A 72,089-nucleotide genomic window follows, 5' to 3' on the forward strand; every position below is an offset into this window, starting at 1 on the left:
GACAAATCAACCAATCACAGCATACGATAGAGCGAGATATTTTATTTCAGGTATGCTTAGGGCAGAAGGTGCCTTAAGATAATAACAAGCTCACGACGAGATCCCAATGGGGCAATCAAAGGGACATACATCGCAAGATGAACTAAGTACCCACACCGCACCGAGCTTTCTGTTAGACCAAAGTGATAGGACCGCTCATACTCATACTCATTTATTCATATTTTTTAAATTTTACATGTCAAATGTCTACTTATAAATATCAAGTACCCATAGTTAATAATACATAATTATATCAGTGATGGCAACATATTATCTATCCATTACAGAACTCATCCATGTTATAAAAAGCACATTCAACAAGCCATTCTCTTAGTTTATTCTTAAATTTGAAATCGTTTTCACAATTTTTTATGTCGGCAGGAATTTTATTGTAGATCTTTGGTCCACTAGCATGAATACTTTTAGTTGATTTTTCCAGCCTGCACAAGAGCCGCATTAACTCGGTTTTACTTCTAAGGTTGTAAGTGTGCGTGCTGCGTTAGTGAACATTGCGTTAAAGATAACTGAATAGTTCATTGGTGCAAGTCCTGTACCGGGACAAAAAGATACTATATTTATAAAGGACAATATTCTTCTTTGCGAGTCGATGGCGATCTAAACTAAATTTTTGCCGACCAATAATTGGTCACGCTTACGGCATTATCAGTGGCTTCGTAAAGGTCTTTAATAGTGCAGGTGTTAGGGCACTTAGGACAGCACAAAAGGTGAGCCATAGTCTGTGGTGATACTCCACACTCGCAATCATCGCAACCATCAACCAGGTAAGGATAATAATCTATACTTATAATAAATCTGTAGAGAGGTCAATTCTGTACATTAAATATTTTTTCAAAATAACTATCAGGGGGTGATAAGTGGTCGATACTGATGCCAAAAATGCAATCAGTAAAATTTTTGTCTGTCTGTCTGTCTGTCTGTCTGTATGTTCCTTATAGAAACAAAAACTACTGGACGGATTTTAATGAAACTTGGTACAATTATTCTTCACACTCCTGGACAGGTTATAGTATACTTTTCATCACGCTACAATCAATAGGAGCAGAGTAGTGAAGGGAAATCCTTTTGTATGAAAAATCTAAACCGCTCAAGTTAGACGTTTGAAATTTGGCATGCAGGTACCTTAGATACCGTAGAGGTGCACTAAGAAAGGAATTCCCGAAATTCCTACGGGAACGGGAATTAGCGGGAAAATCCTTTTGTATGAAAAATCTAAACCACTCAAGTTAGACGTTTGAAATTTGGCATGCAGGTACCTTAGATACCGTAGAGGTACACTAAGAAAGGAATTCCCGAAATTCCCACGGGAACGGGAATTAGCGGGAAAATCCTTTTGTATGAAAAATCTAAACCACTCAAGTTAGACGTTTGAAATTTGGCATGCAGATACCTTAGATACCGTAGAGGTGCACTAAGAAAGGAATTCCCGAAATTCCCACGAGAACGGGAATTAGCGGGAAAATCCTTTTGTATGAAAAATCTAAACCACTCAAGTTAGACGTTTGAAATTTGTCATGCAGGTACCTTAGATACCGTAGAGGTGTACTAAGAAAGGAATTCCCGAAATTCCCACGGGAACGGCAATTAGCGGGAAAATCCTTTTGTATGAAAAATCTAAACCACTCAAGTTAGACGTTTGAAATTTGGCATGCAGGTACCATAGGTACCGTAGAGGTGCACTAAGAAAGGAATTCCCAAAATTCTCACGGGAACGGGAATTAACGGGAAAATCCTTTTGTATGAAAAATCTAAACCATTCAAGTTAGATGTTTGAAATTTGGCTCGCAGGTACCTTAGATACCGTAGAGGTGCACTAAGAAAGGAATTCCCGAAATTCCCACGGGAACGGGAATTAGCGGGAAAATCCTTTTGTATGAAAAATCTAAACCATTCAAGTTAGACGTTTGAAATTTGTCATGCAGGTACCTTAAATACCGTAGAGGTACACTAAGAAAGGAATTCCCGAAATTCCCACGGGAACGGGAATTAGCGGGAAAATCCTTTTGTATGAAAAATCTAAACCACTCAAGTTAGACGTTTGAAATTTGGCATGCAGGTACCATAGGTACCGTAGAGGTGCACTAAGAAAGGAATTCCCGAAATTCCTACGAGAACGGGAATTAGCGGGAAAATCCTTTTGTATGAAAAATCTAAACCACTCAAGTTAGACGTTTGAAATTTGTCATGCAGGTACCTTAGATGCCGTAGAGGTGTACTAAGAAAGGAATTCCCGAAATTCCCACGGAAACGGGAATTAGCGGGAAAATCCTTTTGTATGAAAAATCTAAACCACTCAAGTTAGACGTTTGAAATTTGGCATGCAGGTACCATAGGTATCGTAGAGGGGCACTAAGAAAGGAATTCCCGAAATTCCCACGGGAACGGGAATTAGCGGGAAAATCCTTTTGTATGAAAAATCTAAACCACTCAAGTTAGACGTTTGAAATTTGGCATGCAGGTACTTTAGTAAACTTAAAGCTTAGTTGCAACAGGATATTACAAAATTCCCACGGGAACGGTAGTTAGCGGGAAAAACATTTGTATGAAAAAATCAAATCTAAATAAAAGGAGAAACTGACTGACTCAGTGACTGACATATCAACGCATAGCCTGAACGGCTAAACGTAGGCATTTGAAATTTGGAAGGGACATAGCTTAGGTACCGTAGAGGTGCACTAAGAAAGGAATTTCCGGAATTCCCACGGAAACGGAAATTTGCGGGAAAATCCTTTTGTATGAAAAATCTAAACCGCTTAAGTTAGACGCTTGAAATTTGGCATGCAGGTACCTTAGTTAACTTAAAGCTTAGTTGCAACAGGATATTGCAAAATTCCCACGGAAACGGGAGTAAGCGGGAAAAAAACATTTGTATGAAAAAATCGAAACCGCGTAAGATAGATGTTTTCAATTCAATTCAATTAAATTATTTATTGCATTCCATGTAGTACAATGGGGTGTTACATAGGCATAGGAACTAAAACATGGACCCTGTAGGGCACAGCAACGTTGAAGGGAAGAGAGGAAGTGTGTATTAAAATTAAAACTCAATGAACAATCAATTAAAAAAAAAAATCAATTCAATCAATTGATTCAATCTAGCATGCATGCATACCTTAGTAAATATAAAGTTTATTTTTGGCTGTATTTTGAAAAATGGGAGTTATTGGGAAAAAAAAAATATGAAAAAATCTAAACTGCATAAGTATGCACTCCCACACACACAAAGATCTCTCTCTTATATAACACGCCACGCGGACGAAGTCGCGGGCAAAAGCTAGTAATATAATAAACACAGTCATAATTAATTTAAATATAATTATTTAAAATGAAACAAAGTGAACTGAATCAGTCAATGTTTACTTTGCAAATTATGCGCCGCCCTATTTAGTACATTTGGGTGCGCTGGGAGATTTACAATTCACTTGCGAACGCTTCTATGTGATGTGAGGGACTCTGAATGTATTTTAGTCAGAATAGATAAGAAATGTGTACAGCAATAATTATAACTGTTGTTGTATCAATATCATAGGTAGTTCAATTGTTATACATAAAAAAAAATTCTACCGTATAATCTCACAAATCACAATTGATGATAGAACACGTGTCATTATAGTGATAAGGACAAGGTTCAAAATGCTTCAACGAAAAACTCGAAATCGGTCTTCACGGATCACGATGCCACCTATGAGTTGTAATGAGTTAGTAAATCGTTGGAAGTAACACTGATTGAATTCTTCAATTATGTTACAAAACGTAAAAAAATACATTGGATATGTATGAAAGCTATACCGAAATCATCGTCGACCATAGACGCGGCTGATGTAAGTACGCAGTCGTAACATAATAATCCTGACACCAGGGTTGATGAGGTTGGTAATCCGCCTCATAACTTCTGCGCTTCTGTAGCGCATCGGGTATGTTTGCGCAGAGGCGCAGTAACGACTTTTTTACTCGTTGCTCTGCTGGGTGATGGCGAGCTCCAACACCATCCTGCAGACTATCGCGTGCAGATATGACTCCACAGTTATGAGGCAGTGGAACAAAGTACTTATAAAAAGCAACTTTAAGTTTCAAAGAACTGTTCCCGTAGTCTAGTATACTTCTTCTTCTATCGTGTGGGTTGTGAGGTGGAGTACCAACCTCATCAACCCTGGTATCAGGGTTACTATTGAGCCGCCAAAGGCCCCTGACATGAGCAGTCTAGTATACTAAACTTAGTGTGTAAAGTTTATTACTAACCCTAATATGAGTCAAGTTACTTGATATGAAATAATAATAATAAAGTCCGGGACTCCATAGGCCCGAGATATGGAAACGACATACATAATAATAATAACCCACACGATAGAAGACGGCAGTACTGTCTACCAATTGACGAGTTACATACATAACATACATAAACTGCCTATATACGTCCCACTGCCGGGCACAGGCCTCCCCTCAATCAATCGGGGGCGGACGAGTTACAATGAGTTGAAACCCCATGGATTTAATCAGAGTTATTGACACGAGTCTACTACGACGCCTGTACCCGTCATGAGGCACCCAACGAGGCGTGACGACTTGGACGCTTGCCGGAGGGACTGGCCGGAGTAGGCAAAGGACCGCGAAAAATGGAAAGAGGAAAGAGGCCAGCAGTGGGATCTTGTAGGCTAGATCAGATTGACACGCGTGATTAGCGAAAATCTGTTTTGGATTTACGTCGAAACATTTTGAGCATTGTCTTTATTATTATAATCACACACAATTGACACTACTTTCAGTTTGATCGAGTACCATTACGTTTCTGGGTTGTTTTCAGCATTGTCCTGTGGTCATGGCCGAGTAGCACCAAAACATTTTTTTTTAATATTTTTCCATCATTATACAAATACGTCCGCGCCGCCGAGCAGCGTAGTGGATTATGCACCATATCCCTTCAGGTTGATTGAAAGCAGACCTGTGCCCAGCAATGGGTCGTATATAGGCTGTTTATGCCATGTATATACAAAAAGTTTTGTAATAAAATTATTATAATTGCTACAATAACAGAAATTTACGTAGAATATTAAACAAGATAAACCTAAAGTACAAAAGTACCTAAGTATCTCAAAAGTTTCAGAAAACAGAGGGATTTGTATCATTTTATTAAGAAACGGATAAGCTTAAACGTCTGTGCAGTTGGTTAGATACCAAAACAAAGGACTGTACTCTAAGCTTCACAAACACAAGAAACATTACATATACAAGTAGTAGGATAACTAAATTAAAGAAAGAAAGAAAGGAAGAAACATTTATTTCTTCCGGACACCATAGACACAGTCAGACAGTTACATTACATATACATTCAACACAGGACAGAAACCACACGGAAATCGATACACAGAAAAAAAGAAAACCAAGATCAAAAATCATAAAAAAAAGAAAAACAAACCAAAATCATAAAAATAATAATAATAACGACGGATACAACGGAACGGATACGGATTACGTACGCAGAGACGGCGCTTGTACAGTTAGTGCATTTCTTCTTCTTCTATCGTGTGGATTGTGAGGTGAATTACCAACCCCATCAACCGTGGTGTCAGGGTTATTACTGAGCCGCCATAGGCCCCTGACATGACTTATGTAACGACTACATACTTACATCAGTAAGTAATAACTGGAACCAACGGCTTAACGTGCCTTCCGAAGCACGGATCTTTTTACTTTTTGGACAATCAGGCGATCAGCCTGTAATGTCCTAACCAAACTAGGGATCACAAAGTGATTTTTATGATTTGTCCCCACTGGGATGCGAACCCGGGACCTCCGGATCGTGAGCACAACGCTCAACCACTGGACCACTAAGTAACACTTAGTGCTCTAACTAAGAATGCAGGCATTATTAGAACACCATGGACTCTTTATAAAAATGTCACATTCTTACCGTATACCGCTTAACCGTGTAAGTACGAGCAACAGGGTTAACATGCGCGATAAAAATTATCGATCTATTCAATAAATGTCGAAATTGATAACTTTGTTTTTCCCTAACATGCGTGCCACCTGATTTTGTTGGTATTTTGACAGAACGACATGACTTTGGGTTCACATATTAGCACCAATAAACAAAACTACTTGATTATATCGTCAGAATAGATAAAATGACCGTGACAATTTTTTACCATGTTGCGCAATGCGCATGTTAGCCCTACTGGACATAGCTGTCTGCGCGCGCATCCCTTTACATTTTAGCGGTTTACGGCCATTGATTTACATAGTTTCGTCTTATACTGAAAACTTCGTAAACGCCTTTTTTTAAAAATCATAACAAAATGTGATTTTAGCAACAAAACATCGCAACAAGCACTATTTTCAATCCAGGTAAAGTATACTTATTTTTTATTCGAAAATAAATTAATTAACTAAAATCAACGTTTTGTTGAAGAAAATCGCATCTGGATGTGATTTCCTTTTAAAAAGCGCTTTTTTGGTTTTTACTCAATAAACGGACAGCGTGAAAAACGGAATAACGCCATGGAAAGGATGATAATAAAAGTAACTTTTTATATGTATCATTAAAATTTTCTTGTTGCATAACTGATCGTATATATACTGTGTTTAGAAGTCTAGATATTTGTTCAAACGAGAAAATATCCAACGCAAAAGCACTTATCTTCTAACTTATGTTGTTTCTGTAAAACTTTTAGAGAATATATTTTTTGTTTAATGTTAAGTATATATACAGTTGAACTTGTTATTTCTGGTAATTCTTGTTCTAACTTTTGTTCGCACTTGAGTTTGAAACAACTTTTATCGTAAGTAATATTCGGGTATACAGGCCCGCCTATGTGAAACGATTGATGATTGTGGCGGAAGCAAGACGAGTATGTCAGGATCGAAATAAATGCCATCGTTTGTATTGTAGGTTGGCCTCAGTACTATCTACTTGGACGGACAAAAGAGGAGCGGTGAGGGCTCTCACTTGGTACAAAATTTAAGACCACAGGCCAGTCTTGAGGGTGCCCAGTTTGAGTGCGAACCTCGGCTTAAGGCGCACTGGGCTGATATGAGTGGATTATATTTGAAAGTAGTGGACGCAGATTGAGGGACATCGTCGACCACGTTTGTCGACTGAAGCGATTTTAATGTAGATATATACTTAAATCATAAAAAAAAAAAAATTGTTACAATAGGTCCATAATAAAGGCTATATCTATCTATCTATCTATATACTTAAATAATTAATTTTAAAAAGCTGTATAAACATTGATTATATAAACATTGACTGTATAAACATTGATTTCCCCGAAAAGTACTTTCGTTTATTCCTCGCCAGTTGGTCGACCAAATTGCAGCATGGTTTATATTTATGTTTCTGTCTAAATTTTAATTTTAATTGTTTTGTTGTTTTGGTAAAATGTTCTCGCGGCGTCCAGTGTAGCGACTCAGTTGTAAGGGGGTGACTGAAAAGCAGCAGCAATGCTGAGGCTCCTCCTTTTTGGCCACAACTGGTAATGTGTTACATGTAATTAGGTTTAAGCAATTTTGTAAAATTATTTGTGGTTGAATAAACTTCTTTATTATTATTATTGTGTACCGCAAGTTTGCTTACAATACCTCATTTTTTCGCGCATAAAAATAACATCAACTGAAGCGCCTTTTTATTATAATCCAAATAAATTGTTTTCGATTTGGATACCCTTTAAAGATTTATAATGGAAGGTTCAACCTTGTTTAAACGAGCGGTTTATTGCAAACATAATCACGTCATATTTAATCGAAGCGTTAAAGCATAGTCAGCCGCAATTTTCAAATCCTCGAATAATAACTTGGATTAAACTCTAAATTCATCATCTCCATAGCGTTATCCCGTTTTGTCACAAGGTCCGTTTCCCTAACCTGAAGATTTGCAGCTCCGGTTTTTTACAGAAGCGACTGCGTGTAAGACCTTCCAAACCGCGAAGGTAAAACCAGCCCAATACAGATTAGGTCACATACTTCCGAAAATGCATTTCTTGGGAATGTGGGTTTCCAAACCTGAATTCGAAAACCAATTTGACAATCGTTGGTTTAAGCCTGTGACAGATTCGAACCTGCGACCTCAAAGTGCTACTACGCTACCACAGCTCCAACTGATTACACTCTAAATTAATCATCATCATCAGCCGTACGACGCCCACTGCTGGGCATAGGCCTCCCCCAAGGATCTCCACGACGATCGGTCCTGCGCTGCTCGCATCCAGCGGCTTCCCGCGACCTTCACCAGATCGTTGGTCCACCTTGTAGCGGGCCTACCCACTGAGCTAAATTAATATAATATATTATTTTTATATAATATATTAATTTTCGGTCAAATATTTACAAGGAAAAAACTTGAGTGAAAAACGAAAGTGGACAAAGGCCCTTATCGATTAGAGCGACCTCTACCACACAACATTCGACAACACAATATTCGAGCCGTTTTCAGAAAACGCGTGACTTTCATCGTAGTGTTACAGGTTCGAATCCCTGCTCGGACTATAAAATACTGCATTCGATTTTATCAGTTTGAATTCATGTTTGGATCATAGATAATTTATATCTCGTGGTTTCCAGGATTTCGCCTGGTTAATGGCAATAAGCCCGCTCCCTATTGCACTGCATGGGGCTTAAACATAGCTGGCGAGAAATGCCTTACGAGTGCGTATATACTATCTATCTCTGCCTACCTCTTCATGGCTACAGGCGTGATGCTTTGTCATTTTGAGTTCATAATTTTATGCTGCTCACTGTACGCAGTATACCGCTTAGGCGAAATTAATTAGTATATTGCAATTTACTGGAGAATGGCGAATGAAAACCTTTGTTTATTAGAAAATGGGGTGTCGATCATTTTGAAATCAATCAATATAGAGGACACCGTATTTAATTAAAAGCAACCATGATCGCTTAAATTGCAAAACTCTACTAAAATAAAAAAATATATATATCGCAACCAACGCAACGTCATAACGTAACTTCCGAAGCAAGGACACAATTACTTTTCGGACAATCATTTATGATTTCTTCTTTCGTGTGGGTTGTGAGGGAGAATACCAACCTCATCAATCCTGATGTCAGGGTTACTACTGAGCCGCCAACGGCCCCTGACTAGGCTCATGTAACGACTATTTACTTACATCAGTAAGTAGTAGCCGGGACCAACGGCTTAACGTGCCTTCCGAAGCACGGATCATCTTACTTTTTAGACAATCAGGTGATCAGCCTGTAATGTCCTAAACAAATTAGGGATCACAAAGTGATTTTTGTGATATGTCCCCACCGGGATTCGAACCCGGGACGTCCGGATCGTGAGCCCAACCCTCAACCACTGGACCACGGAGGTCGTTTAGGAGGAGAGATTTATGATTTAGGGAAAGTTTTACAAAGTGATATTTGACTGTGTCTTTACTGGGAGTAGGACTCAAGACCTTGAAATCGAGATCTTAACTCTCTGATCATTAGACACAGCGGCTTTCCACATGCATAACCGAGCTGTCAAATTATTAATTACCTACCTACATAATTGCACAGCATAGCAGGTTATTGGACGAGAGCTTTCAGCGCACTTCATTTGTTCGACCAAGTAGTAAAGACCATCCGAGGGACCGACCACCTTTAAAAAATATCAGGAGTGACTACGGTCAAAAGCGAATTTAGGAAAACCCTCTAATTGATATTCAATGCAAATGAAAGTATTCGAAATTCGCTTAATTTGGTGGCTCAATGATCGTTTGGACGGATCTTTGCGAGTTATCCGAATTTTCTCTGAAAACCTTTGACTTCTAATGCCTCTCTCTTAGGGTTGCCATCAGTCCGAATTTGTCCGGATTTTATGACTAGGAGTTTAGGGGTTCTACTCTGAACCGGCGTGCGTGTATGAAGCAATTGATGAATGTGGAGGAAGCAAGAGAAGTGTGTCAGGATAGGAGCAAATGGAATTTTATAGTCTCTGCCTACCCCGGTGGGAAATAGGTGTGAGTTTATGTATGTATGTAGTTTAAAATGTGACTGTCTGAGCGGGATTGTAATTGTAGTTTGGGTTTTAAAGTATTGAAGTGTTCGGTGCCTACGCGCACAATGCGTTGCACCCCGAATGTTCAATATCTCGCAAATCCCCTTTCACCCGCTCAATGTAAGTGTGTGTGTGTAGTGTACCGTGCGTGTGTTTAAATTTCCGGATAGTAAGCTCCAAAATACAGGGTTTTCGCACTTCTTGTCCTGGTTGAGAGAAGATTTTGGATATGGCAACCCTACTCCCGCTTGCCATTCCAGTCACAGACAATTTAAATGTGTCTGAGAGTAGTTGTTTAAAGCGATAAGATTACCCTTTATAGAAGTTGTTTGTAGTAAGTTTGTGTTTTCTTCTTTTTGTTCTATTATACGTATTGAATAGCAAACATAACAAAGGTATATTGAAGCAATTGATCTAAAAGAGCAATATTGTAATTTGACATTTGCGCATGTAGAGTAAGTGCGCAATGTTAACAAATGACAAATAACAATTATGATCTCCGACCGATTTTGGGCATGGCGACCGCTTCGACTCCTAGTCGGCACGACGCTGATGCGCCCGAAGATGGCTTATGTAACTTAACTTCACAGTGAACTCCCGCGCACAGTGAGGGCACGAAAGCACTCCGTTTCGGTAATTATAATGAATATGGATGAATTCCTTCAATTTTAATATTAGATTGCAAACAAATCGACTATATAAAAAGTTCAGTCACGACTGACTCTCCAGTTAACCTTTCAACTTAGAGGTTTACAAGGATATTAAGCAGATGGAAGTGGCATAGACCCTGACACAGCTACAGGTCCCCAAAGGGCCGCAAAGGTTTGAAATAAATTAATCGATACAATTAATTTAACGTTAAGTCGAGCATTAGGCAGGTCACTTGCAGATAGGTTACCCTATGGAAGAGTTGTTGGGTCGTGCAGGTCATAGTAGATGGTACAAGTTGGAACCTTTAGGGATCTTTTGCAGCGATGCTGATGTCGCGCGCGTTCCGGTTCCTAGGTATGTGCCCTCGCTCATTTAACCACGACGCAGGCGCAATGCAAACGCGATATTGTCGCGATGCAAACGTGACGTCATAAACGCGGTTCTCCAGCGCCACCCATTTCACACACACATGGGACACGATAGCGCGTTTGCATCGATACAATCGCAATGCTGTTGCCCTTTGCAAATGCGACTAAAGGGCACTACTAGCGGCTGCATCGTTGCAAAAACTCACCGTGGGCATTGCAACTGTAATGAAAACGCATATATGAAATCCAAATTCAAAAATATCTTTATTCGGTAGGTAACGTTACGTACGCTTTGAATCGTCAATTTTTACGTAACGAACTTGTCATCCACCTAAAACTACTGCAGCTTCTCACAGCATGAAAAAAACTGCAAAGGAAAAGAAACTGCATAAAAAACCTCGGTTTAGGGCTCTAGACATTCTTAAAATATAGTTATATAATTTCAGTAAAATCGGTTAGCATTAGCTATCGATAAACATTTTTTTATCAATTCAGTTGCGAAGCAGCATCAAAGCTGTATGGCGTTTAGTCCAAAAATCGACACTTACCAACAAGTGAGACTGTGGTGAAACACGAAACTATTAAACGTCTGTACCCCGAAGAGGTAAGCAGAGAACCAAAAAAAAAAAGAAAAGAAAAAGAGGAAAAAATGAAGTTCATTATTCAATGAAGGTCACTCCTCACTTAAACCACGGCACAATGACGAATCGTAGTAACCCAAGAAGATCGGTTTAATCGCGCCCTGCGAATTCCACCCCAACCTCGAACCCCGACCTTTGCACCCGTGAGGTTGTGTCCGTCTAATGTCCCGGGCCTAAGTGTTGCCATTTATACCATCAGCATAAACAACCAAACCGGCCAAGTAGTTAATGATAATAAATCACGTCAAAAAGAGATAAAAAAATTACAGTCTCCATGGGCCAGTCGTTAGAGCGCTCAGCTCGCGATCTGGAGGTCCTGGGTTCAATTTTCAGTGGGGATGTGACGATAATTTATTGTATTAGGTATTTTGAGTCCAAAGTCTGAAATATGCGGTTCAACCAGCGTTACTTTCTTTTAAATAATGAAAAAAACAAAAACATAACGTAAGCGTGATACTACACCTGTATTTATTAATCGTGCACCAATCGTGGTCCACGTGATTTTAAATATCTCTTATCCAAATACGAATTCAAACTCATAAAGTCGAATTCAGTGGTTTGGAACCGAGCCGGGATTCGAAAAAGGGATACTACGATGCAAGCCACGCGTTTGCCGAACATCGCTATCACGGATTTTAAATAAAAAAAAAAAAAAAACAACTGGGATATTGTAAAAGAACGTTGTACTATCTCGTTTCGAGTATGTCCGGAAGAAAACATAAGTTATATTGTACACGCAAGCTAAGTTTAGAGTTCTTTACAACCTACATCCGACAACTGAGCACACTATACGAGATGTTAGCTTGAAGCTATAAAAGAAAACACTATAAGACACGTAGATATATTTAAAAATATTAGACTATGGACCTAGAATAAACAATTGCTTATAGTGTATCGATGGTGTTGATTCCGGTACACACCATCTAAGTTTATTTTAAATTATTACACCTGTCATTTTCTTATCCGCCGAAAAGGAAAGGGACGGATACGGGCATAAAACTTATGACATGTAAGAAACCCTCCCACAATTTTATATTGGCCAATTACCCGACAGAACTAAGTTGACAGCACACGTCAACGGGTGGCATATCAGCGAGATGCTTATTTTATTCGCCCGGGTTATTCATTCATTCATTCACTCACTCATCCCTATCCCGATGCTCGACTGTCTGTCTCACTCACACGCACGGGGAAAAAGGGCACATCAAGGGCACACCGAGATTTTTGTATGAAGTGTCCAGAGTGCGCAAAGAGTAAAAAATAAATTTACTTACAATAGTTTCAGTTGCTTATCTTCCCGGCATGGGCATGTCTTGTGTCCTTTTCCAGAATCAGACATGACAATTAATCAGCTGCTTATACAGCCCCACTGTTTTTCGACAGACGTTGGCAACGTGAGTGTTAAAGGTTAGCTTGTGGGCTATTGTGAGTCCTAGCAGTTTAATTTCTTTTGACATGCCAATGTCGATCCCGCCCATGGTCAGGCGTGGGGTGTCATGTTTGAGCTTGCGCGTAATAAGCATTGCTTTTGTTTTTTGAGCTGCGAAATTGAGCTTATTCATGACTCCCCACCCCCGAACATGCCCGAGAGCGGCATTGGCACGTGTCTCTATGTCTAGGGCTGTATGACCATCGAACACAAGAACGACATCATCCGCAAACGCCTGACAATGGTGTCCCTTGGCCTCAAGGGTCTTAAGCAGTGGGTCTAGCAGAAGGTTCCATAATATGGGACCGCCGATTGAACCCTGCACGCATCCTTTACTAGTGTTGGTTTTGTGCTCCGCGCCCGCGTACCTGACACCTACTACTCTCTCACTCAAGTAGCTGCTGATAACCCTCCTCAGGTTGACCGGACACTTTTCCTCAGCCAGTCGTACTTTTATAGCTGGCCACCACGCGTTGTCAAAAGCTCCCTCTATATCCAACGATATGAGCGTCACCATTTTCTTTTCGGTTAGCTTTGCAAGGATGTGTTGCATCAGAGTATAAAGGGAGTCTTCAGTGCTTCTCTGGGGCATAAAGCCGTACTGGCGAGTACTCATCTTCGGTAGAAGGTAGAACTTGAGTCGGGTTACCAGCATCTTCTCGAAGATTTTCCCCAATACTGGCAATAATCCGATTGGCCTGTGGGATTTTGGGGTAGAGTAGTCTTCTCTTCCAGGCTTTCGGAGCACAACAACAGTTGCTTCCTTCCACATTTGCGGAAAGTATCCATGCGTGAGACATTTGTTCATTAAGTGTAGTATTGGTTCAGGATTACTACTGATCGTACGGTCCCAAATATCCGCTGTTAGACCATCGGGTCCCGGAGCCTGCGGTTAGAGCGTTAGGCTCACGATTTGGAGGTCCGGGTTCGATTCCCGATGGGGACATTGTCGCAATCACTTTGTGAGACTGTCCTTTGTTTGGTAAGGACTTTTCAGGCTTGAATCAGCTGATTGTCCAAAAAAGTAAGATGATTCGTGGTTCGGAGGGCACGTTAAGCCGTTGGTCCCGGCTATTAGCCGCAAAAACACCTCTACCAACCCGCTTTGGAGCAGCGTGGTGGAGTATGCTCCATACCCCCTCCGGTCGATTGAGGGGAGGCCTGTGCCCAGCAGTGGGACGTATATAGGCTGTTTATGTTTACTCAGAGGAAGGCCTGACCAGCCACCACCATGGTCCATCATAACCCATCTTAGGACTTAGTATAAAAAGTGTCTGATAGTTGCCTAATCATAAGTATTTGATATTTTTAGTTACGAAATCTGAGAAAATTACTTCAGTTAAAAAATAATAAAAATTGGCAGCTTGGCAAATCCGGTAAAATCATTTTCGATTAAGATTCCGTACACATAAATAATAATATCTTACTTTAATCTGTCCTCCTACTTCAAATCAGATGATTTCAGTCTGCAATATCCTAACCAAATCAGGAACAGTTTCACAAAGTGATTTTTTCAGACATTTCCCCACCGGGAATCGAACCCAGACCCTCCTTATGAAAAGCCCGTCGCTCAACCATTAGAATACGGAATCGTAACAAAAAAAAAACATTAGTGACAAAGGTTTCTCCCAAAAAAGTATCAGAGAGCCATGTCAGGGGCCTATGGTGGCTCAATAATAACCCTAACAAATGATTAGATCGAAACAATTCATCTAAAAAGCAATATAGCACTTATAAAGTACTAATTGCAATATTGCTTTTAAGGTGCTTTTAAAATTGCTTTGATGTGGCCTCTCCCTCAGGTTTGATGATATTGGTCATCGACCTTACAACCCACACGTAAAAAGTACCAGGACAAAAGAAAATAGGAAGAATGTGGTGACTACGGAACTCTAAAGGGAGATGTCGTACGCCATTAAAAATATGTCGAACGCTGCAGCGGAGGCGGAACCTTGGCGCAATTACTGTCAATCAACTTACTGGGTGCAGCCCGATATTTTATAATGGAAAAAGAATCTTTTAAGAACGACAAGGTACTAGGACTTATATTGTAAAAAACCGGGTTGTATAATACATGCATAACATCACGCCTGTTTCCCGTTGGGATAGGCATAAACCACGTTATCGTCCAAGCAAAAAGTATTTTTGAATGATTTAAAATAGAATTAATATAAATTATTTATAATTGAAAATGTTATAAAACTAATTGATTAATTTAAAAAATAAGTAAACAGAAAAGGCGGGAACGGAAGCGAGAATTACGCTGTGAACGAAACAAATGAAAAACGGAGTGTTGACTTGTACCGCGACTTACGATGGAAATAATAAATAGTCGATAAAGTCACTCGGAGGAGCTCGGTGGCGCGGTGGTAAACGCGCTCGGTCTGCGATTGTTGAAGTTAAGCAACTTTCGCAAAGGCCGGTCATAGGATGGGTGACAACAAAAAAAATAAGTTTTCATCTCGAGCTCCTCCGTGCTTCGGAAGGCACGTTAAGCCGTTGGTCCCGGCTGCATTAGCAGTCGTTAATAACCATCAATCCGCACTGGGTCCGCGTGATGGTTTAAGGCCCGATCTCCCTATCCATCCATGGGGAAGGCCCGTGCTCCAGCAGTGGGGACGTTAATGGGCTGATGATGATGAAGTCACTCAGCAGGCTACCTGAGAACCTAGTCAAATTAGATACTTTTTACGAAATATCAAAACGAAAGTTCTCTTTGGAGTTTGTATGGAAATACTGTCCTGTGACGTCATCAATAAAAGCGGTCAAACGTCGTACTCATTGTTACTTATTTCATAAATAAAAATCGAAAATAAGTCGAAAAGTAAAATGAGATTGCTTTTTGATCAACTTAGACTGGCTTCTATTTATAGATTAGCAATTTATAATTTATCTTTGGCACAGTCAAATACCCAATTATAGTGTATTCTTGAAATTATAGTCCTTATTATTAACACTTTCAAGGACAGAACGTCTACGGACGTTCCGATTCCAAGGTGTCATACTACCTATTATGAACCATCAATGACCCATGGTCCATCTGTCCGTGAAAGGGTTAAAGAGTTATTACAACGGGAACATTCCCAGGAACAGCACGTTTATAATGGGCACTTACGCAAATATTTGTGAACTGGCAACCATTTTATTAAGCTGCTACCGTGCGATAACGCGAATCGAAGTTATACTGCAATTAAACTCAGATTCATTAACATGTTATTGCAATTGGAAAACAATAAAAATGCTTATTACTGCCAATTATAATGACGTGCAACGAATGGTGACAAATGATAACTCGATATAAAAAACTAAAAATGTATGGATACATATACAGCCTATATACGTCCCACTGCTGGGCACAGGCCTCCCCTCAATCAACCGGAGGGGGTAAGGAGCATACTCCACCACGCTGCTCCAATGCGGGTTGGTAGAGGTGTTTTTACGGCTAATAGCCGGGACCAACGGCTTAACGTGCCCTCCGAAGCACGGAATCATCTTACATTTTCGGACAATCAGGTGATTCAAGCCTGAAAAGTCCTTACCAAACAAAGGACAGTCTCACAAAGTGATTGCGACAATGTCCCCATCGGGAATCGAACCCGGACCTCCAGATCGTGAGCCTAACCACTAGACCACGGAGGCTGTCGTATGTATGATAAAAATGTATGATAAATTATGTTTAATTCCTGGGGGGTTAAAATTGCCACATCGAAGCAATTCATCTAAGAAAGCAATGTTGCAATTTGACATTTGCGCATATAAGTGCGCAATGCAAACAAATGTCAAAATATAGCAATATTGCTATTTCAGATGAATTGCTTCGATGTGGCCATTTTAACCCTCGATCTCTTTAAATTTAAAATAAATCATTATGCTCCTATTTTTTTTTTTACTGAACGTATATACCCGAGTCTCCACCGGACTTTGTATTCTTAATCTTTATGACAAAATTGTTTTATCATAGGCTACTGCGATACAGGGGAAACCCTAGTGCAGAGCCCGCTATTAACTTGTGTTCATTTTACTTCATTTGGTAAATAAAAATTATGAAATTCTGTTTACTAAACAAAGACAGGTCTAAAGGTGACAAAAAACAACTTATTAAAACAAGAAAAAAAAAACTTATTTATGAATTTTAATACAGGAAAAAGATCATAATTAGTGCGACATTTTGTCACGTATTTCTATGACGTCACATGTTGCTTTCATACAAATTCCATTGATATTTCGTATTTTTACGTTTATTAAAAAGTAAGATTGGACTAGTTGGAAACTACCCTATTACTTACCTGCTCTTTAGGTTGGTACATTTTGGAAGATACAATTGCGCAGTAGTTGAATTAAAAAAAAAAAAAAGAATGTTTATTTCAGTAACTCACACATTAATCTATAGGCTAGGGCTAAGACCTACCTAGTAGGTATGCAAAGATACCTGTGTCAGGTGGCCTCGCTCTTCTATATCTATTAACAATTAACAATAGTGCGGGCGTCTAAATACAATATAATAAGAAAGGCGCTTAATCTATAAATACAAGATGAAATAAGAAAGTTAAATGTAAGTGTGTGTGTAATTGTATAGTCAGGGAATGAAAGAAAAAGATTCCTCACCATAAGATAAATTTTCGCTTGTACTGCAAGGCACCTTACCCTAATGGTACAAAAAACAAAGCTGCCAACATTTTCCATATTTTTTTTTTTGGTTTTCCCCGAATGGTAAGGCATAGGAAACTATGCCCATACAGCCATGTCTGACGTATTTTTTTTCTTGATGATTAATGAAATGATGAAAGGTGAAGATGATGAAACCTAAGCCTCCACCCTCGGAGTAGATTCCTACTCCGAACCCCAAACGAATTAACTCAAAAGTCCGCATGAACTTTTGAGTTATGAAGCGGCTTCCTGGCACGAAGCGAAAATAGGCAGATACACTTTGTTTATTGAATACTCCAATATAATAACACTCGCGAATGTCTTCCGACTAACTTAATGTGATCATTAACCACAAAACGCCACTTCGTATTAATTATTTAGATTACTCGATGAAGAAAGCAACTGTCCTGTTCCCGTTTCCCGCCAAAAAGCCACATTTTCCATATTTTGTCATCCATCAAATAAGGTTTTGCTTTATCAACAAAAATTATGACATTGACCTTCAATTTTTTTCTCATAAGTCACTTAACGTAAAACCAACAAGTAGGTTTTAGTTCAACAGCATCTTCAAGTTAAAAAGAAAATAATGTTGCCGCAAATAAACGTAAACTTTATAATCGAACACTTGAGCATAATTTTATGTACAATAGGCATATTGTGCCAAATTTTCAAAAGGTATATGTGTCAATTTGGCTGTACTTATGTATGTCATAGGTTTAGTGTCCATCACAATACACATCCATAATCCCTATTGGAGGTGGGCAGAATTGGCGGTGTTAAAAGAGACTTATTAAACTTTAAAAACGCAAAAACATACAGAATGTTAGTGACATCGTAAAGAAAACTTTGAGGGATGATTCTGAGTTGATATCAAGTGGTATTTTCCAAAAAAAAAAACATGAATTTGGCGATGGAAAATTTTCCTTTGGGACGGATTGACAATATCACATCGCGTAAACAAACTCCGCAACCAGAAAGTTCTGGAATGTCACCGTAATCCATCTTTTTCTTCTTTTAACAGCATCCTTATCTGACGCATAGCAGCATCCTAGTCTGTCTTTACTATAATGCTCAAGGGGATTCCACCCGAGATTATTTATTCGTGGTCTGAATCATTCCCCTCAGTATTCGTTACGATGTCAGTAACACCCTGTATAAAGTACAGCATTTTCCTGTCCGAATATTCATGATTTTTTTTCCGTTCCATACTTTTGCGATGGAAAATTCTACTTGATATCAACTCAGAATCATGGCTTGAATCATCCCCCTCAGTATTCGTTACGCTGTCACTAACACGCTGTATAATATATTATGTTTTTGCAATTAAACTATTTGCAGTAGATAAATTACACACACACGCGACATATCACTTTCTTTCTTTCTTCTTTCTTTCTTTCTTATTTCGATGTATGGAGACAATAGTCAACGGCAAATTCAAAGCCTCGAAACCCTCGGTACAAGTCGGAATCGCACTTGACTGGTGTTTTTTGTCAGAATCTTTAATATATCAATCTTTGAAAGTATTAGGTTCGGGATAAATTGAATAGTGTTTTTTTCTTAGCGACTTGTAACTCTTATTATTTATTAAAGTTACATTTAGGTAAAGTAACAAATAGCACTGCGAGTGTTATTCGCAAAATATGTACCACAGACTCCATTCCATTAGGCTTATCAAACATTTAGACCTAGTTACTTAAAACTCACTGAAATTATAATCCATCTTCTAGTTATTTTACGTTTATAATTCTCGGGAAACCAGATAACATTTGGGAGAAAATTATCAAATTAAAAAAGAAAGATGCTTTGTTATTTCAGGGCGCCATACTAACAGTACAATACAAACAATAATATAAAACTAAATAACAAATAAACTGAATATAAAAAGTCATAAAAATAAATAATAAAAATACTTAGTAGTAAGTAAGTCTATTTAAACCAGCTTCTTTTCTCTGGTTATACAGGTTGTGAGAAGCTGCAGTAGTTTCAGGCGGATGAGACGTTCGTTATGTAAAAAATTACGATTCAAAGTGTAACTATGTACCTATTGAATAAAGATATTTTTGAATTTGAATAACGAAATAACCCAATCACGAGATTACGAGATTTTTGTGTGTGGAAATTATTCTAATTATGTACACACACATGGTGTGCTGTATGGTAATGGGTAATTTAGTCCACCTTCGTTCGTTCAGACACACGATGACCTCTCGGTCATTGCTGTCGTTTATAAAGCTCATAGACTTCCCTCAGGTCACTATCATAATTATATATCTTCTCTTTCTTATTGATTACAACTTGGCCTGAGAAATAGGGAGCGCTAAAATCTCTCATTTGATGAAAACAGTTTTTCGTGTTAAAAAATAAGTATGTCATGTGTTGTGACGATATTTCATTAATCGTTTTAATCGAAAGCCCTGGGTCGGTGGGTTGGTTCTTCAAAAGTCAAAATAATACAGAGTGTTAGTGACATCGTAACGAATACTTAGGGGGATGATTCAGACCATGATTCTGAGTAAATATCAAGTGGAATTTTCCGTCGCACTATAATATAACTATTATTCCGCATATCGTCACCTTTAGTGAATTCCACGTTTGCGTCTTTTTGAAAAAACATACTTAGATGTGATTTTATTTTATTCAACGATACCTCGATTTTTTAAATTCATTTCCATCTGGGTAAAAGATGAGACTACAATTTTCTACCCGGATTGAAACCACGTACCTACATAACATGTATATAATACTAGCTCACGGCTATATCCCGATTGGAGTTGTCAGAGGTACATCCGTTGCAAAATGTACTATTCAGTATTCACTACTCACCGAGCTTTTTGTTAGACAAACGTAATAAGTGGTGAGCCGTATCGCCGTCTTTAATGGTCGAGCCAACTGTGTTAGTGAAAAATGCACTTAAGATAAATTAATATAACTTATTGGTGCCAGTCCGGTATAACGTTAGTATATTTTTAATACGTAATACAATCTTTATGTTATTACACGACTTATTATTACAAGTCAAGGACAAACAATCGGACGGAAAATTCAATGAAATTGTATTTCTATAACTAGAAAAAAGTACTAGAAAACAGTCGTTCTCATAATACGGTTTGCTATCATCCGGAGTCTCCCCTGGGGCACGGTCGATGCTTTTTTCTTTTTTAGTGCGGTAAAAATAATGATATAAAAATACAAAGAGACGGGAAACCCTTTTGTGCTGACTTCAGGAAAAACTTACTTATATTAGTGGCCAGTTTGAAAGGCTTCTTATATTTGAATGAGTTCTTTGAGAGTCAGTTTTAATTTAAGAATGGATAATGGACACTGTTTTCACTTGGTGGTGAGTTACTATGAAGATTAATCGTTATTATACTAGACGATTACTTCTCAATTTTAAGAACAGACCTAATCTCCAATCTAGGAACGCCTAAGATGCACTCTTATATGGCTGACGTAACCGATCTTAGCAGTGAATAATACCTATAACGGGTTAGATGGCAAGTAAAACATAACACAACCAAAGTTCACGATTATATCCCAATGGAGGTAGTCAGAAACATTGAGCCGTGTCGCTGTGTATAATGATCGAGCAAACTGTGTTAGTGAAAACTGCACTTAAAATAAATGAATATCCCGTCAGGTTCAGGGTCAGGTGATCAGGTGGTAAGTAGACTACTTAATATCTGGCCACCAGTGTAGGAAGTATACAGGGTGTTAGTGACACCGTAACGAAAACTTTGAGGGATGATTCAGACCATGATTCTGAGATGATATCAAGTGTCCTGTCCGCCCAAGTAGTTAAAGCCCACGTTTAGGCTTCGTCAAAAAAATCTATGAGTAGTAGATAAGCAGGCTAATTGCGATCCCCTTTCACCCGATAAAATGCAGAGAACAATACCAGTATAGAAATAGGTTAATTGCATATTTGACCAGTAGGTACGAACGATCTGAATTTCAAATATCATCGCAGTTTTACTAAAACCTTCGCAGTGCTTTTTCAAGTCCATTCCCGTTCGTTCGGAAAGCGCCTACGGATATGTTCATAGCAACGATGTTTTGCCACTAAAAATAGAGTTGATTTTGTTTTCCAACTGTTTCAACATTTCTCGTAATATTTACATACATACATGAACTCACGCCCGTAATACTTAATGTCGTGGGCAGAGTCACGAGTAATCAGAAGTTCTAAGATAATGAACCATACAGGGAACCATTATGTTAGAAAGATCTGAATTCCTGAACACAGCTAAACGCGTTCTATGTTTTTATTCCCTCCTAATCCAGCATATACGCAAAGAATAAACGAAGGTACAGAAGGGACTACTTTCTAATACGATGTTGGAGCTTGAAAATCGAACAAAACACCTCGTTTTACACAGACACTACACATTGACGTTATCATACAGGGATATATGTGTGTATGACGTCAGACGCCCATACGATTGAAGACAAAATTACGACCGAGGGGGTGAGGCAAACTTAGCTCAGTCACTGGTGGGGAGCGGAGAGTTGCCGTTCTAGGTATGTGTAGTATTACTCCTTATTCTATGCAAACAGGTAAATATGTCCACAAGAAACAAGAAACATTTATTGAGAAGCTGTGTAGGTACATACATGCAGGTGTCAAACATTATGAAATTGTCTCAACAGCAAAAATTGTCTCATTAGGTAAAAGCAAATATTTAGTCTTTTATGTTGTTGTATTTCTAGTCAGCGCTGATTCTCAGTCATCTGTGGGCACGGGAATGACCCTTCTGCTGTCATCACATGTGCGTAAGGTCTTCTTTGCGAGTCGATGGCGATCGAAGCTAAATTTTTGCTGACCAATAATTGGCCACGCTTACGGCGTTGTCAGTGGCTTCGTACAGGTCTTCAATAGTGCAGGTGTTAGGGCACTTAGGACAGCACAAAAGGTGAGCCATAGTTTGTGGTGATACTCCACACTCGCAATCATCGCAACCATCAACCAGGTATCCCCACCTGCAGAGATTGAAAAAACTATTTCATGCCGCCACTATGGGCAACAAAATTTACAGACTGTTCATTGCCATTCCGTTTATATAGTTATTGTAGTAATTAAACGGACAAGCCCCATATTTTACCTAACATGTAGAGTTTATAAAGTTAGGGTTTCTATAGTTAGGGTGTGTCGAGTTAAAACCTTGGCTCTACATGGGATTTGATAACTTTTTGACATTGCGATCGATATGATCTCGTCTTCGCAACATTTTAAATGAAAATGTTATTGTTGAGATTCATTCCATCACATCACTAATTTAAGAGCTACGCTCTTGTCGGTGTAGTATTCTTCCTTATAAGACACGACGTTCGCCTTCTCTTTAATTATGTTTCATATAAGCTCTTCTTGGTCTTCCCCTTCCTCTCTTTCATTTATTCTTCTTATCTATGTAAGTATGTAAGCAGAAATACTTCTTCAGATAAAAAAGGTTCAGTTAAGAATGACCCGATTTCCAATTCACTATTGCAACTAATTAAAACTTTAGTTTAATCCGAGATTCCCATTATACTTTCAGAAATGGTGGTGGGTTACCCGACGTCGCGAAAGAGGGTTATGTTAGTGGGTACTTCAGTAAACGAGTTAACTAGCCAACTTTGCACGGTAAACTTTATTCTATTACGCATGGGTGATGAATAAGTCTCGAGAATTTTAGAAAAAGCAAGCCAAGTGCGAATTTGACTCGAACCCCTTTTTTCAACGTGAATTGCAGGTTTGCTTGAGAAGACTTTAACTACTTGGCCGGACAAATAGGAAGCGCTAAAAGCTATCACCCGATACGGAAATCGAATCCAGGATCTCTGGTTTAGTGGTCTGGGCAATTATACCACAGAGGTGTTAGTCGCAGTTATTGTTTTAATTACCTTTACCTTCTAGCTCAAGTAATTGCCTTAATTACGTAGGATTCAACTTTTACGGTGGAATTTTAACTTTTACTCAGCCCATTACTGCTTTATTGCAAGTTATTTTGAACTTTATTGCTTTATGTTATGGCCTGAATGAGATCGTACACCTATTATTATAAATGCTGGCCATTTGATATTGCAGAACAGTTATAATGAACAATGATATTACTGAATAATGCTTATATTTTTTTGTGGGGGGCAGGCAAGCATGTGACAATAATCTTACCTGATGGCCAGTGAGCGGTGTGGCTGAAGATGGAACACGCTTTACCTAGAAAGTACCTATTCACTCTTGCCTTGAAAAGGCCCAGATTACACATATCGGGAATCAGATAATGTAAATATTATACAGGATGTTAGGGACGCCGTAAAGAAAACTTTGAGGGATGATTCATACCTTAATTCTGGGTTGATATCAAGTGGATTTTTCGGTCGCGAAAGTAACGAACTGAAAATAATTAAAAAACACAAATATTTTCATTAATTTGCCGATAGGAAATTCTACATAATACTCCAAATCATGGTCTGAAATAGTCTGATATCATGGTCTGAATCATCCCCCAAAGTTTTCGTTACGATGTCACTAGCACCCATACGTACCCGCATGTCTACCTGTACAGTCATGAGTAATATCACATACCCACTTTAGGACTCTGTCGCACTAACATATTTGACATTTAGTAAGACTTACAGTTCAATTTGTCAAAAAAGTTAATGTGACATGGTACCAAAGTGTACACATATTAATGCTCGTGACCGTACGCACTTTTAAATGCTGTACGTGACATCGTAACTAATACTGAGGGGGATGATTCGGCTTGCAAAAGTATATTATAAAAAAATTAAAACAAATCATGAATTATGCGACGGAAAATTCTGGAAAATTCCACTTGATTTTAACTCAGAATGATGAGCCTCAGTATTCGGTACGATGTCAGTAACATTCTGTATGTTGAAATCGGAATGAACAAAAACTTATAGGGTGGTATTAATAAACTAATCTCATAAGCGGAGACTGCCCTCAAGATCTTGCTCAAGTCCCTACTTTTATATAGGAACTGTTAGGGCAGTTTCAGCTGCCTCAACTTCACCTTAAAACTCTCTTAAAATGCTATATTGGCCAAGAACCCGACAGATTTAAGTTGACAGCACACGTCAAACGAGTTGCATATCAGCGAGATGCCTTTTTTATTCAACCGGGTTATTCATTAATTTTAATATTACTTATAAGGTACTTACCAAGTATCGATTGCACGTAGGATGTAAATTATATTACTTTCTCAAAGTTCAGTATTAATACAGTTTATAAATCAAGATATAGGTATATCATCCTACGCGTTGTACGTGTTGTGGATTACAATATAAACTTTGCTAGTAGAGAACGTTACTATGGTGAATGGTATTACTTCGCAATTTGGGCATAGAATAAGGATGTAACAATTATATTCCTTCAATCCTTGTTTATTAATATCATTTTATGAATTTAATACATTTTCCATTTTAAAACAACTGACTGCCATTTCTCTGTCATTCCGCAATCCTCTCTTTTCTCTCGCTCACACCTCGCTCTCTCTTTCACACACCTTTACGTTAAGTTTTATTCGTCCTACCATTCCTACACTCAGCCATCCTGCTCGAAGGATATATATATATATAGGATATATATATATATATATATATATATATATATATATATATATATATATATATATATATATATATATATATATATATATATATATATATATATATATATATATATAATATACTACGTATAGAACGGCAACTCGCTCCCCACCAGCGGCTGAGCTAGGTTTACCTCACTCCCTCTCGGTCATACTTTTAGTCTTTGTCAGACGTTACACACAGATACGCGTGTACGATAACGTCGATGTGTAGTATCTGTGTAAAACGAGGTGTTTTGTAGGAAGTGTCCGGAGTGTACTTTAATACGTTTTGTTACGAATAGGCTAGAACAACCTAGTCAAATGAGGTATAGGTATTTTCCAAAACATCAAAACGGTTAATTTTACGACGTTTGTGTGAGAATATAAAACGGTGACGTCATCGAAGGACGTGATCAAACGTCGTAGTAATTGTTACATTATTATTTATATAAGATTCATAATTCAAAAAAATTATAGTCAAAACGAAAAGATGACGTTGATTTTTGATCCTTCACTAGATTGGAACAAGTTAACAAGCACTAATATAATTGCATTGCTGTTGCGACGACGATTCTTTCAAAGTGAAATGCCTAGCAGCGGTATATAGAAGCTGTATTTCATATTATTAAGCACCCGGCCACGTAGTTAATACCCAAAAACTTACAATAATTCACGCCTAAAAATCTCTAAAAAACCTTCCGAAGGTAATTCAGCCTGAAATGTCCTAGCCAAATGAAGAAAAGTCTCAAGATTTCAACACTGCCCCCTTCAGGAACCGAACCTGGACCTCCAGATCGTGAGCCCAACACTCTTACTACTAGACCACGGAGGTACGTTAACTGATGGCTAAGGACTTCCAGCCCAAGCATCTCCGATGTTTATATTTTTAAAAAAACCTGAGTCTTAATATTATATGTATTTACACTTAGGCACTTAGCGAAAACAATAATAACAAAAGTAGCTTAACATTACAACTTAAGATAAAAAATACATCAAAATAATATATTTAAGTAGACGAAGATAAAAATAAAGCAAAGGTTGTTTGAAAGTTACGAAGCATTATACTAAATAAAGCAAATATATCACAGACATATTTAGCAGACGTGCCTTTTATAGGATTTGTGATAAACTTGATTTAAACTTTTACTAGCAAACTTATTTTGATTTATAAATAATTGGAATCAGTTGACGAAGTTTGTGATCTTATTCAATTGTCGAACTTTTGGATATATATCGTAACTGCGATTTTGATTGTGAAAAGTAATATCTATTTTTAAGACGATTACAGTCTAATCAAGAAAAAGGAGCAGCCTGTACATGGACTGGAACTGGTTCTGTTCTCTTTAAATACATGTACGACTGGTGTATTGTTTGGAGTATCGGGGAGGGGCACACGGTACACATAGGTAAGAGCGATGTACTGCCGTGTCTACCTGGTGAGCTGCAATGTCCTACTACCCACAACATTATTTTTATTTTATTATGTTCTGTACTTTAATTGTTCTTGATGTAAGTATATAATGTTTTTGAACGTTGTATAAATTGATTGATGACAGGAAACCTAGCGTCGAGACAAACCATTCCTGGTTTAGCGATGCTATGCGTCAAAACTGTATACTCAAAGTTTATTAAATAAATAAATAAAAAAAAAGATAGAAAATCTAATTTAAGATTTATTTATTTCATTATTACTTGTAATTTATTTTCGTTTTATTTATTTTCTTGTCGGAGATGTCAAGTTGATCGCAGGAGTTATATTGAAATGAAAACACTTCTTTCTCTAAATGAAATAACTTCTGACAGTTGCTATTCACACAGGTTGAAACATGGCAAAACTTTAGTAAGTAGTTTAATAACTTTGATATATATAAATTCTTATCCATATTTATCTGTGTTAATGATATAAAATTATAATCCTATCTTATAATATATATCCCCATCCTCTGATCCTTCTTCCTAAATTCCTGTTTCACTAAATTCCTTTTATTTTTATGAAATGTTTCCTCGTTTTGGCGGTGGCAAATACGCAAACCGCGTCATGCCAAAAAAAAAAGTGACGGTTCACGCATTTATTGACATAATGTCGACGAACATTTCCAGTCGACAAGTCCAAATAGCTGATAAATTTATAATTAACACAGCAAAACGATACACAAGCTCTTGACTACATCCCAGTTGTGGTAACCAAAGGTATTTTTTTTGACGTGACTTATTGCAGAGTTGCCGCAGATGGTATTAACTACTTGGCCGGGCAAATGGAGAGCGCTGAAGACCCGGTACAACGTTTAAGACAACAGGCCTGAGGGTGCCCAGTAGGGCGCGATCCTCGGCTCAGGGCGTCGTCTGAGAGGAAAAATATTGAAATAATTAATCGACCCTAGTGGGTGTCGGGGTCCTGAAGTGTTTGGTGTCGCGACCTGATTGGTTGCCTCTATGCCTAGAGTAATCGGATAAATAGCCAAAGGTACATCACAAGATGAACTAAGTGCCTACCCACACCTCACCGAGCTTTCTGTTGGACGATGAGAAGCATAGAGATAGCATCATTTTATGACAGTTATTTTTTAATTTTTATCATTGCTTCAGACAGTTTCTAGATGTTACATCCAGATAAAGGCTGCATAATAATAATGATGATAATGTGCATAGCTGTAAGTGATCCATAAATAAATAAATAAATTTAAATAATAATAAAGGCTTTTATCGAGTGGCTAACTTACTGGTGAAGCAAGAACTAGTGCAGAAGAATTAGGCTGATGGATGTAGAGTAACAGCAATTATTTTATTAACATAACATAAACTCACACGACTATATCATAATTAAGGTAGTCAAAAGTACATCCCTTGCAAGATGAACTAAGCACCTATCCACACCTCGCCGAGCTTTCTGTTAGACCAACATGATAGGTGGTGAGCTGTATCGCCGTCTATTATTGGTCGAGCCAACTGTGTGAGTCAAAACTAATAATAATTATTTATTACTAATAGCAATTTTTATCTTCTCATGTAGGTACTCTATTTGTCGTTTTATCTATAAATACACAATTCTTAACAATACTTTTCTTTCAAAACCCTTCTCAACAGTTTTCCAGACGGATTCTTTGGCAAGCTATCCATAAACGTTATATCCTTAATCCTTTTGAAATCTGCAACTCTTTCTTTTACAAAGTCTAATATATCTTCTTTGTTCTCTTTATGTCCTTCTTTGAGGACAACGAAAGCTTTAGGAACTTCTCCAGTTCTGGCATCAGGAATTCCAATGACTCCTGCATCTAAAACAGCTGGATGTTCTTTGAGAACACTTTCCAGTTCCGCTGGAGGCACCTGGTAGCCTTTAACCTGTAAACCAATGAGACAGAGACTGATTATAATGAAATATTAATATTTGTATGATTAATCATATTTTATATCATGTAGGTAGTTAAATCAAATTAACGATATTTTATAGTTGACAAAAACCATTGAATTTTGAGCAATATTTATATGACTTCGCTTTTGGTTTTTTTCGTCATAGTTAAGTCGTTATATTTGAAATAACTGATAATACCCTAACTTTAAAAAAAAAAACTATTTTTTCTCTTATTCATAATATCACTTAAGTATATAAACATAATATGAAAACTCAGAGTCTGTTTCACCACTCTCTGATAATTGTCTGCTAACCTATCGTAAGTAAGTAAAATGTTTATTATTCATAAGGACACAAAAAAAAATTGATACAATAAAAACGCCACAAAACCAATTTCTTGGATTATCTGTGGGAGTGGAGTTCGCTTAAAATTATTATGTTTTTAAATATAGTTGTTTTAAGAGATCTTTTGCATAAGGTACCTTAACCACTTATATTAATAATTTATCCGTCAGATAAAACAAGCTCTACATTTGTAAACAGAACCAGAATTACCTTAATCAATTCTTTTAGTCTATCAGCAATGGTAACTTGTCCACTCTCGTCCAAGAACGCGAAATCACCAGATCTGAACCAACCGTCTTCTGAGATGCACGCCTTAGTAGCTTCATGGTTGTCTCTGTAACCCTTCATCACTTGTGGTCCTCTTATTAGTAGTTCACCAACCTGAATAATGATTATTAATTTATTAAAAAAGGTTCTGTGTTTTATGTAACCTATAATTTCCATATTGCTAGAGGCAAACAATATCTACAACAAGGTGAAGTCAAAGAGTAAGCTATTTTATTTGCCGTTTCTAGGCCTTTGAGTTTGGCTTAACCACTATTTACGCAAATCAACATCTGTCTACAAGTTTACGAAACAATCGAAGACTACAAAACAAAACACCGTTTGCTGAATGATCTCGCTAACAATTGCTGAACTTTTACGATTAGCACAAATTACGACCTTCGTGGCGTAGATTTTAGATTTATTCAAATTCAAAAATATCTTTGTTCAGTAGGTAGGTGGGTAAGGCCGCCTATTGTACTAATTCTATTTCTCTTTTGTTTTGTATTTTGTTTTTTTCCTGTTTGTGCAATAAAGTATTTGTTATGTTATGTTATGTAACATAGTTACATTTTGAATTACCATTTTTTACATAACGAACGTCTCATCTGCCTAAAACTACTGCAGTTTCTCACAACCTGTATGTATAACCTGGGAAAAGAAGCTGCAAGAAAAACCTCAGCACAGGGCCCTAGACGTTCTTTTTTTTTTAAAAAAAAAGATACTGCTATACAATTTACTGATTTGGCTGCCTAATATCAGTTCCGTATTCTAATATGAGTGCTTCGGAACGTTAAATCGGTGGTCCCGGTTACTACTTACTTAAGATGTAAGAGAATAATCATTACATGAGCCATGTCAGGGGTCTTTGGCGGCTCAATAATAACCCTGACACCAGGGTTGATGAAGTTGGTAATTCACATCACAACCCATACTATAGATGAAGATCGAATCCTCCTCCTGTCGATGCGGCATTCTTTCGATCTATCGTCATTAATTTGTTAAACAAGTAAAAGAGAAGGTGCAGGTCGTGTCGTATCGGGAGGTGAAGGTTTTGGCGGGAAGAAGAGAGGAATGGCGGTTACTCCACCGACAAGAGCGCAGCTCTTAAATAGAGAGAGAGAGAGAGATCTTCATTAAGCCGACGCCAGCGCCATCTATCTAGAATAGAGTAGGTAAACCTAACCCAGCCGCTGGTGGGGAGCGGAGATTTGCCAATCTAAACTTAGTATTATTCCTTAATCTATGACACGTCCAAAATGGCTGTAAGCCTCCATTAAGGAGAAAGGGAGTGGCACACGGTAATAATGAGTTTATTGTATGAAGTGTCAGTTGTGCTCGTGCTTTGCAGAAGACGATTGAATTTAAGAAGATTGTATTTACCTTGTTTGGTCCCAAATGCTTTAAATCTGAATCGACGATCTTTAGTTCAGTATTAGCCATGGCAAAACCAACTGAAGTGTAGTTCGTGGCGCCTACGGCCATAGCCGATACTAATGGTGATGTTTCTGTTAGACCGTATAACTGTATAAAGTTTGCTGATGGCTGTAACAATAATACAGTGTAAGTTTTAATTAAATGGTTGTACATCTGACTAACTAACTAATAAAAGAGAAGGTGCAGGTCGTGTCGTATTGGGAGGTGAAGGTTTTGGCGGGAAGAAGAGAGGAATGGCGGTTACTCCACCGACAAGAGCGCAGCTCTTAAATAGAGAGAGAGACATCTGACTAGCCCAAGTGTGAATTCAGTTATTTATTGGTGCCGATATCTGCAGGCAAAATTAAACTTATTTTAGCTAACATTACAGTTTATATGTCAAAAACCAGATTTGTATTCTGGCGGCACATTTTAGTTGACGCATATGTGAAAAATTTTGAGTGCCTAATTTATTCCACTTAGGTTTATGCGACAAAAAGCTATTCCAAACAATTGACGTTAAAATTTTATTATAAATTTTATACGGTTTACTAAACTTGCCGGATAAAATTAAACTCCCTCAATTGTACTTATATGAAGCAGTTCTTACGGCGCTTTTTGGGCGCTGATTTCACTTGCAGATCCTCTGGAAGACCTTGCCGCTCTCGAACTGTCTTAAAATAGTCATGAAGAATCTTCTAAATATAGGAATAGAAGGATTACATGTTTAACAAAACAAAAGGAGAGCTTTTCGTTTTTGTTATTATTTTGTTTTGTTCTGAGAATAGAATGAAAATATATGGAATTCACATAAGCTAACAAAGGCAGAAGCATTGTGGAGAAGGTGGTAATTACTACAATATTGTGTGTGACTACAAACAAGAGTAACTGCAAATAATAATAAGAGAAATACTTTAATATGATTAAAGTGTCTGTGGATAGCTCGACGTTATCGATGCAATAATTGATAAAGTTCTTGTTTATTTAGGTTGTCTATGTCCCAAGGTTATATAAATATTAGAGGTATAATCTTATCGATTATTTCAGTCTTTGTTTGTATTTTAAAAATAATATTTATTCTTTTGTGAATGATTTTGATCTGACAGATCTTAGATGAAAGTATGTACGGCTTAATAAAAATGCGTGTTTATATAGCATACGTTCATTTTTTCCAAGACTCTGTCTACATCCTTTTTCGGCAATGGCGCTGCTCCGCACATAATTTTATCCACCGACTGCAAATGCTCTTTCGTGGTAGTAGCATGAGCGCCAAGAAATAAGACTGAAATGCAAAAGAAAATGATTTTCTTTGTCATAAGAAGAATGTGAATGCAACAGCCTCCGTGGTCTAGTAGTTAGAACGTTAGGCTTATGATCTGGAAGTCCAGGTTCAATTCCCGATGAGGACATGTCGAAATCACTTTGCGAGACTGTCCTCTGTTTGGCAAGGCCTTTGCTGACTGTTGTGAAAGTAAGATGAATCCGTGCTATCAGCCGTGAAAACATCTCCACCAACCCGCAGTGGAGCAGTATGGTAGAGTATATTCCATACTCCCTCAGGTTGATTGAGGGGAGGCTTGTGCCCAGCAGTGGGACGTATATAGGCTGTTTATGTTATCTTTATTTTAAGAAGAATGTACCTAACTATGTCCATATGTTGGACATCATCATCGTCATAATCTTTATCAGTTGTCACTAATAATCTCTTTTTTCTTTATGTCATATGTCTGTTCATCAAATAGTTTCAGTCTTTTTTCTTCTTGTAGTAATTTACGTTTAAGTAGAAATTCTTAACAACATTTTCCTAGAAACCATTGAAACGACTCTTATGAAAAAAAAAAGAAAGAAACATTGGCCCCGATTCCTGCAGACACCGTCTAATTTTATTTTAAGTCATATCCGTCATTTTCATATCCGTCGAGAAGGAAAGGGACGGTCATGCTCTTAATTTTAGTAAGAATGAGTAAATGAATGAAAAACCCGGGCGAATCAAAAAGGTATGTCGCTGGTATGCAATCCGTTTGACGTGCTGTCTACTTAACTGTGTCGGGTTATTGACTGATGTAAAATTTTTAGACGGTTGTTTTAGATTTGTGCTTAAAATTGACGTGTGTTCCATAAATTTTATGCTTGTCGATTACCCGTCCCTTTCCTTTTCGGCGGATAAGAAAACACAGATATAACTTAAAATGAAATTAGATGGTATTTACAGGAATTAGCACCATTGTTGTGTTGTGTTCTTCTTCGTTTGTATGGGTTGTGTTGTGAGGTAATTGACCGACCTCATCGACCCTGGAGTCAGTTACTATGAGCCCACTTACCCATTGGAGGTGCAGCATAAAGGAGACTAACTTTTTGGTTTTTCAAAGAAGACAGAAAAGTTTCTGGTTGAAACCTTGGCAATGTAACTATTTTAGCTCCAACTGATAGTTTGTGTAGCATCAAAATACATAACCCGTATATGTGGTAAAATGGTAATACTGCTACTACCGAATCTTGATAAGAAACTGAAAAAAAAAAGAATGAGTGAATAATGTAAAGTAAAAAGATGGTAAATTATGGTTAACACAAAGCAGCATTCATATGAGTCAATGGTTAGGTACTTGTAATAAAGATTTTTTTATTAAGTATTATTATTTTCATGTATAAATTAATAATTTTCTCCGAAGTGGCACGAGCCGTAGCCAAATGCTTTTTTTTCTATTTTCCCCGAAGGGTAAGGCAAAGGGAACTATGCCCATACAGCCATGTCTTAAGTATTTTTTTTGTCCCGTTTCCGTCAAATGCTTTTATTGTCTCAGAGATAAGAACTTCCTGACGATGCGGCATGTGAGTGTGGATGGATGCATGTTATTATTTCCAAGAAAGAGATGTGTAACAATACAACGAATAGAATCGCTCCATTTACGTAGCTTTCCTCAGCGCAGTTCCTATGAAGCGATTCCAATACTCTTCCATCCTCGTTTCTATATTTGGCAGCCTTAAATCTTAAGTCTTAGGGATTAGGCTATTATGGGAAATCAGTTCTAACGGCCTCCGTAGTCCAGTGGTTGAGCGTTGGGCTCACGATCCGGAGGTCCCAGGTTCGACTTTGTGATCCCTAGTTTGGTTAGGACATTGCAGGCTGATCACCTGATTGTCTAAAAAGTAAGATGATCCATGCTTCGGAAGGCACGTTAAGCCGTTGGTCCCGATTACTACTTACTGATGTAAGTTAATAGTCGTTACATGAGCCATGTCAGGGGCCTTTGGCGGCTCAATAGTAACCCTGACACCAGGGTTGATGAGGTTGATACTCCACCTCACAACCCACACGATAGAAGAAGAGAATTTCTACTAAAGCTAGGGTTGTTTATAGATCTGAAGAGACTAGTTATAACAGGCGTTGGAGGTTGGCCCCCGGTACAGTGGACTTGAAGCGGACGGCAGCGCTTGATTTAATTAATTGCATGGAAATTCACACAAATTGAATAGACTGCCCAAAACGCAGCGCAATGGCCGCGCACCTCTGATGATTGTTATAACTATAACTAGCCCCGAACTCATAATAACAGTATTAATGAATTGTTATTGGGGGTTTATTGTTTAGTAAGTTTACTAAATAATAATAAGAACTAAGACGAGGACAAATAAGACAAGAAATAAAACAAGGTTATTGCTTTTTGACATTGAGTTGGTTGTTGGTTGAGTTGGTCGAAGCAAATGGAATTCTATAGTCTCTGCTTACCCCGGTGGGAAATAGGCGTGAGTTTATGTATGTTTGTGACATTAAGTTGGCATTGCGCTTTTATATGCGCAAATGTTGAATTGTTTCGTTTTGTTATTTTTATCCTCTCTATATACATTTTTTTGTCAATTTTGAGGAATGAGATTGCATATACCATCCGTCTAAAGACTGCCACGTCAAGAGTTGCTTATCTTTCAACTTTAACATTATTTTGAAGCAGGATGAATATACAATTCTGTAGCTGCTTAACGAGTATTCTATTCAGTTATCATCGTCCATTTTACAAACGGACATAGCAATCATGTCGTTAAAAAACGTAATTCTTGGCACTGTTAAGTAGTACAACAGTACACAGTAACAACAGTGTAATCTTACATGCCATGTTTACTTGTTACCACAAGTTACACATAAAACTCGACACATAGCTGAATATACTTTGAAATCTTTTTTAGTTATTGCTACTAAATTTATATAAGTTTTAGAAAATAATGAAATATGGAGTGTCAACTATAATAATTATGATGACTCTATAACGATGCGATTTCATACCAAAACGCTTTTGCTGTTTTCTTTGTACGAGATTTTGCTAGACATAAGAGTGCCGATCGATGTTAATACGAATGAGTCATTATGTAGAGGTCAACTCGGTTGAACTCTATCGTTGTATTATCAGTATATTATCAGCTCATATAAATACTTTGGGTAAACTGAGTACTTCCTGGGATGAAATTGAAGCATATAACAAGTAGATTTATTAAGTCAAATGATCTTCTTAGATTAGCAAACTTACCCGTAGTGTCCTGATACAATTTGCCACCTTCACTATCTTGCTGAACACAATTGACTACAACATTTTTATGAGTCAATTCTACACCTTTAGGTAAGCCAGTTGTTCCACTAGAATAGGGTAGAAGAGCCACATCATCTGCAGTTCTGACTGCATTTTTTAAAACACTGAAATCTACGTTTTCTTCTTCTGCCAATTCGTGGAAAGAGATAGTTCCGTGTGGTAACGCATTATTATTATTATTGACAACTATAAGTGGTAATTCTTGCTTAGTCAGTTTAAAAGCTTCTTTGATCACATGAGCAGTTTCTGTTGAGCCTATTACTATTTTCGGTTTCGATAGTAGCAGTTGCCTTTGGAGTTCGTCTGAAAAGTAAAGCAATTATCACAGTATTGTACCTAATAATGTTACTTTAGTAAAACTGGGGAGTTAAAAAGGCCGTATCAAAGCAATTCATCTAAAAAAAGCAATATTGCTATTTGACATATTTGTTTGCTTTAATGTCAAATAGTAATATTGTTTTTAGAAGAATTGCTTTGATGTGGCCTTTTTAACTCCCCAGTTTTACTAAAGTAACATTATTAGGTACAATACTGTGATAATTGCTTTACTTTTCAGACGAACTCCAAAGGCAACTGCTACTATCGAAACCGAAAATAGTAATAGGCTCAACAGAAACTGCTCATGTGATCAAAGAAGCCCTGTGCTGGGAGGTTTTCTGGCCACGTCTTTCCCTCAGCGTTACAGATTCCGATGTGGTAGTAGTTTTACAGCTAGTTATATAATATTATGTAATTAATTTTTTTTTACGTTCAAAAAGCGCTAACTTTGTAAGCTAATTATGAAAAATAAATATTTTTGAATTTTTTTAATTTTGAATTTGACTTAAGTACTAAATAATAATAAGAACTAAGACGAAGACAAAATAAGACTAGAAATAAAACAAGGGACTTATTGCTTTTTCACATAAAATTGTCATTGCGCTTTTATATGCGCAAATGTTGAATTGCTTCATTTTGGTATCTTTATCCTCTCTATATACATGTTTTATAATTCATGTTTTTGTTTTACATACATAAACTCACGCCTATTTCCCACCGGGGTAAGCAGAGACTATAGAATTCCATTTGCTGCGATCCTGACACACTTCTTTTGCTTTCTCCACATTCATCAATCTCTTCATACACGCACGCCGGTTCAGAGTAGATCGTATTAAACCTTTTCTAAGGACATCTCCAATTTGGTCATCGTAAGTCCTACTCGGTCTTCCTCTGCCAGCCCTACCATCAACTTTCGCTTTATATACCGCTTTTGCAATTCTATTCAATACATCCGCTCTACGTGTCCAAACCAACCTAACATTCCCTTCTCAATCTTGTTTTTGTTTTAATTTGCCAATTCTAAGGAATGAGATCGCCTATACCATCTGCCTAAAGACTGCCACGTCAAGAGTTGCTTATCTTTCAACTTTAACATTATTTTGAAGCAGAATTAATACACAATTCTGTAGCTGCATCAACGAGTATTCTATTTATCATCGTCCATTTTACAAACGGACATAGCAATCATGTCGTTAAAAAACGTATTGTCCTTCAATTCTTGGCACTGTTAAGTAGTACTGTTGAATAGATTTCGAAACCTTGGTAATCTTACATGTCAAGTTAACTGGTTATTACAAGTTACACATAAAACTGGACACATAGCTGAATATACTTTGAAATCTTTTTTAGTTATTGCTACTAAATTTATAAAGTTTTAGAAAATAATGAAATATGGAGTGTCAACTATAATAATTATGATACTCTATAACGATGCGATTTCATACCAAAACGCTTTTGCTGTTTTCTTTGTACGAGATTTTGCTAGACATAATAGTGCCGATCGATGTCAACACGAATGAGTCATTATGTAGAGGTCAACTCGGTTGAACTCTATCGTTGTATTATCAGTCTATTATCAGCTCATATAAATACTTTGGGTAAACTGAGTACTTCCTGGGATGAAATTGAAGCATATAACAAGTAGATTCTGAAAGTCAAATGATCTTCTTAGATTAGCAAACTTACCCGTAGTGTCCTGATACAATTTGCCACCTTCACTATCTTGCTGAACACAATTGACTACAACATTTTTATGAGTCAATTCTACACCTTTAGGTAAGCCAGTTGTTCCACTAGAATAGGGTAGAAGAGCCACATCATCTGCAGTTCTGATTGCATCTTTTAAAACACTGAAATCTACGTTTTCTTCTTCTGCCAATTCGTGGAAAGAGATAGTTCCGTGTGGTAACGCATTATTATTATTAGTGACAACTATTAGTGGTAATTCTTGCTTAGTTAATTTAAAAGCTTCTTTGATCACATGAGCAGTTTCTGTTGAGCCTATTACTATTTTCGGTTTCGATAGTATCAGTTGCCTTTGGAGTTCGTCTGAAAAGTAAAGCAATTATCACAGTATTGTACCTAATAATGTTACTTTAGTAAAACTGGGGAGTAAAAAGGCCGTATCAAAGCAATTCATCTAAAAAAAACAATATTGCTATTTGACATTTGATTGCTTTAATGTCAAATAGTAATATTGTTTTTAGAAGAATTGCTTTGATGTGGCCTTTTTAAACCCCCCCGGTGTAGTATCATTTACTTCATCATCATCAGCCGTACGACGCCCAATGCTGGGCATAGGCCTCCCCCAAGGATCATTTGCTTACTTACTAACATTAATTATTGGATACTGTTAGAAGTTAACGCTAGAAGTAGAAGTGAGTTTTCGACAAATACCGAAAACTCTCCTCTCTTTCTACTAATACAATTGTGTACATATTCGTAACCTTCAACAATTGTGTAACTTTCATCTGTTATTATTATAATTTATTTTTATAATTATTATTTTGTTATTTAACAATATAGGTAACTGTTTTAATCTTTCATAAAATAAATAAACAGTGTTATTAGATAAGGTTATCTCTTTAGAGTGTTACTATACAATTAAGATTACATGTTATTACTTTATTACTTAGTAACTGTTCAAGTAAACAATACTACGTTTGTTATCATATCAAATTACTTTGACGGTTGATTTGTACTCGTATTGTGTACAAATCAACCGTCAATAGTCGATTTTGAAGGAATAGCATTCCTTCACATCAAGATATCACTAACAACCTGTATATCTATGATCCGTTTTGATATGCTACGAAGGTTTAACTTACGTGCAGTATAAATAGGGTTCACAGTAGTCAACTCAGCTCCAGCTTCGAAGGTCCCAAGGACTACCACACCGTATTCAGGGGAGTTATGCATCATAACACAAATGACATCGCCGGTTCTGACCTTCAACTTGGTACGAAGGTTGGCAGCGAAGGTCCTGGAGTACTTGTAGAGTTGGTTGTATGTGTATGAGCGGTTGGTGACACCACATATCTGGAAGATGAAAACTGAGTTTTAGATGGAGTAAAAGTTGATATTATAAATTATAATCCCTATGGTCATTGATTTCAATAGAGTTAAGGGTCTCAACGTCGGTATTGTAATGAAAATACATGTAGAATTGAAAGTAGGTATTAAAAATACATCTTACATAATTTGTAAGGAACATTAAGAAAACACTTCGTTACTTAATGCCATTGGTACTAACTCTATTTAGTTAAGTAAGTACGTAGTAATTACATGAGATATGTCAGAGTCTTTTGATTGGTCATGACGAAAGTAAAGCGGTAAAGGAAGACATCGTGAGGAAACTGATATATCAGAGAAATGCGTTTCGGAGGTATGTGATCTAACCTGTATTGGGTTTTTCAAACCAGACAGGCAATCGCTTCTGTAAAAAACCAGAGCTGCATAATCTTCAGGATAGGTAAGCGCCGTAGCGAGAATCGCCGTTCAGGGAGTCTCTGTCAACGCCACAATTTGGCTAAGATACTGTGAAAACGGGATAACGATAGGGAGATAATGATGGTCATGGTGAATGTATTGGAAAATTACTCGTTAGCAACAGCTTAGTGCGCACGCAGACCAGAGACGATGGTGTCGACAATGTCATCGACACCATGGTTGTTAGTCTGTAAGCGCCTTTACATTGGTAAACTTACCAAAGCAGTTTTATTTGCCCACTTGCCGCTGTTCATCCAAACATGTTCATTCATAGTCCAGTCAGGGATGACCACGTCTTTATACGGCGAAGTAACAACATGATCTGGTTTCCAGAGAGGAGAAAGAGTTGAATAACTTCTTGATAACAGAAGCCTTTTAGCACCTCTTGTAATTTTTGGTACCGCAGCCATTATCGTATAATTTTTTAAAAGTATCTTTGAAATGCTATCAAAACTTATCGCACTTTGACCAGTTCTTTTTATTCCTGTTACAATGTTTGTACACCACGTACCTATCTAAACTTAGCACTTATTCACAATAAAATAATATTCTCTTTTTGTTGTTAGGAACAATAAACATTTTTTTTAATGATATTTGAATCATTATCACTATGTTTGTTCATACGAACGTGCGCTCAGCTATAACTGCGGTGAATGACTGACAAGTTTTATAGGTAGGTATGTAGTGAAGGTCGGGTAGGGACCAGTTTTTTTAATAAAGATCTACATATGTGCCGGAGTCGATAGCGACGTCGAGCTAACAAAGCAATCGATTTATGTGGTGGTATCGATTTTTCACCTGCTTCTTTATTTAATTGTAACTCGTTACCATTGAAAAAATTATCGCGCATTAAAATAATAAAAATAAATACATAAAACTCAAGTACTGAAGATTTTTTATTATCTCATAGTGTATGTCATGATTATACTACAATAATATTATTGTAGAGGAAGACCTAGAAAGACCCTAGAAAAGGTTCAGTAAGATCTACTCTGAACCGGCGGCGTGCGTGTATGAAACGATTGATGAATGTGGAGGAAGCAAGAGAAGTATGTCAGAATCGAAGCAAATGGAATTCCATAGTCTCTTACCCCAGTGGGAAATAGGCGTGAGTTTATGTATGTATGTGTAATATTATTGAAGCATTATATTTTACAAAAATATTTTGGTAAGTACGTTGCAGGTTAAAATTACCTGATTGATAAGACGATTCTGTGCTTCAGAGGGCACGTTACTGGTCCCGGCTATTAGCCGTAATACCTCCACCAATCCACAGTGGGGCAGCGTGGTGGAGTATGCTCTCTGATTGATTGGAGGCCTGTGCCTATGAGTGTAACGTATATAGGTTGTTGTTTATGTTAAGAATTTTATATAACCAAGCATTTCAAATATTTAATAAAGGCCGGTAGTTACACCATATTAGTAACACATCTTATCAGGTCTTGCCTTCCGCCCCGCAGTACTCTGTCTGACGCAAGTGGGATGGCGCCCAGAGTAGTCTATTACAAAGCTATACTAGGACTCCTGTCCTTCGCCTCTAAATAGTACTGACAGTTACTGATGCCCTCTGTCAGGTTCCAGGTTACAGTTCCTGTGACTCATACATAATCCTATTAATACATTAAAACATCGCCATAAGGCTTAAACAACAATAAGTAACAAGAAAGAAGCAAGTGAGTCCACAATAAATGTTTAAATTTTTAATTTGTAATTAAACAGAATCTTTGTACTTCTTCTTATCATGTGGGTTGTGCGGTGGAATACCAGCCTTATCAACATGGCTCATGGAACGATTACTCACTTACATCAGTAAATAGTAACCGGGACTAACGGCTTAACGTGCCTTCCGAAGCACGAATCATCTTACTTTCGGACAATCAGGTGATCAGCATGTATTGTCCTAACCAAACTAGGGATCACAAAGTGATTTTTGTGATATGTCCCCACCGAGATTCGAACCCGGGGCCTCCGGATCGTGAGTCCAACGCTCAACCATTGGACCTCAGAGGCCGTTAGAATCTTTGTAAAAAAGGTTATTATAAGGTTAGTGATTATTTAGAAGATGTGAATGCAGGGGATTTACTGCCTAGGTTATTAGGCAACCAAATTACTTAATTGGGTGAATAGCAAAATGTCAAGTTTGGTGGTGAACTTTCATATTATTTTTTCGTGAAAAATTAAACCCAGGATCCTTTTGGATCCTTTTTCATGTCGGAACCCAAATTTTCACGAAAAAATAATATGAAATTCCGCCACCAAACTTGGCACATTTTGATATTCACCCAATTGTATAATAATATTTAATGTTATTTTTAATGCAAGAATAGCTGTATAATTATACGCCTCTATCTATCCTATCATAATAGAGCGGAATCTTGGGTTGAACAGAAGTGTCATCTGATGATCCTCAAGTGAAGAAGTCAATTAAGGATTTCCATTTCACACTCTACTATTCTCCTACGCGCTACGTCTCGCGTCGTCATCTTGATTCTTTTTTTTTAGTTCGCTTTTTACAGAGCCAAGTTTATGTTTTATTTTATTTTGTTAGAGAACTGCACTCATTTATCTTGTGGTCAGTGAGTATAATCACCATCATAGCTATATATATGTAATCCACACACATGTAATTTATGAGCAAAATGTTAAAGTTTAACGCTTAAATCTTCGAACAGAATCGCAACTAAGTTCGGAACATTTAGTTTTCTAACTTCACAAGTTATACATCAAAAACTATATAGCCTGTTATAATTTTATAGGAAGCGCCAACGATGTGGGAAGAAACATTAGTTATACTTACCTATCTTTCTCTGAACGAAAACGATAAAACTGACTTATTGTAATTTTCATCACTTCTCCATACACATAGGGGTGATTTTCAGGATAAAAACCATCCTGTGTTGTTCTTTAGATCTTAACTATACCAAATCACAAAAAAAAAAACACTTTGTGATCCCTAGTTTGGTTAGGACATTACAGGCTGATTACCTGATTGTCCAAAAAGTAAGATGATCCGTGCTTCGGAAGGCACGTTAAGCCGTTGGTCCCGGTTACTACTTACTGATGTAAGTAAGTATGCGTTACAACCCTGACACCAGGGTTGTTGAAGTTGGTAATTCACCTCACAACATACATGATAGAAGAACTATACCAAACATCAGTATCAGCTCAATCTGTTCAGCGGTTAGGTAAAAGACAAACGCATTTAAAATACTTGTTAGTGTGGAAGAGGGCGTGGATTTACTTGGCCGGGTAAATTGGGAGCGATGAAGGCTTTCACCCGCCTTCAAGCCTGAGGATGATAAGGTAGGCGCAAACCAAGGCTTAGGGTTGAGCTCAGTGCGTTATCTGAGAGAATTATTATTAGGTATATGAAGTGTTTCGAAAGGGAAAAAAGTTTGTAATAAAAAAAATCTTAATGAAAGTAGGTAATGGTGTGCTAATTTTAAGTTATATCTGTCATTTTCTTATCTGCCGAAAAGGAAAGGGACTGGTAAACGACAGCCATACAATTTATGGAATACACGTCAATTTTAGGCAAAAATCTAAAATTATCCTATAAAAATTGTACATTGGCCAATGACCTGACATAATTAAGTTGACAACACACGTCAAACTGGTTGCATACCAGCAAGATACCTATTGATTCGCTTGGGTTATTCATTTTAAAATTTTACAGCTGTCAATCATTCGTCCCTTTCCTTTTCGGCGGATAAGAAAATGACAGGTATAACTTAAAATTAAATTAGATGGTGTCTACAGGAATTAGCACCAATATTAAAGAATGATTTAGGTGTGGTAGTTTCCAGGATTTGTGCCCGGTTAATGGCGATATTTGGCGACTATACATGGGACTTAAAATCATAGCTGGCGAAGAGTGAGTGTTCTTGGGTACGTACTGTACGCAATGATACGCTGCTGCTATGCTATGGTATGCTGTATGTTTACGAGAATATACCACCTCTTCGCTTTCGTGAATCCCTCACAACATTAGCGCTCGCTTCAAGTATATTATTATATTTAGCTCAACCGAGCTCGATCGCGATTATGACGTTCGATTCGATTCGCACACTACATTAAACAATTGCCACTCGGATAGAATCGGGAAATGTTATACTAAACTCCATTTTACCTCTATATCCCTTTTTGAAGTGACGATGCGTTATCGTTAACGGCGTCCGTGGTATAGTGAAAAATATTATCGTAAAGATTTGCTTTTGTAAGAGTAAACATGTATATAAATAATCTCACGTAGTTCCTTATAGGGTCGGTAGAGGCTCAAGTTAACAGGAGTCAACTTGCAGACAGTCCTAAGAAAGCTAGTTTAAGTTGTCTCTTAGTTTAAGTTTATCTCTTTCCCGGTCTGCTGGAAGAGATTTCTAGTAGAAATAAGCTGAACCGTTTGTTTGTCTTGTGTTAGCCTGCGGGCTTAGCACCGTAAGCATGTGTATCTTTGTCGCCGTGACAGAGATCATCTGTCTCTTTCTGTGCAGTACTGTGAGAGAGTGACGAGTGACGTATGTCGAGGCGAGACAGAGTCGCGCGCTTATGGTGCTAAGCCCGCTGATTGTTTTTATATTCTGTTCTGTGTTCAATAAACTGTTAAATTATAAATAACCTAAGTAGGTTATATGAATCGTTCATAAAAAGGGTGTATTATCAAGCGTTTTTCACCGGGTCCGCTTACCTAACATGAACATTTGATAGATCCGGTTTTATTATGCGAGTGTATTAAACAAACAAATCGACACAATCAGTGTGTCTGTTTTCACGACATGCCCAGAAAGATTGGTATCGGTGCCGAATTAGATATGCTTCCTGCCACTGGGTTTTAATTATGCATATCCCGGAAGCGTTATACAAAACACCTCGTTTTATACAGATACTGCACATTTACGTTATCGGTACACGCGCATATGTTATGTGACGTGAGACATCTGACACACCTAGTAAGAGCTGGATTGGAAAATTAATTCGAAAAAATGATTTTCCTCGGACGGGACTTGAATCCATACCCATAACCCTGTCCATGCGAAATTCTTTCGATGTATGTATTGTCATTAAGTCGGCGCCATCTGGCGCAATACATGCAATACATACGATAGATGGAGATAGATATCTAGGATATGGAGTGAGTAGGTAAACCTAGCCCACCAGCTCTGGTGGGGAGCGCAGAGTTGCCGTTCTAAATGTAGTATTATTCCTTAATCTATGACAATTCCAAAATGTCTCTCAGCCGTTAAGGAGAAAGAAAGTGACACACGGTAATGACGAGATTTTTGAATGGAGTGTCCGTTGTGCTCATGCTATGCTATCTTATTTGAAGACAGTTGGGGTATTTCATTGAATTTTAGCTATTTAGTATTACGTCGTGACCCTATGTCCTCTTAAAATCCAATCTCATTAAACCGGATTTAACTTAATTAAATAATAATGAAGTATTATGAAAGTCGAAGGAGAAATTACAAGGGCTGTTTCATAATAAGCGGAAGCAAAGTCAGAAACTGAAGTGCTATTAGCGAAATTATTTATCAATGTACCTTTTAAGCTAATAATTCAACGAATTTTACTCGGCAGTGGAGTTTGAATGAGACTAACGTACATAAGAAATTTAAATTACTTATGACGGTATCATAGAGATTTCAAAATTTATCCCGTTGGGGTTCGAGCATTATGCCTTACCAGCGTCTGGGTATCTTAGTATTTTATTTATACGACAGGTTAGTGACATCGTAACGAAAACTCTGAGGGATGATTCAGACCATGATTCTGAGTCCTGGTAGGTGGTGAGCCGTACAGCCGTTTATAACAGTCGAGGCAACTGTGTTAGTGAAAACTGAATTTAAGGTCAATTAATAACTCTTTAGTGCAAATCCGGGGATCGAATTGGCGCTTCCCGTTTAAGAAGCAAGCTGGTGAAGCACGGGACCACAGTAATTTCTAATAAATAAATAAGTACCTAGTTAATTTTAAAATACAATCTTTTTCGATCACACCGGCGTGGTCGGTATCGAGATGCTGAAGTGAAACAAAACGCTGCGGTACTGTGATCCAGAGGGGGTGAGGTAAATCGAGCTCGGCACCCGACGCGGCGGGGGCGGAGTGTTACCGTTCTACACGGAGTATTATTCTTTATTCTATGCTTACAACCAGCAGTGGGACATACGGAGGTTGTGTATGTTTATGTACCGCATCGTAAGAAACTTCCACCAAATACGAGTATACTCTAAACTTTGTTATAATTTGCGAAACTTCCCCGCCTGCCAGATCACTCGCGAAATATATTTTTCATTTATTATTAAGTAATTTATTTTCAGAACTCGACGTACATTGCGTAAGTGATGGGAGTACGAAATGAAAATGTTATTATGTTACCAACTTTCGCTTCGGTGGCGGTAGAAATTTGATTTTGCAGGTTTTTCTTCGAGCCCCTTCGCTGTTATGATATTATTTTTATAAGCTGCATATTTATTTTTACAACATGTAAGGAATGTTAATCATACGTGATTTTTTCATCTCGTAAATTCCTACCAGCGGAGGGAATGATACCTACGCATAATTCTTCATTATTTATTGTATACATAAGCTAACATATTATATAATTTATATAGATCACGACCGTGAGTTCTTGTATAAGTATTATTTCATAAAGATTGTTATTCAATCAGATGAGCTGGGAAATCATTTCATATTGAGATATCACAATGCTTTGTGGCACATAGTCGTAGCGGCTGTCAAGCGATAAAAATAATCGAAATTTTAAAACATCCGTCTTTTAAGTGACTCATAGATAATTGGCTTCAACCTTGAAGACAAAGACTAGAAGATAAGAAATGGCTTAGGTCTTCAGGAAATTACATGAATTAGAATTTCATATGACCAGGCTGTATGGCTAAGTTCCTTTGCCTGCTCTTTCTCGGGGCAAATTTAACCAAAATAAAAGTCTTTGGTCGAAGGATTATGACATGGTCTTTTTGGCGGGAATGGAAACGGGACAGTTACTTTCTTCAATCAATCAATTAAACATTCGCGATAGTGTTATTACATCGGAATATTCAATGAACAAAGTGTATCTGTCTAGTTTCGCTTCGTGCCAACAAGCCGCTTTATAACTCGAAATTTTATGCGCACTTTTGAGTTAATTCGTTTGGGGTTCGGAGTAGGAGTCTGCTGCGAGAGTGGTAGCTTAGGTTACATCATTCATCGTCATCATCTTTCATCATTTCATTAATTATCATCAAGAAAAAAATACATAAGACATGGCTGTATAGGCATAGTTCCTTTTGCCTTGCCCTTCGGGAAAAAAAAGGATTATGACAATTCCATACATTTTTGTCACTTTCACTGTCAATTGTCATAATCGTTTGCACCTTTTCTAATGCCTCTGAAGTGTAACTTCAGCAAATAGCTTTTCGCACAAGTTTATGTTCATTTGTTTTGTTATGTAGTTCTGATCTGTGGTACAATGGCCTGCTTCTCTCAACGACTTGCACTAATGAGTTATTCATTTATTTTAAGTGCAGTTTTTACTAACACAGTTGGCTCGACCATTATGATATTATGCAGCTAAATTACTCAATTGTATACCAATATTTTATGTTTATTTTTATTTTTTTAAAGAACGTCTAGGGCCCTGAGCCGAGGTTTTTCTTGCAGCTTCTTTTCCCTGGCTATACAGGTTGTGAGAAGCTGCAGTAGTTTTAGGCGGATGAGACGTTCGTTATGTAAAAATTGACGATTCAAAGTGTAACTATGTTACCTACTGAATAAAGATATTTTTTGAATTTGAATTTTGAATTTGAATTATAGAAGGCAACACGGCTTACCACCCATCTCGTTGGTTTAACAGAAAGCTCGGTGAGGTGTGGGTACTTAATTTATCTTGCGATGGACGTACCTCTGCCTACCCCATTTGGGTCATAGTCGTGAGCTTATGTTGGGTTAATTCGTCATTCTTCCGCGCCCGTATGTCACGTTCGAAGTGAGCCGCCTTCAAGTAATTTTCCACTTGATCACTCCACTGCTTTTTCTCTTTTTTCTTTTACATCGCAAGTCAAGTGTAAGCTTATTGCCCTGCTAAGAATTCTAATAAAAGTTAGGTATATCCGGTTAGTGCCTTGTTACCTTTTAAAGGTTTTTGGATCCCTTCGAATGACACTTGTTTTACAGTGGATCAGTCGTTTATCGTCTATTGTTTTGCACTCTACGATTGAGGAGATTGCTTAGAAAGACGGTTTTTAGTTCGGTTGTTAAATTGTCCTTATCCTTTTCTTTGCGTCAGCGTCAATAACGAACCGTGGTAGCTCAGTTAGCAGAACGCTTGCCTCTCACTTCGAGGTCCCACGTTCGCATCTAGCACGGGCCTAAACCAATGATTGTCGAATTTATTTTCGAATTCATGTTTGAATCATAAATGATTATCACGTGTTCAGCGGTGAGGGAAAACATCGTGAGGATACCCACATTCCCGAGAAATGAATTTTCGGAGGCAGTCGCTTCTGTAAAAACCGGACCTGTCAAATCTTCGGATTATGTAAGCGGACCCTGTGATAACGGGATACTGCTAGGGAGATGATGTTTATGTATGTTTTGAGTGTTGTATCAGTTTAGTTGTAAGCTAATATTGGTTGCAGCACAGAGCAATATCTACAGATAGCATATTTTATAGAGCAATGCCTGTGGAATTAGATCATAGCTCGAATATAGGTCATCGGTTTATGATAATGTTGTCGATGAGATACTGATCTTAACACTATGTAACTGTGGCTCTGCGGAACCAAGTACCTACATACATAAATAGTAACTATAATATAATAAATATAAATAAAATACATTTATTTCAAGCAACATAAGGCTCATATACAATACTTTTGACACAATAAAATAAAACGAAAACAAAATGAAATGAAATGACATTTAAAATAAAATAAAATTAAAATTTAATAAAATAACATAATACCTAACATATACCAGTTTATATTATGTAGATATATAGGGAAAACGTTATAGGGATTTTCAAATCAATAAAATGAAATCATTTATATTCGCATAGGATTCGTGATTTTGTAAACAGTTTTGTTTTATTTATTTTTCATTATATTCTTATTTTATATCCTTTTTGGTAGGTTTTATGTTCATGCATGCGAAAATTTAGGTAGGTACTAATATAAATCTACTTACTAACTTAACTGACCTAATAAATTTTATAAAAAAAAACCTTAATAATTAATCTTACAATAAATTTCTTCAGGAATATCTCGATTTATTTCATTTATTTTCCTTCCGGGTAAATGAGACCAGAAACTTTTACCAGCATTCATACTACCCAGCTTGTCTATTGCGAGATTTAGTTAAAAAAGTTTAATACTTGGTTTTCACTATTAAGGCTAGAGTAGACTCAGGCACGCCTGTCGTGTTAAATTTTATACCGGGTGAGATCTTTCAGCGGTCTCCATTTGTCCGGCCAAGTTGTTAATGTCATTTGCGAATTTACAATAAATCACATAAAAAAAACAAAAACAGAAACCTCTGGCAATTTTACTTGGCTGTAAATTTATCAAAATTCAAGAGGCACAGTCCTCCTCTAATCAGCGAGAGGGAATTGTACCGGTTTTATTTTACCCTCCGATAAGATCTCTTGACAATTTTCTTCTTAGCACTGAGAACTTCATTTCTATTTTAAAATAGGTATAAGTTTAATACTGCTTCATCAGGTTATGTAGTGAAGAAATCAAAAAAAGAAGATTAAAAGATAAACTGTTTAAAATGCAGCCATGGCTACTGTCGAAGATTCTTTATAGAATTATTTTAATTGGACTTTCCTTAAAATCAACTGACTTCTTTAAGATTTACATGATCGAATCATGACGAGATATTAAGACAAGAATATTTTTAATTCATAATGAGGGACAGATGGCGCTGTATAGGTTTGACTTTCTAATTTCATGGATAACAGATATATGCTGATATTTTTTATCTTCGTGATTGGGTTTAAATGATGACCCTTTGTATTACACCCAGGCAGAGCACATCTTCCACCCATTATTATTATGATCAAAATAAAGAGAAGCAATATAGGTTGCAACATAATTCTGTACAAATCTGATCTAACTATTAAGCAATTACTTTTATATATGCTTCAGCCATTACATTGTATTTTGGAAGAATTATATACCCTAAGTAATAAGAAAATAGGTAATTATTACGTTAAATCTGAACGCGGCATCTATATTTTTGTAGAATGTAGTTAATGTAAGTAAGCAAGCATCAAGCAATTTTGATATTTGCGCATATAAAAGTACCTAAGTGTCATCACTACCTTCAAATGTCAATATTGCTTTCCCCCGTTCAACATAGAAGCAAATATTCGGCTTAAAACAAGTTGACCAATCACTAAAGGAGGTAGTATTCGCCAGCGTGCGAGGGAGAATGGAGCTTATCAAATAAATAAAGTTAAACTCGATAAGTTCCAGAGAGGATCCCTGAGGACCGGAAACAAGGAAACTTGCGGTAGAACAATAATATAGGATCTCTATGCTCGGATAAATAAAGGTATATATTCGGTTCCCGTTCAACAGGTCGTATTTTTCACCCCGAATGAGATAAGTTTCGAGATATAACTCACACATGGGGGTGAAAAAACTCACATTGCAGCAATTGCCCTAAGGAAGCAATATTGCTATTTGACGTTTGTTAACATTGCTTACTTACTTTTTTCTTATGTTTTGCCGCTTTGGACTCACTGGAGTCTAAGAGTCAAGAGGATGATCACCGACACGCGGTTAACAGTTAAGCTATACTCCTTAGAACATCGGCGAAATGTCGCCAGTATGTCGGTATTCCAGAGATTGCACTTCGGGGAGTGTGCCCGCAGTCTACACGAGCTCAATCCACAATCCCCCTTTTATCTTCGGACTTCCAGGCGTACGGCCGGGTTCCATTCATATTTGGTGGATGTCCCAACTATTCGCACTAAGCGCTTCGCATCATCCTTCATTATATGCATTGCTAAGGAGTGGAAATCTCTGCCGTCTTCTATATTTCCGAATGCATATAACCAAGGTGCTTTCAAGGCCAGAGTAAAAAGGGACCTTCTGGGCGAGCTCGCTCCATCTTAGGCCTCGTCTGTCCCTCTGTGGTTCAGTGGTTGAACGTTAGGCGCACTGGAGGTCCGGGGTTCGAATCCCGGTGGGGACATATCACAAAAAAAAAAACACTTTGTGATCATTAGTTAGGTTATGACATTACATTATCTGATTGTTCGAAAGAAAGACGATGTGTGCTTCGGAAGGCACGTCAAGCCGTTGGTCCCGGTTACTACTTGCTGATGAAAGTACGTAGTCGTCTATTCATGTCAGGGGCCTTTGGCGGCTCAATAGTAACCCTGACTCCAGTGTTGATGAGGTTGGTAATCCACCTTACAACCCACACGATAGAAGAAGCGGTAGTGGTTGCCTAGAAGAAATTTCTCTAGAGTAATAAGCTGAAATTGTGCTGTATCCATGTGTTATGACTGATTATTAAAATTACGTTCTGTGCAATAAAGTATATTTGATTTGATTTCATCAATGATTATAATACTTACTTCAAAAATATGCAACTTTCCTGTAACCTATGACTCAACTAATCGTTATAAAATCTTCATTTTAGAAGCCTAGCAGAATTTCCAGATATAAGTATTATAAGTATTATATTATTCAGGTATAAGTATTATATTATGTTGTGTCAGACGGATACGGAAGATTAAGGGAATACTTACATTTTACCTGAAGTACGGAATCTAAAAATATTCTGTTTTAATACTAATTACACAAACTCATTTGAAATGAAAGCTACATGTCTGCCCAGTATTTCATAACTGAAACGAAACGAAGCGAATTATAAACTTTTCAATTTTACTTAATTAAAAACAGAAAAGAATGAGACTGATGGTTTATTAAAAACTTTAAATGTGGTGCATAAAAAGGTTTTCCTGACGGTAATTGAGTAATAGGTAATTTGGTATTTTTTTGTTGTTATGATATCAACAACATATACCTATGTATATGTTGTTCTACCGAAGGGGTAAGCATAGGTGAAGGAGGTATTGAGGAGTTATGTAAAGGATTTTTTATTATTAGCATAGCAGCTAAATTACTCACTTGTATAACAATATTTCATGTTTATTTATTTTTTTAAAGAACGTCTAGGGCCCTGTGCCGAGGTTTTTCTTGCAGCTTCTTTTCCTCGGCTTTACAGGTTGTGAGAAGCTGCAGTAGTTTTAGTAAAAATTGACGATTTATAATGTAATTATGTTATCTATTGAATAAAGATATTTAAGAATTTGAATAAGTGAACCTGACAGAGGGCTACTACAAGTACTATTCAGAGGCGGAGGATAGGAGTCCTAGTACGGCTTTGAAATATATACAGAGTACTGCGGGGCGGAAGGCAAGAGGGAAACTACTGCCTTATTTTTCCCTAAAAAGTAGCATGGAGAATGCTACACCGACAAGAGCGTGGCTCTTGAATTAGTGATGAAGTGAAAACTCAGTAATAATATCTTCCGTGACCTAGTATTTAGAGTGTTAGGCTCTGGAATGGAGGTTCTGGGGTTCGATTCCCGGTGAGGATATTTCAAACAAAATGTCACTTTATGTGGCGGTACCTAGTTTGTTTGGGACGTCGTAGGCTGAAGGCACTCCAGGTAAGTACTTATATTATACGCGTAGACGTTACATAAGGCATCTATTGTCACACACACAGTTTCACTCATAACCTTTTTTTTTCCTAACTACCTTCACATTGTTGGAGCCACAAGGTTCTTATCATAGAGATGCCGCGAGAGCAAAGCCGGTGTATCGAAGTATGCTCAAAACGAATTATTTTACTCAACTAACGATCGTATTATAAAACTTTCCACATCATTCATTGCTACTTAGGTATCGCGCAACGACAACTAGCGCTTGTGTTACTGCGCAATGAACGGCGATTAACTCGATGTAGCGATGCAGCCAGAAATATCTTGGTGTGGTCCTCTTTGCTATGATTCGTAACTGAAACCATACGTTTTGGTCTTCAACGAGTTATTTAGAATTTAAACCAACCAAGCTACGAGCAACTCCCCTGTGGTTCTAATAAGCCATATAAAGGCTGAAGTCGCTGTAAAACTTTCATTATATCCCAGTGCAATGCATTCACAGATTCAAAACTTTCATATAGCGTTACTTTAATACACTTTAGCTAACTTCAACCCAACTTGGATTGGCACTGAGTTGCATCAAACTTGTTATTTTAGCAACATCTCAATATCGGATATTGGTTTAATACATTCATGCATATTTTGTTGAGTAAGATGCAAGAGTTATAGTAAAGTAGAACTAGCGATCCGCTCAGCTGTGCTTCAACTACTTCGATCTAATCTGATTTGTTTCGATTATTTTACTAAAGGTATACTTCAGTTTCAATGCGGAGTAGACTGACATAATCAAGATATATAAATAAGCGCGATATTTTTTTTAGTCTATGCACATAGACATACAAAAGTAGACATAATATTATCCAAGCAGGATACATTTTTGCCATAATATTCCGGCCAAGTAGTTAATGCCATCCGCCGCAAATCTACAATAAGTCACGTTAAAAAAAAAAAACATAATACGCTTGGGATAACATTCCTTCTTCTCTCGTGAAAAAAAAAAGAAAAAAAAAGGAGTTACCATTAAACTGCCAAAGGTCCCAGTCGGCTCGTGTAACAACTACACACTTGTAAAGAACACAGTTTGTTATTTGGGATCAGATTTAAATTCATATTTTTGTAATCAGTGCTCATTTCCGGATATAATTCTACCCATAGAGGCGACCAATAAGCTCGCGAAAACGAACACTTCAGAACCCCGATACCAACTGCCGGCATGGGCAACTATTTCCCACATCCCGCATTTCGCTTATCGCTATCGACCTACTAGAGTCGATTAATTCTTTCAAATATTATCCTCTCAGACGACATGTTGAGCCGAAGTTCACGTCCATCTGAACACTCTCAGGCCTGTTGTCTTAAATGTTGTACCGAGAGCCAAATAGTTAAAGTCATTTGCGGCAAATCTACAAAAAGTCAGGACAAAAAAAGGTTATAATTAGTTAAACATAGGTACAAAACAACAAACATATATGCAAAACAAACAAACATAGGCATCAAGACAAGACATAATTTTACCTACCTATGCCGGAGGGACTGGCCGGAATACGCACAGGACCGCGAAAAATGGAAAGAGGAAGGGGAGGCCTTTGCCCAGCGGTGGGATCATGTAGGCTAGATTAGATTAGATGTAACTATGTGAAATAGAGGGTAGCTCTTAAAAATACAAAAAAATAACTTACTTCTCCCTTCTTGTTTAAAGAAGCGTAAGTACCTAAGAATATTTAACCATACTTACCTATTCCCCAACAAATTAGCGGATCGCATACAAAGATCACAGAAGGCTCCCCTCTTCCCCATTTTGCCTCGTTCCTTATTCCAGAGGTGTACTATCGCCCCAAAAGAGGGCGGTGTGAGAGGTTGTACAATAAAAATAGATGAACCCTTCTGGTGGGCGGTAATTTGTTTTAAGCAAAGTGCTGTCGCCTGCTACGCTGACATTATCTTAAGGAAATATAACAGTCTGGAAGAGTCATAAATTGCATCGAAAGTCATGTTCTCTATAATTATCATAATCCAGTTCTTTTCTCTACTTTCCCTGCCTATTCAGGACTGAGGCATTTACTATTCATGGATCACATTATCGTCCGTCACGCAGAGTCGATGCGATGGGCCGTTCACAGCGATCAAAGTCAAAATTAAATTCAAGAATAATATTTTAAATAAAAACACATCATGAAAGACCCCGAGATAAAAATCTTTAGTTCTCTTCTATTGAATCCAATAAGTATTTTTCGTTAAGTATAAATTTCTGAATCCGCCTCATCTTCATTTAATATACAAAACTGCGACAGAAAATTCTACTTGATATCAACTCAGAATCATGGTCTGCCTCATCCCCCAACGTTTTCGTTACGATGTCACTAGCACCCTGTATTTTATCTAATTTGGTCAGCAACCGGTAAGTAGGTTCCAAGTCTATTTGTTCTCTTTAGATCTTTGTTCTTTTGTATATCTTCTTTACCTTCCGCCATGTGGTTAACGTTATGCCAAACTTTTGGTGTTTGCGACGCAGCATTTTAGTTAATTACATTTGCTAAACATCTGTCTGTATATGCTTGTATATATGTAAGAAATACTTCATTTGTATTTCAGCCATTGTTGCGCTTGGGAGAGTCCAGGACCGCAGTAAGTCTTCTTCTATTGTGATCTTCTATGTTGATCAACCACAGTAACCCTGGTCATTATTAAGCAGTCATAGGGACGACCTCCGTGGTCCAGTGGTTGAGCTTTGGGCTCACGATCCGGACGTCCCGGGTTCGAATCCCAGTGGGGACATATCACAAAAATCACTTTGTGATCCCTAGTTTGGTTAGGACATTACAGGCTGATTACCTGATTGTCCAAAAAGTAAGATGATCCGGGCTTCGGAAGGCACGTTAAGCCGTTGGTCCCGGTTACTACTTAATGATGTAAGTAAGTAGTCGTTACATGAGCCATGTCAGGGGCCTTTGGCGGCTCAATAATAACCCTGACACCAGGGTTGATGAGGTTGGTAATGTACCTCTCAATCCACACGATAGAAGAAGAAGAAGAAGTCATAGGGCTCCGACATGGCAAGCACAACTTTTGGTCGCCACCGACCAAAAGTATGCAGTTGTAAACGCTACCCTACAGTCTTGTTGGTTGTGCAACCTACAAGACACCAGGGAGGGTTAAAAAGCTTCGATGTGCGAAGCCATTCATCTAAAAAAGCAATATTACAATAATTTGACATTCGCGCATATAAAAGTAAGTGCGCAATGCAAACAAATGTCAAATATTGCTATTTATTTTGCATTGCGCAATTTTTAGATGAATTACTTTGATGTAGCCTTTTTAACGTCTCTGGTCTCAATTGGGTAAGTCAATGATAAATTGTGAAATTCTAATTTCTAAATGAAGACAGACCGATAGCTGACAAAAACGTTTTATTTATTTTTTAACTTATTTATAAACTTTAATAAAGAAAAATTTATTAATAAGTGCAAAATTTTGACACTTTTTTATTACGTAACACAGGTTGCTTTTTCATACAAATTCCGCAGTAATTTCGTGTTTTGACGTTTAGTAAAAAGTAACTGATTTGACTAGTTGGAAACTACCCTTTTGGTTATATTTTGTTCGTGTAGCGACTGTGGTGGCGCTAACAGTATAATATCCACCAGGGAATAGTACCCTATTAGTACCCTAACAATTTATTGATTGGTGCCGATTTAGGTAACCACCTACTCAATTTGACAGGACTAAAATTAGCTCTATCTCTGTCTTGCACTTACTGTAAGTGAAGGACGGCACTAGTGTAAGAGCTGCCAACAAAAATAAGGCTGTTTTGTTTGTCCGAATACGCAGCATTGTATACCGCCTACTACTATACGTGCAAAGTCACGCGCAGCCGGTAGTTTATAAATATATTTATGAGTAGTGACAGCTTTCCAGCCATTGCAGATCATCACGATGTATAATGGTGCTAATTCCTGTAAACATCATCTTATTTTATTTTAAGTTATATCTGTCATTTTCTTATCCGCCGAAAAGGAAAGCGACGGGTAGGTAATCGAAAGCATAAAATTTATGGAACACACGTCAATTTCAAGCACAAATCTAAAACAACCCTATAAAATTTTTACATTGGCCAATAACCCGACATAATTATGTTGACAGCACACGTCAAACGGTTTGCATACCAGCGAGATACCTTTTTGATTCGCCCAGGTTATTCATTCATTTACTATTCTTCCTAAAATTAAGAGCTGTCAATCATCCGTCCCTTTCCTATTCGGCGGATAAGAAAACGACAGGTATAACTTAAAGTAAAATTAGGAGGTGTTTCCAGGAATTGGGGCCCATATGTTACTATGGTCATAGAATAAGCAATAATACTATGTATAGAACGGCAACTCTCTGCCCCCCCACCAGCTGCTGAGTTAGGTTTACCTCACCCTCCCTCGGTCTTCCTTTAGTCTTCAATAGTATGGGTGTCAGACGTCATACAGACAGTTGCACATGTACGATAACGTCAATATGTAGTGTCTGTGTAAAACGAGGCTTTTTGTATGAAGTGTTCGGTGTGTTATGGTTGAAGAGGTCACAATTCCATAATAATATATTATACGTATATTGCATAGGTTAGCTGAAGTGATGTTCACATATGTACATTACTTAATGAATTTTCAAAGTGGGACATGTGGTCGAAATTCGTGAGTAAGTAAATAAACTTTTACTTAAGCTCTGGATAACGTTAATCTTACTAAGTACCTATAAAGTTATTTTCTGTAATGTTTCTTGCAATGGAATATTTCGGTTTCGTATCTGAAAACTTTGTTGGATTTTATAAATAATTTTATTATTAGGTATCATGGTCTATTTTTTCTCTTTATTGGCGCATACACACCTAAACTCACGCTCGTATTCCGTAATGGGGTAGGCAGAGTCGATTCGAAGTCCTAAGATGGATAAGATAAACCTTATAGTGACTAGAGTTCAGCCTGTTGCTCATAACAACTGTCCATCATGATAGAATAAACACAATTCTCTGTCGGATTTTACGATGTGCCCGAGAAGATAAGCAGCTGAACGTGTTTTGGGATGTCTTAGGATGTTTTTCTTCACTGCTTCATCATCATCACTAATTTAAGGGACACGCTCTTGTTGCATTTGTTTTGTATGTTGTGTGCAATAAAGTATATTTGATTTGATTTGTCGGTGTAGTATTCTTCATGCTACTTTTCTAGGGAAAAATAGGGCAGTGGTGTCCCTCTTGCCTTCCGCCCCTTCCGCGCCTAGTGGTGGAAACCACTTCACTGCTTAGAAGGTGAAAATCATTTTTGATCCAAACATGAATTTGAATACTTTGAAACTTGTTAGTTTGGGCCCGTCTTGGATTCGAGTGGGCCTCACGATGGAAGTCAAGCCTTATTCCACCACGGCTCTCCTTGGCACATCGAAAACATAACACACATTAAGACAGTCATTTCTAAATTTAGCCATTTGTACAAAGTGGATTACGAACTATAGCACATAATCGGATATTTAAAGTATCAATTTTCAGAAGTCGCTCTATAAATTATCCGCTATTAAGACCACTACAATTCCACGACCATGATATTCAAAATCCCGCCACACCGACTAAAATCGTGCATTAACTAAAATACTAGTCATTAATATCGACCACACGTTTGAAACCCGGACAGTGGCGATACAAATGAAAATCCAATACGGAAATCATTTGGCACGGGACCACTGTTAACCCAGTCACAAAAGCGGGCTGATTGTAGATTAGAGTCAGGTGAAGCGAATTAATTCACTACGCATCAATTGCTTGCTACCCTCAATGGTCGAATAGTGGTACCTACAGGGTTAATGGGCAGTGGGGAAAGTTCTTAGTCAACGGGGCTTGGTACGATTGTAAATATTATGTTTATGTGTAGAGACGTACAGTCATGAGTAATATAATGTACCCACTTTAGGATTCTGTCGCACTAACATATTTGACATTTAGTGAGACTTACAGTTCAATTTGTCAAAAAAGTTAATGTGACATGGTACCAAAGTGTATCTATACATATTAATACAGACCGTACAGAACATTGTGCTTTTATGTTTCAACAGTACCACAGGACACTTCATACAAAAACCTCGTTTTACACAGACACTACATATTAACATTATCAACTTATTCTAAAATACAAGATAACGGCAAAAGCATTATATAAAAATAAAAATAATTATTGCTTGATATTTGGATCACATTATGTATAGAATTATGTTGCTTACTATAATAATAATGGGTGGAAGATGTAATTGTGCCTGGGTGTAATAAAAAGGGTTTTTTTATACCCAAAATCAAGGATAAGGGATGCATAATTTGTCTATCTCTCTTTATTTAAGAGCTGCGCTCTTGTCGGTGGAGTAATCGCCTTCATTACTCCATAGATAGGGCGTGTAGAACGGTGGTTGCACCAATCGCCTTCCGTTCCGCAGCACACCGACCAATTTCTCAATCGGTGATGTTCTAGCTAGAGCCCTACCAGAATCCATTTCCTCGGCCTCCAACCAGTACTAATACCGCTGCTTCCCGGCATCAGGGGTGCGCTTTTGAAGTAGATCGTCATAGAACCTAAGTAGCATTTTATAGGTTAGCCCGTCCCAGTGAGGTACCCACTACGTTCTGCTAATCCTGTCGCGGTTTGGTCGGGGACTTCGCTGGATGCCCGTTCCACTATCCGCCACCTGTGGACCCCGTAGATGGCGAACAGGTCAGCCTACTACCTACTACTAATAATTTGTCTGTTATCAATGAAATTAGAAGGTTAAATGAAGGAAAAACTGTACAGCGCCATTTATATTGTTTTTGAGGAACGAAGCCTGGAAAGTCCTTCTATGGGATATAGTCGTAAGCGCATGTTATGTTATGCTAATCTCAAAAATAAAAGAGAACAACCAGCATATTTTCAAAGTCTTTTAGTAAAAATAGAATTCATTGAAATACAACATATGTTACTATTTTTCGTCATTACATAAGACCGTATATAAAAATTGCCATAAAAAAAATAATCTCCGAAAAATGTTTTTATGGTTTGCGTTAAAGAAATTGACATGGTGTATGTTCCCTGAAAAAAAAAAATATAAGCATTATAAATTAACATGAATATCATAATGTTAAATGTATAAGGCTGTAATGTTATATGAGATCGTCTGCTGCCGGGTCTGCATGATAACCGCGCCACGGGCGGCGCGAATTATATCGCGCGCTTCCAATAAACGATACGAATGCTATCTATGCAGGGCCTACTGATTTGTCATCTTATCGATCGAAAGAGCTGTAGAACATACTCCACAATGCTGTCCCACATCGGGTTGGTGGAGATGTTAGGACTATTAGCATAGAAAAAATAATAATATGTCTCGAACGGTGACTCTTCGTCACACACCAATTCGTTTCGGGCGCTGACCTGTAGGGCTCCTACGCAACGTAATAAAATTTTGTCACTGTAATTTTATCGATTCAGACGATATAATTATGTCTTTTTGTCTATTGGTGCTAATAAGTGAAGCCAAATAACTCATGTTGTTCTGTCAAAATACGAACAAAATCACGTGCCACGTATGTTAAGGTAAAAAACAAACTTATGGCTAAAAATTACATTACATTTGAAGAATGTATTTTGACATTTAGGCAATGTATTTTAAGTTGAATTAAAAAAATATTTTAATTTACTTAATACATTTCTCTCTCTCTCTATTTAAGAGCTGCGCTCTTGTCGGTGGAGTAACCGCCATTCCTCTCTTCTTCCCGCCAAAACCTTCACCTCCCGATACGACACGACCTGCACCTTCTCCTTCTCCTTCTTAATACATTTAAGTAAATTAATTTTTCTTTTTTTTTGGGGTTATGTATACATTTTTACAATCAAAACCAGACAACTGAATTTGTCAGAAACTAAATTTGGAGCTCATGTGAAGCTTACTTTACCTGTTTAAATGTGTTCCTCTAGTTATTAAATAACTTGTAATGTATACTTATATTGATTTAAATGATGTGTTGCTGTTGCAGTTTCTTGACGTTTCTTGTTTTTAGCCCTAATAACGTCTTGCTAAATGACGTAGAATCAAAAATATTACATTGACTTTCAATAAATTTATCTCGGAGCTCGGTGGCGCAGCGGTAAACGCGCTCGGTCTGCGATTGTTGAAGTTAAGCAACTTTCGCAAAGACCGGTGGGTGACCACAAAAAAAGTTTTCATCTCGAGCTCCTCCGTGCTTCGGAAGGCACGTTAAGCCGTTGGTCCCAGCTGCATTAGCAGTCATTAATAACCATCAATCCGCACTGGGCCCGCGTGATGGTTTAAGGCCCGATCTCCCTATCCATCCATAGGGAAGGCCCGTGCCCCAGCAGTGGGGACGTTGATGGGCTGATGATGATGAAATTTATCTATGATAAATGCTCGGCTGGTGCTGAGGGGAGCGGAGGAAGAGTCGAGTTACCATTTCAGAATATGTGTGTTATACACAAATTTCTGCGAGGCAGTTTATTTTATAATATCTTAGTTCAAAATCGTACCTTTGAAATGACGCATTTTTTAGGAACAAAGAATTTCTCAAGGATAGGACCTATTGAGAAATGTTGACAGGGCTTGTCGATTCTATAGTTCACTACAAGAACTCTATCTTCTCTATCTTTTCTAAAAACTTGTACTTTTATCTGAAAAAAAAAAAAGAACGCACAATTATTAATAACCGATGTTCCTTTTCAGTATGGAATCTTATAAATTAAACTCCGTACACGATTCACTAAACGTAACTTTATCTGTTATATTTTTTTCTTTGTGAAGCTTTACCGCTATGGCCTAAGTTGTAGGTACATACCTACATCATGCCTATACCTATACGCCTAGGTATGTACCTAACGCCTGTGAACACAAGGTGCATTAACAAGCGCCCGTCGCATCTCGATACCGACCCCGCCGTAGTCTTCTTCTTCTTATATCGTGTGGGATGTGAGGTGGACTACCAACCTCATCAACCCTGGTGTCAGGGTTACTATTGAGCTGCCAAAGGCCCCTGACACGGCTCAAGTAACGACTACTTACTTACATCAGTAATAAGTAACCGGGACCAACGGCTTAACGTGCCTTCCGAAACATGGATCATCTTACTTTTTGGACAATCAGGTGATCAGCCTGTAATGTCCTAATCAAATTAGGGATCACAAAGTGTTTTTTTTTGTGATATGTCCCCACCGAGATTCGAACCCGGGACCTCCGGATCGTGAGCCTAACGCTCAACTACTGGACCACGGAGGCCGTAGTGGTCGAGTAAGATTGTATTTTAAAATGAACTAGGTACTTATTTATTTATTAGAAATTACTGTGGTCCCGTGCTTCACCAGCTTGCTTCTTAAACGGGGAGCGCCAGTTCGATCCCCGGTACTGGACTTGCACCAAAGAGTTATTTATTGACCTTAAATACAGTTTTCACTACCACAGTTGCCTCGACTGCGGCGATACGGCTCACCACCTACCACGTTGGTCTAACAGAAAGGGTGGGGTTACTTAGTTCATGTTGCGATGGATGTATTTAGACTATGTGGGTTGAAAATCAGTGTTGCCCTCTGGGTAAATTTTCACTGAACCCTGGCCTTTTTGGTGAGCTGCGGCACCCATATACCTTTATGTTTTCCAACTAAATATTAATGTGTGTATATTTTAACAGCCTCCGTGGTCTAGTGGTTAGAGCGTTAGGCTCACGATCTGGAGGTCCGGGTTCGATTCCCGATGGGGACATTGTCGAAATCACTTTGTGAGACTGTCCTTTGTTTGGTAAGGACTTTTCAGGCTTGAATCACCTGATTGTCCGAAAAACTAAGATGATTCCGTGCTTCAGGGCACGTTTAAGCCGTTGGTCCCGGCTATTAGCCGTAAAAACACCTCCACCAACCCGCTGTGGAGCAGCGTGGTGGAGTATGCTCCATACCGCCTCCGGTTGATTGAGGGGAGGCCTGTGCCCAGCATTGGGACGTATATAGGCTGTTGATGATGTATATTTTAATGTTGTTAAATGTATATGTGTGTCGTAGATTTTACCTGAATGAACTTTTTTTTAATTACTACCCCAATTGGGATATAGTCCTGAGCTTATGTTATGTTTCTTAACTATTTGTTTTCAATATTTACCTCTTTCACTAAGCTATCTTCAAAGAATGTTAAATTGGCATCGAATATATATAAGTTGTTTGATTTTTCAATTTTGACGTCACATGAACTAACGTTTGATTTTTTTGTTCCACGACATAATCCGTAGTAGTTAATGTTCATGTCATAGGGTCCCTGAAATAAGTAAAATAAAAATAACAATTTTATTTTAAGTTATATTTGTCATTTACTTATCCGCCGAAAAGGAAAGGGACGGGTAATCGATAAGCATAAAATTTATGGAACACACGTCAATTTTAACCACAAATCTAAAACAACTCTATAAAAAAATTACATTGGCTAATAACCCGACAGGATTAAGTTGAGCGCACACGTTCAACAGTTTGCATACCAGCGAGATACCTTTTTGATTCGCCCGGGTTATTCATTCATTTACACATTCTTCCTAAAATTATGAGCTGTCACTTTCCTTTTTGGTGGATAAGAAAATGACAGGTATAACTTGAAGTAAAATTAGGAGGTGGCTGCAGGAATCGGGATCATTGTCTATGTAAATATATATATTATATTTATATTATTTTGTATAACATTTTACAATTAAAAATAAAAGAATTGAACCCTTTCTAAAATGATTAAGTATAATCAATCACAGACTTAAAGAATTTTTGGTGTAATTGGATCTGATTCATAATATTGAAAGTATCCTATGGTCCTGATACTAAAAATGGTAGGTGGATAGGTCATTCATAACATAAATAGTCTATACAGAATAAATGAAAAAATCTGCATTTTATTATCAAAGAACTCAAACACTGATACAAAATTATACTTACAAAGTTGTCAGTGGTTTTCAATTCCAAACCGTTTGTATATACACTTTTAGCAATAACAGAGAATAAAATCAACGAAAACATCACAAGTCCTTGGCTAAAATCACTCTGTACTAAACAAATAACAATACGTAAAGTAATTTTAAATGCATTACTGACTTAATATTTATATAAGTGTACATTATTGTGATCATTATCTTTATTAGTAAGCACCTATAGGGCAGGTATGTGTAGTACTATTTTTACCCGACTGCGGCGAATCAAACAGGAAGATTATGACTTTGACCGCTTTGTATACAGGTTGTTAGTGACATCGTAACGAATACTAAGGGGGATGATTCAGACCAGATTCTGAGTTGATATCAAATGGAATTTCCTGTCGGAAAATTTATGAAAATGTTTGTGTTTTTATTAAATTATTTTCTAATCCATACTTTTGATATCAACTCAGAATCATGACCTGAATCATCCCTCAAAGTTTTCATTACGATGTCACTAACACTCTGTATATTATATTATTATAGGGTTTTAGTCTATTTGGGTTCATCAGTTAAAAGTCCAATCTGTGAGACACTATTTATACAATAATAAAATTCGCGCACACGCATCCCATATAAAAAACAAATCACCACAGAGAGAGAGAGAGAGCACAGACAAAATTATTATGGCCGCGCACACGCGCATAGACAAAATAAGCTAAGCTAAGGTTAGCTAAGCTAAGCTTCTGGTGAAAACAAACCATAAAGTTATGTTATCTAAGAGTTTATACACACTGACATGAAATAATTATAAAATAAAGGAAATGCGTGGCGGTAATGACTACTGGCGGAAACGTAAGGGCAGGATGCTTCTGGTCGATCTGAGGGGACGCGGACGGTCCAATGAGGTGTCGATCACTATAGGGTTAGTGATTGTTAAGAAGATATGAAAGCATGGGATTATCTGTCTGGGAGCTGATATTAGGCAATCAAATTGCTAAATATTTTATATAATTTTTTTGAAGCTCGTTCCGAGGTTTCTCTTGCAGGAGCTTTTTCCTGGTTATACACGTTGTGAGAAGCTGCAGTAGTTTAAGATGGATTATTCGGTCGTTATGTAAACGATTGTGACGATTCAAAGTGTAACTATATAATGCAAATAAATTATTTATTAAATAAAAATACATAAACAAGTACATTCCATCCAACTAGAATTGTATCAACACACATATTATTAAAATCAAAACATAAAAAAGGGATAAAAAGCTATAAATAAAAAATGTTCTCCAGCTCACCATATCGAGGCAAAGTCCCCAGAATACTGGCCACGTTGCCCCTCTGCACCGCCAAACTGACCCTTTGGGCAAAATAACTGCCTGCTCTAGGGTCGGAAGTTGCCTCGATGAGGCTAGCCGAAATTGTCTTTAAAAACTGTCGTGCTTCTGGACCCCATGGGCCCAACATTTCTACAGCAAAAGGCAAGAAAAAATAACCTGCACCCAGAGTCTGGGTGCGGGTCCCAGACCCTGATACTTACGCCGCTTTCCTAATTCCGCAGCCGCAGCCGCCGAACCCGGCTGAGAAGCCGTCGCCACTATGTGAGTGGGAGCCATCGTATCAACACACGTTACATCCCAAACTAGACATCGTCCCTGACCCCAAGGGACCAATGACATTCCATCAGGTCTCTTGCCGTCCGATCGAAAAATCCCGTTGGGTTCGAGGACCGAAGGAATGCCAGCAGTCGCCAGAGCCCTCCTGAGAACGTCATTCAAAGATGCGTGACGTGTTACTCGTCCAGCAGACCTCTGACACGAGAGACCATGGTGCCCCAGCTCCGTCACAAACTGCCCGCAACGACAGATATGAGGCAAATTCGTCCTTACTCCCAGACGCAAGGCCACCATCAAAGATAAACTGGTATTATCCACAAGAGTTCCCACCGTATAATAGGTAAGTATGTCGGCGTTATAATAGGTAAGTATTAAGAGAAAGATATCCTCGAGGTAAAGTAAGAACTATTTTATTATTTTTAATATTAGTGCAAATCGTGATGGTACAAAACAGAACATACACAATACTTATTATTTATTATTTCTTTTTGGTGACTTCGAATTTAAAAAAAAACGCACATGATGTTTCCTTTGGAGGAGACAGCGACACTTTTTACAAAATATTCACCGTAGAAAAATGATGGGCCGAAAAACTGCTGCGATAATTCTGTGTAGTTAACATTGAAGCTATAGTTGCCCTGAAAGCGAAAAAAGAAAACTAAATTAACTTTCTGCGCGTCCACTTGAAGCATTCGTGGTGGGCGGAGTTTTGGCAACAACGAGTTGCTACAAGTATGTGTTGTCATAGCAACGTCCGGCGCAGATTGTTAACACCTTCAGTAGTTTTCACTAGGCATTAGTTTTCCTTTATGGGTATCAGTCTGCTCTGATTCCCTTCAAGTGTCATCATTATTAGAATTTTAAATACCCCTTTTATAAATATTTTATCTAGGTTTATTAAATATAATGACATAAAACTCTAATAATTTTCATAGTTTATATATATATACGTATTTTTTTTTTGTATCTGGTCTTAACCTTCATTCCTTGTTCCGCAAACTTAAACCCTGTGTTTTGTAATGTCATACTAACAAATTGTGTTGTTATTTTCTAGGTTCAATCTTCACCATTGGACTATCCACCGTTTTTTTTAACCTAACCGATCAAAATTATATTTTAATGTTAAGTATTTTCTCTTGAACCTTGACGTTGGCAGAATCATCGTTTCGTACGTTATTGTCCGATGACTTGGAATGCTGAAAATGCATAAGTACATAGGTATTCTTAAGATTAAAATTTTACGCGCTGTGAAAACTTTCAGTTTTGTACGGAATTATAGTCATTATCACAGAACAGGTTAAGTCGATTTTCGTTATGATTTAAAAAAATGTGATGACGTCATCGGAAGAATTCGGCAAGTAATGTGTTTTTGTTTTCAAATTAATAAACTCAAATTCAATCTGATCTGGGGGGATGTTGCGATTTGACATTTTGTTTGCATTGCGCACTTACTTTTATATGCGCAAATGTCAAATTGCAATCTTGCTTTTTTAGATTAATTGCTTCGATGTGGCCTTTTTAACCCCTTTTTTGTTCGGAAACGGTGATTATAATTCCATATAAAATTGAAAATTTTGACAGCGCGTCCTTTGCGGATGGATTTTAGTGAGTGTTGTGCAGATTCGGAACAGGTGAAACATCGGCATTTATGAATTGCTAGTTTTGCCGTAGTCCGGCTTGTATTTACATATTATTTTAAGATATTTTCCTCACGGCACAATGATAGACTTTTCAATCGACGTTCCCCAAACACACGATAGATGGCGTTGTTCTATTTTCTCGTTGCTATGGAAGGTATATAAATATTCAAAAATGTAATGTCATAACAGAAGCATATACTATATAAAACTATTTATTGCTTGATATTTAGAGCACATTATGTATAGAATGATGTTGCTACCTATATTGCTTCTCTTTATTTTGATCAGTATAATAATGGGTGGAAGTTGTAATTGTACCTTAGTGTAATCAAAAGAGTCATCATTTATACCCAGAAACAAAGATAAAATATGCATATGTCTGTTATCCATTATATTAGAAGTTTAAACGAAGAAATGTTAACAACGCCATCTACCGTGTTTTTGGGGAACGCCGATTGGAAAGTCCCTTGTAAAGTGCGTTGTAGTGTAAAGTTGCCAGTATTAGAAGTAAGTACCTTCTTTGCAACACAATTTTCAGTGTGGAAATTTTTTTCAATAACCGTAGCGATCGCGTAGTGCTGGCAAACCTTGTTGAATTTGTAACTCCATAACACTGTCTTACGGTTGTTTTTCATGGCGTACAAAACTATTTTAATCTGAAAGAAAATATTACGCAAGTAGATATTTATATGAAAGTGAAAGTAGGAAATACATTGAGACAAGTCCTGGAGGTCCCGGGTTCGAATCCCGGTGGGGTAATATCACAAAAAATACTTTGTGATCCCTAGTTTGGTTAGGACATTACAGGCTGATCACCTGATTGTCCGAAAGTAAGATGATCCGTGCTTCGGAAGGCACGTTAAGCCGTTGGTCCCGATTACTACTTACCAATGTATGTAAGTAATCGTTACACGAGTCATGGCAGGGGCCTTTGGCGGCTCAATAGTAACCCTGACACCAGGGTTGATGAGGTTGGTAATCTACCTCTCAACCCACATGAGAGAAGAAGATTGAGACAAGTCATTAGGGGATTTATTAAAAGCATCAAATACGTATAAGTGCGGATTTGGATAGACATTGAAACATAAATAGATCAAAAACTTCCAGATATGCTGCAATAACCCGTGTAGTCGTATGATGTTCTATCGCGGGGTTACCACTGAAATACGTACTTTAGTACGTACTACGTATAAAGTGTACGTGAAAACAATTTATGTGTACGTGCTGGAAGTATGCATACTTTTTATTTTGAATAGTACAGAGTCTGTTGCTGATAATTGTTTTTGTATAAAAATTGAATAAAAAAAAATTAATAATATTTTTTTTGTAATTGTTTTTGTGTAGTTTAAGTGTTTTGTATTATGTTCTTGTTCGGGCTTCACTCGGCAGGTCCCGCAGAATACCAGCGTCGTGGCTCACGCCGCGACTTATGCTGAGCGAGGTCCTTTTATTCCGGACGCCACCTCTGATGATCGGGCCGCCAGTGCGTCGCATTTAGGATACTTACTTTTATTATTATTTTTGATTTTGGTTTTTTTTCTTTTTGTATTGGATTTTTTTTCTGTGTATTGATTTCCGTGTGGTTTCTGTCCTGTGTTGAATGTAATGTACCTGTCTGTCTGTGTCTGTGGTGTCCGGAAATAATAAATGTTTCTTTCGTTCTTTCTTTCTTTCTATTAAAAAAACGGTGTCGTGTTGCCCCCATGTGGGTCGATACGACATCATCCGAGCTAGTACCCTTTTTAGTTTTAAGTCTTACATTTCAAATATGTTCAATTGTTCACATTTGAATATCGTCTCAAACTGTAATAAATATTTTATCTATCTACTCTAGAATATGCTAGAGTATGCTATTCAGCGGGACCACTTTATTTCTTAATGGAGGATGAATATTCTGGTCTAGACCACGTCCTCCTTCTGTTGTGTGAATTGTGAGGTGGGTTACCAACCCCATCAACCACCAATACCGACAATTCACGATCATTTAAAAGGTCTTTTGATGTAAGTTACTTGTCTCTTCGTGGCTCTTATGAAATAGCTGTACTTTAGGAGTTATTCTGGATTTTGATTTCTTGCTAACTTCCGGCCTAGACCACTAATAGGGACGAGCCATATGTCGCTTGAAAGGTATTTTTAATACGGATTATTTTTCTCCCACGTACATTATATACTGTTAGATAAAAAATGGCAGTGATGTCCGGTTCTCGGGAATGTTCCCAAAGTGGGAAGGTTCCCGTTATAAACTCTTTGATAGTAAGGTCTTTTTCAAATTGTTCTTTCTTGTACTCAGGTCTTATCTGCCGAAAGGTGAGGTAATAAAGTTCGTTTAGCGTAAATTTTGCGCCTTTTTACTGGTAGGAATATTCTCGGAACCGCACATCACTGGTTGCTAGACTTAAAAAAAAATACCTTTACCATTATAATTCCTTATACTTACTTCGTCGAAACGAACTGGTTCCTTACTTATTTGCATAACGCAATATGCTATATGGCAACAGTCATTTTTAACTAACTTATAGTCGAAGACTACCAGATCTTTCGCTTTTGGACCTTTACATACTTCGTAGTACGTGTAGTTTATTTGATATGGTCCCTGAAAAAAGAAATCTTATTCAATTTGATTTATTAAAGCATACAATACATTACAGCATGTCTTTTCTGGCGCTCCACATATGTACCTACAGGGTGTTAGTGACATCGTAACAAATGCTCAGGGGAATGATTCAGACCATGCATGATTCTGAGTTAATATCAAGTGAAATTTTCCGTCGCAAAAATCACGAGTTTTTTAGTTTTTTTTAATTATTTTCACTGGGCGCCATCCCACTAGCGTCAGACAGAGTACTGCGGGGTGGAAGGCAAGAGGAAAACCACTGCCGATCGACAAGAGCGTGGGTATTAAATTGATAATGATGATGGATTATTTTCAACTCTATACTTTTGCGATGAAACTTTCACTTGATATTATCTCAGAATAATGAGCTAAATCATCCCTTTTGGTATTCGTACAATGTCACTTACACCCTCTACAAGTATACAGGGTGTAACGGAACGGGGGTATCAACCCGAAGTGTGCCTACTCTGTCACTATCTACAAATCACATGCGAGAGTATTGGCCGCCTAAATTCATATTTGCATTAGTTATGAGCAATTGAATTCCAGGTCTTCATGTAATAAATTCAAATTTGCACAACACTACGTAGCAATCAGCTGTTCAAGGTATTTAACTTTTGAGTGAACAGCTACCACCTCTTTTATTTATGCCTGCCCTAGTAAAGGGTAAACGTGCCAGTGATGGCCATATTAATCAATATTTTTTAAATTGTTTTGTTTCATCCTTCCAAGATTTCCAGACACAATAGTTAAAAAAACAATGGGCATTGGTCCCGGTTACTGCTTACTGATGTAATAAGTAGTCGTTACATGAGCCATGTCAGGGGCATTTGGCGGCTCAATAATAACCCTCGCACCAGGATTGACGAGGTTGGTTATCCACCTCACAACCAATAGGATAGAACAAGATGTGAACATACATAAATCACGGCTTTATCCCTAATGGACCAGACAGAGCTACAAGTAATTACACATATCTAATATCACACTTACTGCGCTACTGAGATGGGCAGAGTCACTTTGTTGTACAAGTTTTGTCCAAAAATGTAGTCGATTACCTACATTAATAGTTGATAAAGAAATGTACTTTACAATGCATCTCGTCTCCTTGTGTAGTATGCTTTATTTTATGATTACGTAATATCAGGCTCCCTTAACACCGTCATCCAGGTCAAATGGGCATCACACTAGCGGCGAATGCGTTCATGGCTAGCTAGGTACGGGACAGTTTCATTAGAATACTTTCAGAGTTTTGCAGGCCCTAAACAACTACTACTACTCATACACAGTTACCACCAATCACTGACTAAGGTGTGCAAATACTAACACCTCACTTTACAATGGATCAAAGGACACAGTGATTCAAGAGGTAACGACGCGGCGGACGAGTTGGCCAGAACGGGAACGGGAGGTAACAGCCATCGGTCCGGAACCGATATTGCCGATCTCATTCGGACAGGTCCGCTCGCTGCTACGAACGAGAGCAGCCAACAAACACACCTTTTTTTGACGTGACTTATCGAAGTTTTGCCGCAAATGACATTAACTACTTGGCCGGACAAATGGGGAGCGCTGAAGGCTCTCACCCGGTACAACGTTTAAGACAACAGGCCTGAGGGTGCCCAGTTGGGCGCGAACCTCGGCTCAGGGCGTCGTCTGAGAGGAAAAATATTTGAAAGAATTAAACGACCCTAGTAAGTCGATAGCGATAAGCGCTGATTGAGGGAAGTCGTCGACCACGCCGGCGGTGTCGGTATCGGGGTCCTGAAATGTTTGTTGTCGCGAGCTGATTGGCTGATTCTATGGCTAGAGTAATCGGGTCGTCGGGATCGTATTACATACTTCGGACGCCGATGCTATTCAGTACCGTTCCTAAGCGGGATGTATTCGGAAGCCGCAACTACCAGGGGATTTGGTTGGTGCGGAGCAGAATCAAAAAAACTAATTTGAGCCATTGGGCAATGGTTGGCAGACTTAGGTCAATGTGCAGATTTTCATTGCGATGGAACCACGAACGATTTTGTATTTCCTGTAGACGGTGGATTTGAGAGAGACTCGCGTGAGCGAAAACTACCCCTGCATAGGTCATGATCGGACGGATGCAAGTCGTGTAGATTCCAAAGGGATAATTTACTACGCTTGTTAAGGAGACAATGAACACGGCCCATTACAAACGTGGCGCGATCGCGCACACGTTTGATATGGGCCTTGAAAGTAAGACGTCTATCTAAGACTACGCCGAGATATTTGACTTGCTCCTCCCAAGGGATCGGCTTGCCAGACATCTTGATGACTTAAGTTGACAGCGTGACCGTGACGTATTATAATAGCCCTTTGAAAAGTACACCGCTGCACTTTTCTCCGGGTTTACCTTGATTCTCCATTTGCGAAACTACTTGCCCAAGGCATTGGCGCGTTGGAGAATTCCGGTCATCATAACTCGACCACGGCACGAAGAATAGATGGCTGTATCATCCGCAAATAAAGCTAGTTCGGTATTAGGGTATTTGGGAATGAACAAACACACCAGACTATGAACCACCGTAAATAAATGCAGGCAGGCTAAGTTGGCACTACCCAACATCAATAGTTGTCTCTCCAAAAGAATTCTAAATGTGAAGAGGTCTCCACTAATACAGGTAACAGCTGCAGGTAGCAGGTGTAGCTGTGTGGTCACGGTGATATCAACAAACATCTGTTTACACTAGGTGTCACCGACAAGCCCCTGTGCAGAACCTGCATGGACGAGACAGCGGCCCATGTGCTACTGGAGTGTGAAGGAGCCGCCAACTACCGGGTCCGGCACCTTGGCCAGACGGGGTGCCTCCCTGAGGCGACCGGCAACGTCAGAGGCTTCTTAGAATTCCTTGGGGATTTACAACATAGTAAAAGCAAAATAAATTTCTCAAGTACCGTTGTGACTGCCTACCCCTTAGTGATACGGGCGTGATATTATGTTAGTATGTTCTGATTACTTATGGCTCTGCCCACCCCATTAGGGATACGAGCAGCTGCAAGTGATTGTGTATCTTATTAACGAGACATTAATGTTACGTTTACAACATAGTAAAGACAAAATCAATTTCTCAAGTAAAGTACCTACCTAACATAACTTTACTTTTACTATGACATGGTAAAAGTAATCTTAAAATAAGTACTTTCGTACAATACAATAATACTTTATTGCGTACAAGGAATTAAAAACACATAACAGTATTTTTTTAAATCTTTCTATCGTGTGGGTTGTGAGGTGGATTACCAACCTCATCAACCCTGGTGTCAGGGTAACTATTGAGCCGCCAGAGGCCCCTGACATGACTCATGTAATAACTACTTTCTTACATGAGTAAGTAGTCACCGGGACCAACCGTGCCTTCCGAAGCACGGAATTGCAAATTGCATTGGGACAGTTAATGGGATTTATACCCTGTACCAGGATGCCAGGGCTCGCGAATAGAAAAAGGCACGCTAGT

At 37.9% G+C, this 72,089-nt stretch overlaps 1 protein-coding gene across 2 annotated transcripts; it reads right to left on the reverse strand.

Moving 5' to 3' along the window:
* Nucleotides 1-27,036: 27,036 nt before the first annotated feature.
* On the reverse strand, nt 27,037-39,778 carry LOC126373311 (uncharacterized). 2 transcript variants are annotated; one of them, XM_050019417.1, is made up of 8 exons: nt 39,353-39,778; nt 38,474-38,684; nt 35,268-35,630; nt 33,072-33,257; nt 31,911-32,032; nt 30,718-30,879; nt 29,281-29,451; nt 27,037-28,715 (listed from the first exon to the last, which is right to left on the reverse strand). In XM_050019417.1, the coding sequence occupies exons 1-8, from the start codon at nt 39,542-39,544 to the stop codon at nt 28,425-28,427; spliced, it is 1,698 nt and encodes a 565-aa protein (XP_049875374.1). In that variant the 5' UTR covers nt 39,545-39,778; the 3' UTR covers nt 27,037-28,424. The 2 variants fall into 2 exon arrangements, with proteins under 2 accessions (XP_049875374.1, XP_049875375.1); XM_050019418.1 differs by lacking the exon at nt 35,268-35,630 and adding an exon at nt 37,332-37,694.
* Between the last annotated feature and the right edge of the window lie 32,311 nt (nt 39,779-72,089).

Source organism: Pectinophora gossypiella, chromosome 15, assembly GCF_024362695.1.
Source record: "Pectinophora gossypiella chromosome 15, ilPecGoss1.1, whole genome shotgun sequence".
NCBI lineage: Eukaryota > Metazoa > Arthropoda > Insecta > Lepidoptera > Gelechiidae > Pectinophora > Pectinophora gossypiella.

What these genes read in the sequence shown, in the direction of transcription:
- LOC126373311 (XM_050019417.1), bottom strand. Translation starts at nt 39,544, where the DNA reads ATGGCTGCGGTACCAAAAATTACAAGAGGTGCTAAAAGGCTTCTGTTA. An exon ending in AGCATTTGGGACCAAACAAG is followed by an intron (nt 29,452 to 30,717) that starts GTAAATACAATC and finishes ATCATTATTCAG; the next exon opens with GTTGGTGAACTACTAATAAG. An exon ending in GACTAAAAGAATTGATTAAG is followed by an intron (nt 28,716 to 29,280) that starts GTAATTCTGGTT and finishes ATTGGTTTACAG; the next exon opens with GTTAAAGGCTACCAGGTGCC.